The sequence below is a fragment of the Pomacea canaliculata genome, linkage group LG3 (genome assembly GCF_003073045.1).
Source record: "Pomacea canaliculata isolate SZHN2017 linkage group LG3, ASM307304v1, whole genome shotgun sequence".
Taxonomy (NCBI): Eukaryota; Metazoa; Mollusca; class Gastropoda; order Architaenioglossa; family Ampullariidae; genus Pomacea; species Pomacea canaliculata.
The window spans coordinates 3,106,406-3,167,353 of NC_037592.1; the positions used below are offsets into that span (position 1 = coordinate 3,106,406).

At 42.1% G+C, this 60,948-nt stretch overlaps 5 protein-coding genes across 7 annotated transcripts; 4 read left to right on the forward strand and 1 right to left on the reverse strand.

The window, feature by feature from the left end:
• Positions 1 to 21,463: 21,463 nt before the first annotated feature.
• On the forward strand, positions 21,464 to 24,026 carry LOC112560794 (protein FAM124A-like). Its single transcript, XM_025232853.1, has one exon. It carries the CDS (start codon positions 22,233 to 22,235, stop codon positions 23,463 to 23,465), a length of 1,233 nt encoding a protein of 410 aa, XP_025088638.1. The 5' UTR covers positions 21,464 to 22,232; the 3' UTR covers positions 23,466 to 24,026.
• Positions 24,027 to 34,919: 10,893 nt separating this feature from the next.
• On the forward strand, positions 34,920 to 42,809 carry LOC112560418 (multiple epidermal growth factor-like domains protein 10). Its single transcript, XM_025232276.1, has 6 exons — positions 34,920 to 36,594; positions 37,115 to 37,329; positions 38,456 to 38,831; positions 41,117 to 41,331; positions 41,738 to 42,080; positions 42,386 to 42,809. Exons 1-6 carry the CDS (start codon positions 36,298 to 36,300, stop codon positions 42,575 to 42,577), a joined length of 1,638 nt encoding a protein of 545 aa, XP_025088061.1. The 5' UTR covers positions 34,920 to 36,297; the 3' UTR covers positions 42,578 to 42,809.
• A 1,013-nt stretch (positions 42,810 to 43,822) lies between these two features.
• On the reverse strand, positions 43,823 to 46,720 carry LOC112560419 (multiple epidermal growth factor-like domains protein 6). The gene is made up of 6 exons (XM_025232277.1): positions 46,428 to 46,720; positions 45,852 to 46,045; positions 45,389 to 45,513; positions 44,828 to 44,995; positions 44,501 to 44,663; positions 43,823 to 44,332 (listed from the first exon to the last, which is right to left on the reverse strand). Exons 1-6 carry the CDS (start codon positions 46,506 to 46,508, stop codon positions 44,056 to 44,058), a joined length of 1,008 nt encoding a protein of 335 aa, XP_025088062.1. The 5' UTR covers positions 46,509 to 46,720; the 3' UTR covers positions 43,823 to 44,055.
• Positions 46,721 to 47,370: 650 nt separating this feature from the next.
• On the forward strand, positions 47,371 to 52,441 carry LOC112560547 (transmembrane protein 237-like; the record flags this gene model as incomplete). The annotated part of the gene is made up of 5 exons (XM_025232462.1): positions 47,371 to 47,691; positions 49,821 to 50,091; positions 50,312 to 50,627; positions 50,901 to 51,075; positions 51,539 to 52,441. Coding segments are annotated over 5 exons (1,263 nt in total), but the record flags the coding sequence as incomplete, so codon positions are not given.
• Positions 52,442 to 53,034: 593 nt separating this feature from the next.
• Positions 53,035 to 59,089, forward strand: LOC112560511. 3 transcript variants are annotated; one of them, XM_025232417.1, is made up of 7 exons: positions 53,035 to 53,075; positions 53,412 to 53,622; positions 54,684 to 54,880; positions 55,411 to 55,482; positions 55,928 to 56,033; positions 57,153 to 57,520; positions 58,287 to 59,089. In XM_025232417.1, the coding sequence occupies exons 2-7, from the start codon at positions 53,487 to 53,489 to the stop codon at positions 58,419 to 58,421; spliced, it is 1,014 nt and encodes a 337-aa protein (XP_025088202.1). In that variant the 5' UTR covers positions 53,035 to 53,075; positions 53,412 to 53,486; the 3' UTR covers positions 58,422 to 59,089. The 3 variants fall into 3 exon arrangements, with proteins under 3 accessions (XP_025088202.1, XP_025088201.1, XP_025088200.1); XM_025232416.1 differs by having other exon boundaries at positions 53,054 to 53,075; positions 53,365 to 53,622; XM_025232415.1 differs by lacking the exon at positions 53,035 to 53,075 and having other exon boundaries at positions 53,082 to 53,622.
• Positions 59,090 to 60,948: the final 1,859 nt, after the last annotated feature.

Genomic DNA, 60,948 nt, shown 5'->3' on the forward strand with positions numbered 1-60,948 from the left:
AGATATAGATAAATCAATATAAAATTATAGGCAAATTCGTATTGAACAGATTTTCAATGGTTGGGAAGAGACACGCTGGCGTTCATTAGCTGTCAAAGTGTCAATTGAATACAGTTAAATTATTATAACACCGTACATACAGCCAAGGTACAGACCAGTAAACCAGACATCTATTGTGACTGTCTGTGGTAAAGTTTGTATCTTAATATACATTATTTTTTCATAAATAAGTAAACTATACGCATAAACTACAGTCGTCTCGCTCATGTTGTCATTTTAAGAATTTGACTGGCATGTGATATGATTAAATTGTTACGATATTTTTAAAAAGTTGATTTTGTACAGAGCTTGTTAGCATCAATTGCTGCTTAAATTACAATAGATAAGTTGGATGTTGGCAAAATGATGTCGGACCTCTCTAGTATTTTTTAATGTGAGATATGTTTGCCATATTTCCACAGCTGGTCCATGCCACAAAACACAATTCCAAATTCCAACACCCACAGTCCGAACACTTCCACGTCACAACACATCTTATTTTCCTTCCGACCATTCAATTCCCCTCCCCCCCTTAAAAAAAAAATGTCCAGTTGAAAAATAACACCAAGTCTCCACTTGAATATAACACAAAGTTTCCGACTTCTAGGTAACACAAATAAGTCACTTGAAAGTAACACAAAGTTTTCACTGACACCGATGCTCTTCCTGAAGTTATTTCTAATTCACTCTGGGTTGGTGAGCCCGAGGCGGATACGATGAATAAGCGAAGATCAACAACAAAGTGAGAAAAAAAAAAACCCACAAAAACCTGGAGAAAAAAGTCTTTAGCTAAATGGCAAGTTCAAAACTTAACTAACATTCTTCAAAACATAAACACACGCTCACCGAACAATCAAACAAAGATACACACTTACCTCCAAGATACAAATCTGGTCAGGATGTGCCCAGTCAGTCAAGGCTACTTCCAATTCTGTTCAGGACTGTTAAATAACCAAATCTGTCAGGATGTGCACAGTCCATCAAGGCTAACTTCCAATTCTGTTCAGGACTTGTTAAATAAACAATTCTGTTTCAGGACTTGTTAAATAAACACAATCTGTTCAGGACTTGTTAATAACACAACTTCTGTTCAGGACTTGTTAATAACAACAAATCTGGTCAGGATGTGCACAGTCCAGTCAGGACGACAACACCAAGTCGGTTCAAGACTTGTTGCAAACAAAACAGTCCGACACACTGATGACACCGAGGAGACTGTTACTTCTCCCCGCCCCCGTCAAGGAAAAACAACACAACAACATCCAAACACTCAAAACACTCTATCCTTTGTTCTTCGAACAAAACAACCTATCAACACCAGTTTGATTAAAAAACAACAACAAAAAAAAAACAAAGCCCGGCCGGCCATCCCTGTGTGGCGCGCACTCAGACAGTAATTGCTGTCTTTCAACCTCCCCTTTACCAGTTACTTTTCCCTGTTCCTTCTAGCTCAAAAAAAAAAAAAAATTAAAAATATGATTGCGCAAGCAGGTTTGTGACATACCTCAATCTCATTTATTATTACTTTCTTTGTTTAAAACGTCTGGTCAAACAGATTTTCTCTGGCAAATCATGAAGTGGAGTCCATATCTGGCGTCCTGTCGGTAGAGGTTGTTGCTACTAATCACTGAAAGACTTTGCAACTTACATATCTTGTATTATTTATTTTAACATTAATGATTATTTAAAATTGGAACTTTTGTAGTTAAAAAATAATTTTTTGACCTGCATCAACACTCTCTGGCCAAACAGACAAACAACAACAGCAAAAAAAAAAAGGAAAAAGAAGAAAACAATGTCTAAACTTTTGACATAAAGGCACGAGAGTGATAGTGTTCATGGAGTGGTGAATACTAAATTAAGGGATGAATGAAAACGGTCCAGCTGATATTGAGTCTGCATCAAACCTCTAAATGTCATGTCAACGATCATCTTGTGTGATAATGTCTGTGGGATGCCACTTGTTTGTCCAGTAACAAGTTGGTTATTTAACTAATGAGCTTGTCCGTCAATGGAGAAGCAGCCAGAGACATGGTGTGGAAGGAATGTGCCATGTCGCATTATGTAAAAAATACTGTCATGTTTGAAATGAGTGTAATGGCGAAGCCTGCAAGGAAAAATAACTTTGGTACACGGGAAATGGCCAAAGCAGTTTACATGTACCATCATCGAAACACAAATCATTTCCGGTCAGTAGGTCGCGCACGATTCTCGATTGGGTTATGGGAGCCCCTCACAGGGTGTAAACGTACCACTCTTTGGACATTCTAAAATTTGGTTTCATTTTCATGTGTTTATTTTTAGAGGAAACATCCACTGCTTGCCAGGCAGTTGACTCAAGACTTGGAAACGTCACGAAAGCGGAAAAGGGAAGACGACGACCAACCCTCTGTCTAGAAGCTCTTCAAAGTGGAACACGAGAGTACCGTCAGCAAAGCAGACGTCAATTCCGCCGTCCTGATTACCTGTTGGAATGCAACCTGTCCTTCTTCATGCTGGAGAACGAGAAGTTTTCAAGTTCGTGTCCAGACTCACTGGCCAGGAAACGCAGTTAATGAGCAGGAAAACGGCGAACCAAATGTTGGAGGTAAGTTTTACTATTTTTTTTTCTTCCTTTTTTGTTTGTTTTACTAGTTTTATTTTAAGTAGGGTGATGTATCCACAATTAATATCTTTTGTTCTTGGTCACAGAACTCAAATTTCATGTGCCTCGACTACTTGCAGGGCGAGAAGTGCGTGGGCTTGGGACACCTGCCTCAGCTCAACACCATCAAAATCCGCATCGAGCAACAGAAGTCCAAGCTAGAAATCTGTGGTCCCCTCGCTACTGCTGTCCTGAATGGGTTGGAGACCAGACTTGCTGATGCCTATAAGGACCAAGACACCCTGCTTGCAACTGTGTCGAACCCAAGGTGAGGGAGAGTTTTCGTTATTTCAGTGTATTTTTTCTTCATTTATAAACTACTCTCTGTCACTGTTCTTTTGAGAATGAGAAGAATGTGAAGCGCTTAGAGCTCAGATTACACGAGAATAAGCGCTATACAAATATCCGTAAATAAATTAAAAAATAAACTTTTGACAGAAGGTGGGGGGAGGAGTGTGTTGATTAAAAAAACAAAACATAATATTCACTGTCACTGGTCTTTTGACACTTGCCTACAAATCAAAATAAGTACATAAAAACCAGTACATTTTATAAAATTAATTAAAAAACAACAATAAGAAGAAAAAATTTAACGAAATTAAACAAAGCATTAATTATTGTGCATATTATTGTTTCAGGTGCAAGTTGATGTGGACTGGGGACCAAACCCTGCGTGAGAAATGCAGATCCCTCTTGACTGCAGAGGCAGCATTGATCCACACGCCAGTCCAATCCCCAACCAAGTGCTCAGCTGAACAGCCAGACTTCATCATTTATGAAGAAGTTACCGGCACCCCTGAGACAACTACCTTCCTGATGTCTGGATTGTCGCAGAATGTCAATGAACTGGACAAATAGCCCACGATCAAACAACTCTATCTGCGCACCAACACCGTCTTGCCAAGCAGTGCTGCGGTTGAGAGATAGTTCAGTCTGACAGGACTTATCATGACAAAGCTGCGCACTAGGGGGACAGACAGCAACTTCGAGGCCAAAGTTCTGGTCAAATTCAATTCCATGAAGGACTAAAAGAATGTAGATTTGTTTTAACAGTATTCACAAATTATCAACACTAAGTCAAAAGTTTGTTTTATACCTTTGCATTTTGTTGTTAATATGGAGTGTTTGGTGGTCTCAGATCAGAATAAAGGTCAATGTATATAAAAACCAGTTCTTGTGTTAGCAAGTAATATAGTGTTTTGTGTGTATGTTTGATGTTTGTGTATGTTGCTACAGCCAGCTGGCTACAGCTAACTTTTTATAACATCAGGCTTTTAAAAGTAGCCAAAAGAAGCTGGCTACATTTTAAAAGTAGCTGGCTACGTTTTGAAAAAAAGTAGCTGTAGCGTAGCCGGCTACAAATTAAAAGTAGCTTGCCTATCCCTGGAAATGCTATACCCTAGTCCCTCTTGACACCGGAGCAAGGGGAGTGAAGAAACTGCTTTTATTATTTCTTTATTTGGCCTCTGGGATGCTGACAACAACAGTTCAAAGGCAGTTGTTTGGGGTTTTGGGTGCTCTTTCGGGGCAGTTGGTTATGATGAAATTAGCATCGGGAATAAAAATTAGGCTCTGGGGAGAGAACAATAAGACTCTAGACAGCCAAATATCAGGCAATTGTGCAATGAAAATCGGAAAACAAAAGTATACTTTTGTATTTAAATCTCTAGTCTGCATTATTCATACGACTGAAAATAAAAACAAAATTACGGCTGAGTAAAACAATTGGATCACACGATCGTACAAGTAATATAAACAAATCGCAGCTAAATTATCTCAGATAATTGCCCACAATGTACATTATTGAGGTGTGGTGGACACCCCCAGCACGAAGCTAGTAAAAGCATTTTACCTCTTGCAAATCGAAAAACTCCTCTCCTGCCGAAACACACACAGGTGCATAAGCACAGACATTAAAAAAAAACAACAACAAACAAAACCAAAATAAATAGAATGGTCAAGAACGAACTTGTCCATTACCAGCGATAAATATTGACTAACTTTAACAAAAAGTTCATTATTTGTTAGATGAACTGTATTCAGACTAAACGACCACTTTGGTAAAAGATTGAAGTCTCACTAGAAACACAGAGTAAAGAAGTTGTGGGGACGAACATGTCGTGTGGTGTAGAGAGAAAACAACACCCAAATGCCAAGTAGATGTACAAAAGGCCGAGGTGACAAGCCGCGGCTCACAGGCTTATCCTAGTCACAACATCTGCTTCCTTGGAGTAATTCTTTTTTAAAAAGGAGTTGCACATTTTGATAATTTCAAAACCTAAATGTATTCCTGGCAATAAAACCGTCGTTTGGCCTCGTCGAGCATTTATGAAAATTCAAAACTGTTCAACAAAATGTCGTTCCACTGTCATTTATTTATAATTTTACAAATCTTCATACTCTGCGTGTGACTGTAATTGTAAGAATGAGTAAGCTGTGTCTCACCTACAGTTTTCAGGAAGAACATTAACATTGTTGCAGTGACCATTTAAATAGTCATCCTTTTTTTTACATTATGTAACAAAATTATTTGATCACACACATAATTACCTCAGAAAACCGAATAATAATAATAATTGTTGGCAATAATTATCTCTTCTAGCGCAGAAGAGCAAACAAGTGAGCGAGTGATGAGCGATGATATGTAAAACCTTTCCGTGAAAGGTGTAGGACTCGAGTAATGTTGTATTGCTCACCTCTGAATGACAGCATGACAGTCCTAACCATCGTCGTTTTTATCATCATCACCTTTCTGGTCATCCTACATTATTTTTTAATATATCATGTCCAGACTGTCAGAATTCTCTCGCTTAATCGTGACGTGACAACAACAACATCAACTTTCCGTAACATGTAACAAGGATTTACTGTTATTTATTCAACAAGATTTTTTTTAAAGTTAGCTTAAAAAGTCAGTTTGTTACGTCTGAGACGATAAATACCTTTATTGCAAACAAAATCAACTTACAGGGTGTAATACTTTCAGTATATTTATTCCTTGCTAAGCTCGGGGCCCGAGCTCGGGTGAGTGCAAGACCAAGGTGGGTAGGCACCCAGCACATTTCAGCAACATGGCTGTCCTGACAGTTCCTAGATTTCCGGATGGGTGACGTCACCGACGCCAGGAGTCACGCGACGGGGAGTCTGCTAAGGGGGGTAGGGTGGACAGGCAAGGGGGAAATGATTCACGACCAGCGGGACAACTTTGTCGTGCCTAGAATGTGAGTCGCCACCCAGACTCCTGCCTGTTCTGGGCATTAATGCAAAGTTACCTGTTGTCTAGCAAGCGAACACGCACGCACGCACGCAGATCCTTACAAATGAATTTCCATCGCTACTTTTCTTGTTCAGATGTAAGTACCAGTCATGTAAATTTTTCATAGTTATGACAATATTTATTTACTGTGTGCTGCACTCGTCAACAAGAGTTATGCGTTAAAGCAAGAGTTGTTGTTGTTGGGGTGGGGGTGTGTTTGGGGGAAAGCGGGAGGAACACACAGAGGGAAGAAAACTTCACTGTCTCAGACAGGCGGGAATCGAACACTGGTTCTGCGCGGTAATTAGACTACTCTACACCGACTGGTAAGATATTCAGTGTCTGAGCGTTAGTCCTGATAAACGCGTGCTCAGGATGACTAACAATGAGACGCCTGCACCCTAACATTACCTCTAATACTCCACGGCAACCCCATCCTCCACAGTGGATCTCCATAGGACTGGTGCGAGGCAGGGCAAAGATTACCAACAGACTTGCTTTGGCTTCATTGCACTTGGAATTTTGAGCTCAGAGGTTTGTAACTTGTGTTAGAAAGTTGTTGCTTCTCTCCTTGACTGTCATCAGGACTGCGAGTGCTTGAACTTCATGCTGTCCACGAGTCGTCAGGACACATTTTTGTCTCCTTCTGGCAGTCGTTGTTGCCCAGAACAAGTTCCATGTTGTAGCCAAAGCTGGCTAGTTTGACGAAGATCGGAGCTTCTTAGTTTTTCTACTAAGTTTTTAAGTTAAAAAAATTCTGCCAAGTTTACGGACTGCTTTGTACACTCCCCGTCTCTCTCTCTCACTCCTCACCTAGTCATAACCTCACCCTCACCCTCACATAAATAAATATGACAAGATATCAGAAACACCAGCAGCCCTCAAAAGAAGCTACTGCACAGCTCAGTTTACCAAAAATAAAACGACTGAAAGAAAGAATAAAAGAACACATATACACAGGTAAACCAGCAGCAGTCACGACTTGTTTGTAAAGCGGGTATCATACCCGGCACAGCGTCACTTCAAGCATGCACGAGTTCGAAGGTCAGGGGAAGTGAAAGGGTGGGTGGGAGTGGCGCAGGTCTGTTTGCCTCCTTGAGACGGAGGATGATTTGTCAAACCTGTCACCGCTCCCCCGACTGTCAACAACGGTGCACAACAGCTTCAAGCCACAGTTGTTCTTTCTATCCACTCTTCCTTCACTTCAACTTTACAGTCACTCCAGACTTTCACACTTTCCAACGAACCCATTCCCCCCTCTCCAAAAAAAAAAAAAAAAAAAAAATACAGAAAAAAACAAAATCAAAAACATTCGCAGTCCGTCTACATGGTATTGAGCGACAAGAAAATCTTTTGTGATAAGGGGAGACATCCATCTGTCTTTCTCTCTATTTCTTTCTTTCCTTCCTTTTTTTAAATTTTTTTTTATCCTAATATATATCAGGTACCACAGTTTCTGTTTTTTAAATACACTGTATTTTGAATAACTGACCCGCTACCTCGTTCACTTCTAGCCCTGACATCGGAGAAGGTTTAATTACGATATTTTTTCTGTGACAAGAAATGCGATGGCAGACAAGACGGGATTAACCGCTAGTTGACACATAGGTGGCGACTATGGTCAGATCTCTCCTTCCTCTTTGATATACACCGACCTCGCTACTTACAGATTCTCTGGCGGGCGACCCGAGGGAGGGTCAGGTTCAGAGGTGCCTCCTGACACAAAAGAATGACTAGGAACTCTCCTCTGTCCTGCCTCGTGATGACGACAGCGCATGCGCAGAACAAAGCCACGAGACGCCAGGTCCTCTGCAGGGTGGGAGCCGCGAGGCAGCATGGGATGGTTGCTACATTCTTTATCTCGGGTAGATCGTCCGACCTGTCAGCATGTTCTTTGCAGTGACATCCCCATTGTTGCAGGTGAATTAGCACATGGAGACCAACACTGATTCGCAAGACGACGATCTGGTGTCCCTGTAGTGTGGACTGTGTTTTGGTAAAGCAGATCGCAGACACTGGACACCAAGATTCATCATTCATTCTTTCTGTGTTTCCAGATAGGTTGATACGCCATTTACCTGTCTGTTAAGCCTCTAACATGCGGCGACTAATTTAAATTCTAATGTCTGAAATCAGATCAGATCCTCGTTAGCTTATGAACAATCGATCTTCTGGAAAATGCCGAACTGATATCCTTATTCTCAAACTGTTTGTGACATGAGACGTGTCCCCTGTTTCAGTATTTTGTCTTGCTGCATGTGACCCTTGGTGTGTTGAGAAGTAGCAACATGAGGGTTGGACTGGAGGTAGCATCTTGAAAACAAATCTTAAATCGCCAGTTTCGGGTGCAGGCGAGAAACCGTCGAGATGAAGTGCTTCCAGAAATTTCTGAATATTTCGTGAAGTGTGACATGTCTCAACAGACTTGCCCAGAAGGCTTGATAAAGGGAGGAGGGAAGAGGGTCAAGCCATAAATCCTTAGAAAAGTTTAACATTAATGTATCTGTACCGAGTGAAGGACAAACCGCGGAGTGCCGTTTCCTGTGTTTTCTCCGCTCCGCCATCTAGAGAATGGTTTCAGCGTGACGTCTCAGGAAGGGTCGCGAGGTCACAGACGCCATTTCGGTTGACCAGCTGTCCAAAATGTGTGATTAACATTCCAGCTGAATGAGTTGATGTCTTTTAGGTACTCCAGCCCCTTTCTGACTCAAATAAGTAGAAATCAACTAAAGGGTTACTAGGAGAGAGATGTATAATAGTATCCTTACGATGCTGCCTCAGCCAACATGGCGTCTCTAACCGTCTCGGCTACACCATTCTCCTTGTTCTCGGTAATCCAACACTGTACAACCTTAAACATCCAGGTACTGAGCTCAACTTGCTGTTCCATTCATTTTCGTATGTATATTTAAGTATTAGGAATTTTTTTACCAACGGCATTGTTTGCTCCTTAAAAGACCTTTGATCGTGCAAATGTTTGCTGCATGTCTCTCACCCCTTCTCTCTCTCCCACACACACACATACACACAGGGGCAGGAGAGAGAGAAGCTGTGTGCACCATTGCTCATTGTGTAACCGACAGTAAGCTACGCCTCGGCACTGTTAGAAAAGGGGAGATAATTCAGAAAACACCCTGTAATTACGTTGAACCCCTCGACACCCGAAAAAACCCTGTGACCTAGTTTTGCGAATCTCGGGTAGCTGTCGCCAGTGGTGACAGAATGTCTGGCGTCACCAAAGGTCACCGAGGTGTAAAAACAGTTTCAGCGATCGTCACACCTATTATTTTAAAATTTTAATTAAAACAAGAAAGATAATTAAGGAAACAAATATTTTCCTACAGATATAAAGAAATGAGTTCTTGATTTAAAGATGTGAAGCTTACACGCATGGTCGGCTGCTGAATCCGTCTTGAAACCAACTGAAACACATTTTAAAAACAAATGGAGCTGACAGAACATTGCTGCAGACATTAAAATACTTTTAACAAAAGTGTCTTGCTGGCAGGGTGTGACAGTCATAGAGAGGTAGACAATAAGCAGCTGTTAAAATAAGATTAACAGAACTAAGCAAAAAAGAAACTAAACAAAACACAACAACAACAAAACCAACAAAATAACTAAGGTACAACCAAAGACAGAAAATAAAAGCAACACGAAACAAATCAAAGCAACATGAAGCAAAGATAAACAGCAAACATAAAATAAAACGAATGAAACTAAATTATAACAACCATACGGCAATGATAAAAAAAAAAAAAAAAGAAGAAAAGAACAAAAGAAAAGAAAAGGACTTTCTAGTCTGAGACAACTCTTATCGCTATTCGCCATCATGAGTTGTCTACTCCGGTGTTTTCAAACTCCCTTCGTCCTGCTTTTGATAGAAAACAAGTCTGGATGGGACAAACACATCAAAGAAGTAGGCCAAGTGTGTAGATGGGTAGATAGATACCCGGCTTTGTCCCCACTCTCGCCGAAGACTCAAGTTGATCAAAGTCTTTGACGAGGGATCACTAGCGCCGCTGTTTGTAGTGTGCGCATGCGTACTAGCCAATCAGCCAAACGGAAGAACACTTCACATTGTATTAAGCAAAAGGCTTTTCCTTTTATATTCTTTACTTTTTCTCTGTTCTTTACAAACAAAACAACAACAACAAAACAACAACAGCAAAATAAATAAATAAATTGAATTCTAGAGTTAAATAGACATTTTGTTTTTAATAGAAATTTTATCAAAAGCAATTTTGTTAAAACAAATTCAGTGACAGTTTGATCGTCTCGTGTCAGTTGTTTCGCTGGGCATGCGCAGATGAGAACTGGTGAATTTGTTACATCGCGCCAACTTTAGGAAATGTTGCATCTCGTGACTTGAATCAGCAGCTCAGATGAGATGTAAACAAGCTGATACCTGTCCTTGTGTAATTCTCGCTTGCTCTTTGCGATATAGTGCAATGCCACAAATCTTCCTTCAAGAAAAGTAAGCATTTCCCATTTCTCATTTGTAATCTCCAACTCTGTAATGCTTCAAACCCTGTTGTCCGCGAGGAAGAGATCAGCGATGGACACGCTCCACAAACTCAGTTAAAGTCAGCTATTACAGCGAGCCTGTCACGTACCCGGCTGTCACAAGCCAGCTTGGGGTCCAAGATTACACCTGTTTAGAGAAAAAGCCACGTTCCCCGTGCAACAAACTATTATCTCTGCTTTCTGTGTCACCAAAACTACATTTTTTTGGCGATTGGCTTCCACTTCGCCCTCTAGAAGCATCCAGGCGCAACCGTCCTTTCAGCCAGCTCGCCCCAAGCGCAATTTTCGGTCTGAAAATCATAGAAAAGTTCAGGCGGCAGTGGATCTCCTTGTTTGGTCCTGGGTGAGTCGCAGGAACCTGACAGGCGATAAAGACCTCTCCACGCCGTGTGGTCTTGTGTGGACAGGACGGCGTACAGCGCCCTCTGTTATTACGCTCAGCCAAGCGAGCGGGAAGGAAGGGGAGCACCGTCCTGTCTCCCCCAGCATCGTGTCAAGTGTCGCATTTAGATGGGATCATTAGGCTACACTGCCTTCGATCTCTGGGGAGGCAGGACCCTGCGAGGCTGGCAACACGGGGAGAAGTCACGTGAGACAGGAAGTCGTGCCTGGACTTCTAACGAGGTCCACAAATGCGATGTCGTGAATTAATAATATCGTTCCTCATTGACATTTTTTTCTGTTCCTAACGTTTATTTATTTTTTGTCATCGTCTCCATTTTTTCTAAAATTGATTTATTGATGCAGAGGTTAAAAATAAAGTTCAAGAACGCCATCTTAAGATAAACTTAATAAAGGTGAGCTAAATAGAACATCCCCGGATTTTTAATTAGTGTTGTCTTTGAACAACCTACATAAGGATTTGTCTCTTTCGTCTTAATTTTGAAACAATTAAATTTAATTTAAGAAGAAGCAATAAGAAATTTTATTATTCATATATGAAGGTCTAGTGGATGGCATTTTTATGAGTAGGTGAAGAGATGGATGGTTTCGTAAAACCTGGATGAATTCTCCTCTTCCATTTTACAAACATCGCCATGAGCACAGGTCACAGTCGACTACATTATCATCAGAATTTCACATGTGTCTGTCTATGTTGTCATACATACAGCCAATGGGAGAGCTGGGGTCAGATGGTAATGAGACTTATCCTGACGATTTTGAAACTCTTTCTGTGCAGGTTGATGTTCGTGGACATGTTTCTAAAGAATGGAGGAGGAATATTCCTCCATATTTTGGCGAAAAGTATTTCAGATTGAGCTTTATTCAGTCAATAGAAAAAAATAGTCTGCTACACCTTGAAAGAAAGGGAAGGAGAGAAAGTGATTCTTCAAAAACTTGTCAAAAGGATTTCCTACATGGTTTGTGTAAAGACTTGCAAGCCAGACAGTTTGGAAAGCAAGCAATCCGTAAAACACAGACGTGAATGTTAGCACCCTACATAGACCCTACCCCCCATCCACACACACATATCCACACACACACATCCCCCCCCACACACACACATCTACACACACATCCACACACATACATCCACACACACGTCGTCACCTCGCGAACACCACCAGAAAGCCCACGACTGCTCAGCACGAAGACCAGACTTACTCTAACTTCTCTTGTTCCCTGTCTGTGGCGGACCCCTTAGTCCCCCAAGCCTGGAATTCTTCATAAAAAAGGAGAAAAAAGTGCAGCACGTGTCAAAGGCGAGCGCACGCCTGAAGGGTTTGATGGTCCGTGACTGTCTGTAATCTGTTTGTACTGCACTCGCCAGTGTGAAGACCCTGTGGCGGACATTTACACTCGGTATCACTTTGCTTATTGAGATTAAGTGGGTGGAAAACGGCGGAGGTGTTGTAGCATTGTGCAGTGTCCACACAGTGTCAAAGGAGAATATCAACTCACAACTTCAATGGGTCTTTGGCGGGAACCACAAAGACAGGCTTTCCCCCGACGATCACGGAGGACGCCCGTTGCCTGTCAAACTGCTCACAGAAATGTAAATAATTTGGAAGCCATAAAAGGAGAGTTTTTCTGGGGCTTTCTGTGGCACCATTGTCTTCTTTACACCACACACCACGCCCACACGCACACGCGTGCACGCACACACACAATGTGGACAGAGATTGCCAGCTTGCACACACAGAGCATGGCAATGGTCTTTGTCTAAGTCAAAGTCGAGCGACAAGAGTTACCTGAAGTCCACAGAGATTCTTTTAGTTTGCAAACGAAGGACACTTTTGTAAACTATTTTGCTTTTTGGATGAAAGTATGTTACACCTGTAACAGCTCTCTACACGGTTTTTTCGTTTCTTCTTCTTTTTTTTTTTTTTTTTTTTTTTTTTTTTTTTTTTTTTTTTTGCCACGACTGTTATTTCTTTTTCTCACTGAATGGTCCAATTCTGTTAGTATTGTCTCGTTAATATTTCATTAGCCAGGTAAGAATGGCGAGATAGTTTTACTGTATGACTGACATTTTGTCAAAATATTAATGTTATAGTGTTTGGTCTGTCAGGCTTCTGGAAAATATTAGAATGTACGGTCTGTCACAATTCTGTAAATAAAATACAAATGTTATAATGTACGGTCTGTCATATTCTGTAAAAATATTAATATTATAATGTATGGTTTGTCAAAATTCTATACAAATGAAATGTACATCTAGACATTCTTTACATTTTTGGAGAACACGGAAGTATATCCTTATGCAAAGGAAACACATAACTGTTGTTGTTGTTTGTTTTTTTTTTGCGAGAATACGCAAGGTATTGAGATGGAGACTTGTTCAGAAGAAAAGAAAAGAACTTGAAATGATTTGAAATGAATTTTTTGGTGAGCGGCAAGGTTCCTGAGCTCTAAAACAAGATAAACGAGAGACAGAGAAAAAGAAAAAGGAACAAGACACAAAAAGTGAGAGAGAGAATGTGGAGGTGAAAGATCGGAAAAGATATAAAAATAGCAGAAGACATACGATAACACTTTATTTATCCCAGAAGGCAATGCGGGGGATACAGGATTTCGAGAAACGATAAAGACTAACAAGCAAACAACACAGACAACATGACAGACTGACAAGCAGGCAGACGAGAGACAGACATTAGACACTGATAAACTAGGAGACAGACAAGAGGTTTAGAAACATACAGACAGACGAAAGACAAAGAACGAGAAATTGATGAAAGACACGACAGAAGGAAATTTTTTTTTTTACACCTAGTACCAAGAGGAAACATTACTCCTAGCAACAAGAGGAAGCATTACACCTAGCAACAAGAGAAACATTACTCCTAGCAACAAGAGGAAGCATAACAAAAGACTAGAAAGAAGTTTGTGATTCCAATCTTAACACACACCCTCAGTCCTCATGCCTACCTCTTAGTTGAGGGGGAGGTGGATGGGAGGGAGAAGGGAGGGTCACGCCCTGTCCTCCTGCCCTCCCAAAGCCCGCATCTCCGCCAGTTGACTACGAGGGCGATTGTGTCGCACACGTCGCACACCACTCACACCACAATGGTGGCAGGCCGCCAAGTGCACCTCGCAAAGTCATCCTGACTTCACTTCTCAAGTCCTCCAAACTCCTTTGAACCACCCTCACCCCAATATCTAACCGATACTTTTGTATGACTAACCTTTGAACCTTCTAATGAGAAAGCTCGAGTTCAAAGGTCAAGCAGCAAAAAGGCCGAATCGCCAATTGTAGCTTTAATAGAAATTTCACCCATGTGGAAAATTCTTTGTGAGCTCGAGCAAACAATGCAAACACCTCGTGGCTATGTCAGTCGTACAAAGATCCGGGTTTTTTCCTCCCCAAGGAGGTGTCAGACAATGGAGAGTCAGAACAAGTGTTTGCTATGTGCCCCGCTCTATTGTAGTCTGGAAACTATTCTCATAGTCGACTTAGTGTCAGTCGAGTGAAGAATGCCCTCCCCTGCCCTGCCCTGCCCGTGTCTCTGGTAAGATGTCGTTAGTTTGACGAGTGTGTGAGCGTGAACTACAGTGTGTACAGCGTGCCTGTGTGTTGGTGAATGTGTGAATTCAGTTTTCTTCTTGTTTTGTTGACAGCCAGAGTACCTTTTCCCCTTTTAGAACAGTCTTTAATTTCATCTATAGAGATCCTATAGACATAGTGTGTTCACAGTTAAGCAGATGACTGGTAAATGTGTTTTCCAATAACTGAAATACATATCGACACTATCCCAGAGGATACACCCCCATCGCAAAGGGACGCAACTGTTGCGAAGTGTAGCGGAGTGAGTTCTGTGCCACTTCGTGCTCCACACCCGCTCACCACGACACCCGTTATTAACTTGAGCGGGTACTTAACATGTCATAAACCTACAGCGGCAGTCACTAGTTAGCTGGCTGCTCACTGGGGGAAGGGGTTTGATTGCAGCAGGGAGCAATGTCGGCCCCGAGTCCTTACACACCCTAACCTCAGCCCCGCAAAATAATGGGACCAGCCAGTAACTGTTTCTTTTCCGACTTACACTACGAACTTGTCTTACTGGACTGCTTGCAGACGATTTTTTTCTAATTAACTACTAAAACGAGGCTGGTGTATACAAAACTTCCGGTTTCGTCCAATTCATTGTTTAGGCTCGCCGAAACTAACAGCGGAGAACTTGGCAAGAGTAAGTGTTGGTCTCGGCAGACAGACAGCAGTCCACCTGTCCATGTCTGTGATTTGACACTCAGTATTGCCGTGACAGACCTCCTGCTTGAATAATTGCTCCCTTTGTAGCTTTGAAAGGAGTTTTTTGCAATGGAGTTGCTGTCTCTGTAATCCAGGAATCAGTCTAACCAACAGGTTGCAAAGGTTTGTGTCAGGTGATAACAAGGACTGAAGGTAAGACTTGCCGCCGGCAAAGTGAGTTGATGTTACGCCAGGTAAGCAAGCAGGGGCAATTAGCACCGCAGGGGACACCACTCTCCAAGCAATTCTGTCCAGGGATTACAAATTTTGTTCAGAATGTGACCACAGCGGCTAAATGCTGGCCTGAACATTGATAAGCCTCTCAGATATTAACAACGACTGGCGATGATTAGCATCCCGAGGAGCCTCGACTACATTGAGCGACACGTCAACATGTTGTATGTACTCTGATGTAGGTGGAATGTCTGTCGACGACCGCCATTGTGCTGTCAACAGTTTAACTGACGGCGATGTTCTAATGACAGTTAAGTAGTTATGACATCAAAGAAAAATATTCTCCTTCAAAGAATGTTGACCGTGTTCCTGTAGCCTTAGTGTGCAATTATTTAGCATTTGCTTCCCTTTGATAACAAACATCCACTTATTCGCAATTCCAGGCTTTTAAAATAAAATATTTTGCTCTTTTTGCTCGCTGCTATAGAAATTCTTTAGAAAACATTTTGCAATTTAAAAAATTGCCGCTCGGCGAAAGAAAGAAACAACAATAAGCAAAGAAAATATTCCTGAGAGGAAGCAGGGGAAAAAAAGACTTTTTTCTGGTTGGTTTGCTGGCTGTCAAGAGGAATTATCAGTACGTGTCACACTCACAGACATGCACACGCATGCATAACACACACACACACACAACACACAGAGCTTCATTTGCAGATTCTTCTTCAGTGCAAATGCATAAATCCACCCCGAACCTGTCTCTGTCGTCATGCTCTCCTTTGACGACCCACCCTATACACGGCCCAGCCCTTTCCCCACCCCGAGTGCGTGTTTCGATGAGTTCATGCATAGCTAAACAGCTCAATCGCATCTTCGATCAGCAATTAAGGCAAGGGAAGTGACTCGTGACTGGACCTTCCAATGATCACAGGATGTTGGCCCCGCCGAGAAAATTAGTTGATGGCGCCAGGCGAGGGAAAGGCATTTATTATTCAGTGTAAACAACCTCTCCCTCCTGGGGAAAGTTAATATGAACTACAGCAACTAGTGGGGCATACAGATTTCCGAAGAAGTGTGAAAAGGCGAGTCGGGTAAAGTAAGAAGACTTGGCCACAGAGCTACACACAAGCGACACAAGTGTCAGATCGTCTCAAGATCCCGCAGGGAACAGCACAGGGAGGTGAAGGAAGAGGCGGAGAGAAGAAGAAATGGACAGGTAATTTCCAAGAGTGATAGGATTCATCACATCACAAAGGAAGAACAGAAAGGGGAAGAGGGAATTTGTGTTTTACATCGAACCAGCAACTAAGACTATCTCACAGCAGTCAGCCCTGTAAACAGATGCCACATGCAGAGAAAGAACAGCGTGCCCGAGACGAGAGCTGAACCTAGGACCGCCAACCTTCACTGGACTGGTGACAGGCGCTCACCGTTGTGCTGCCGGACCACCCAGAGGACAGAGAGCTGATGGCAGTATGTTCATGGACGTGTAGAGGTGGACTGCTGTCTGTCTGCCGAGACCAACACTTGCAAAATGCTCCGCTGTTAGTCTCGGCGAGCCTAAACAAAGAATGTGATTAAACCGGAAGCTTTGTATACACCAGCCTCGTTTTAGTAGTTAACTGGGAAAAAAATTGTCTGCCAGCAGTCCAGTTAAAACGTTCGTGATATGTTAGTAATATTGTCACGTAAAGATATTGATTATATAATAATGAACGTGTGTGTGTGTGTGAAAAAGAGACGACTAAGAACGAACTAACCTAACCAACCAAAAAAAAATAAAAATAAAAAACTGCGACACAGAAAAAGTCTCCAATGTGCAGGTCTGTCACGATGTAGGTGTAGTGAAAGTGCAGGCGCTGACAAAGTGACATGCCGCGAGCAGCTCCCCCACACATGCCACCCGCCCCCATTCAGCCCAAGACAAGAGCCACCCGGCTCGTCAGCGGACTGGCAGCCATTTGCCGGTTTTATGACCAAAGTGGTTCAGACAGCGGTAATGGCTCACCGCATTCCTGTCCCGCTCCACTGAACGCCTGATACCCGTACCCGCGATCAATAGCTCCGCTCACTGCGCACGTCAGGGTAGTCAGTAAGCACGTGCACTGTCGTGACGTCACGCGGCCTATCGGGGGTGCGAGGAGGAAACACCTTAGCCTGGGGCAGGGAGGGCAGTGGAATGTAACCTTGATACCAGCACTTAATTAATTTTGTTCTAATAGTCTTCATTGCTGGCGTACCAGGATGATATTCAACCTTTCGTTTATTTTCTTGTTACTTGCTGAGTTTGATTCTGAGGGGTTATCGTGCTTATCGTCATCATCATCGCCACCAAGAAGAGTGCTTACATCGTTTGCCTTGTCGTGGTCTTGGTCTTTCATTTCGTATTTTTGTTTTTGTTTTTTGTTTGTTTGTTTGTTTGTTTGTTTGTTTGTTTGTTTTTCTTTTTTGCGGACGGTTGTTATCTGCTGACGTTCGTCGAATGCTCACACACAGGTCAAGGCCGACTGTTTGAACTCCGTTACATCCTCTAACACTATACAGCCTCCGATGTTCACTTTTCGTGCCCAGGTGAACTTCAAGGCAAAGAACGTGAAGAAGGGACTGAGTTGGCCACGGTACCTTGATCGTCCGCTGGCTGTAGGCTTTACACTCTTGACATAAAATGAATCGAAGGAGGCGACAACCCCGTTATATCAGCGCCAGGTGTAGCGTGAAGCTCACCTGAGGTCCCGGAAAACGACTGAGGTTTGTGGAGCAGGTGGGGGATCAAAGAGGCCGCTATCTTGTCGAGGATCAAAGAAAGCCGTGTGTTTACAACCCTCCGATGCACATACATCCTTTCTATGCCGCATATTAATATGGTGAACTCCATGTAGATAGGACAGACAGATATTACAAGGACAGATGTGGCAATGGCAGAGCTTTCTGTTTGGTAAGCTTTTCGGATTTGCAAGCGCTGCTGATGTAGATCACTCTTCGTCCTACATATTCTTTAAATGTTTTGATTGCACGTATGCACAGCACACACATTATTTGCTTCACAGCGCCTGAAAAAAGAGAAGGGTGGTTTGATAGTTTCCCTGAGTTCATCATATGATTAACAGAAAGTGTGGGAGGGACGAGGAAGCCATCGCTACAGTCTTACCTCCTTAGAAGGTGTGCATGTGTAGAAAAATATATTTATGGAATAAATGGAAAAAAATCAGACCAAGGTACTTGTTCTTCAAATCTGGATGAATATCCACTTCCGGTCTCGACATGGACATTTACAAATATCGCTATGCACACGAAAGGCCTCAACTCGTGACGTCACTGTTGTCCACGCAGAATTAGCATGAAGTCCACAACTCCCACCTGCTGTAGCCTTGGTAACCGTGCAAAATAATGTCAATGTTGTCGACCGCTTTCTGTGTATGGAGGTGCGTGTGAACAAGACGGGAGGACATTTAATGAAATGTTATTTCGCATTGAGCTTTACTTTTTTAATTATAAAAAAATAAATGTAACCGAACTAGACCCTTAATAACTGCCAACGACCAGACAAACTACAAGGATCTTTTTTCAAATCTTATTTTTCTAAACCAAAATTATTGAAAAAAAAATTTACTTTCCTTTCCAAAATTATAAACATTAGCGGATGTAGTACACGTACACGCCCATAATCTCTCGATACATTTATGAAATTTGCCCAAAAGAGCATCTGCAAATTATCTCCCTTTCTACTCTTCGTCTTTGTTTTGCGAGGATCATGGCGATGAGCATGTAAATTCTGTTGCACACGTGTAAAGTTTTTCTCCTCTCGCGATTTATTTGAGAGCGACTTGAAAGAGGATCTTGATCTACTGTCTTATTTTTCGAGGTGGTTGACAAAAGATATTGAAACATGGCCGCCGTACGTCACTGTGCACAATGTAGTGTCGTGGCGGCACGCGGCGCGGCTGGCGTGATAACGCGAGAACTCGGCGAGAGACCTTTGAGTCTCGTGACTATCAACCTCCTGCGAAATATTTCACGCGGAATCCCGCGATGACCTCGCCGAGGGGTGGTAATTTATTGTTCGGGTTACTTACCAGACTTATCCGATCTTTGTCTCCGCTTGCAACACTGGAAGTGAACGTCACACACGTTAGTCGCTATCGGAAACAGAGCAACAGCGTGACGTACGTAGTATGAACACACATGAATAACAGGAACATATACAGGTATACAAACACACAGACACATAGTAATTTGGTTCTGTTATGTTCTCTACCACCAAACACGTATACACAGATCATTCCACACACACACAGACACGAATGCACGGACGCACACAGAGGACAAGAAGTAGTCCCTAGGAATACCAAGATGGCGACACACGGCGCTCGTTCAGCAGGAGGCAGACGTTAGCTGATGGCGGGTAGTCCAGGGACCCCAGTCCGCTCCTGTTTCTCCTCCATTACCGCCAGCACACATCCCATCAGCGAGTGTCAGGCGACAGATAGATCAAACGCCCATCCACCTCTCCACGCAACCCACACCCGCCGCCGCCACCCGGCCAGGACTGCTTTACGGTCCCATCACATCCCCAGCGAGGCAGGTGCCAGTGGGGTGGACTGGTGGCACCCGTCAACACAGCAGCCAGCACGCCAAAAAAAAGGGATTCGCCGTACTTTCATGGTGTGGTTAGAAAGAGAGGGCTCTCTCTACCTGTAGTTCACCTGGACTGGATTAGCAGGCAGCACTTATTACCTGGATTAGGCAGGTGTACCGTGTTTCCCACATCAGACGTATTACGTTTCCAGCCCCGAGTCCCTAAGGGAGCTTTGGCCGAGTGTCGTGTTTCAGGACTTTATGACAGGCTTCTGCTGGTTTCATAAGAAAGTTTTCCTGAAATATTTCTCACGGTGATGTCGATGAAGCCCTGAATGCTTTCCTCACACGATCCGAACGTCAGAGGGAATTGCGTCCCCTTATATTTATTGTGAAAGGTTTTGTTTGTGAACTCAGTGTGATTAACTGAAAGTAAACACATCTGCAATCTGTGAGCCAGTCACTACAGAGCATTGGACATGTCTGTAGTTTGCAAATGTTAATATTATTAAATACACGTCCAGATTTTGTACACGTGTTGATGCTTTGACAGAAACAATTTTAAAGCACTGCTCCGAGTTTTCAGAAGTTTTACACACGGCCATGTCTGTCGTCCCTGGCTACCGACGGTTGAAGGTTGAAGTCAGTGTCAGTACAGGACCGGCAGCCCCCTCTCCAGGTGGTCAGTGATGTTTGGCGAGATCCATCATGCCCGTCACTTCCATGGTGACTTGTATGGAAGCCACACATTCAGACACGTCTGAGTGACCTCCCTGAAACGGGAGGGGCAGCGGGGGTCGCATCCTAGCTCTGCAGGAAACAACACAATTTAAATAAGCTTAATGTGGTTGAGGGTTCGAGTCCATTAACTCCGTGATTTACATCCACAGTCGTGAGCTCATGCGGACACATGTTTAGCACAAGGTCCAGAGTTCATCGCTATGATCGTCTGCCTGTCACCAGAGGGCGCACCACAAGATGGATGTCATTACAAGTATGTGTAGCAACTCCCGAGCAGCAATAAGTTTGTCCATGCTGCGTCCTCCATTGAATATGGCGCCATAGAACACAGACATAGTAGACATAGCACACAGACATAGTACACAGTGCACATGGCACGTAGAAGGAATAGAGGAGGGAAAGATGCCTTCAGAGAACATTAAAATGAAGAGTTTGACAGTTTCATATATATATAGATGAAATGTCTAGTGCGGTGTTATTTTGTTTAGCGACTCAGTGCAAGAAACCATTTCCCCAAATCTCAGAATACACGCCTGCAAGCATCGCCACACATGGGCCTAGCTCTAAGATCTGTACGTCACTCCAGCGGCGGTCACGTAACATCTGCTGCACTTCATGCTAACAGCGGACACGTGACATCTGCTATACGTCACACTAGCGGCGGACACGTAAGATCTGTACGTCACTCCAGTGTCGGACACGTAACACATGCTGTACGTCACGCTAGCTGCGGCGACACCGACAAACGCTCGCCACTTGCCGTTCGCTTGACCCGCTCGCTCGTGTGCCGCGGTCTCCACAAAGCAAGACACAGACGCGCGCGCGGAGCAGACAGCGTGCAGCGATCCACCCGTTTGTGAATGGTTGCGGGTGTGCGGGGCTGGTCTATCTATTTTTCTCTGTCTCGCTCTCTTTCTCTCTCTCGTCTCCTTTTTTCCCCACGCACCCGGCAAGTCAGTCGTCCTCCCGCACTTCCGTCAACGGTCTGTCGCAGAGCCGACGCGCCGAGTATTGTACGCACGGTGTCGGGGGCTCGACACACGACAGGCCGCCACGACCGCTACAACCAACGGCTTATAAAGCGGCGCTGTCGCTGACGTGGTCCTCTTTCGTCGCCGAAAGAGAGAACTTACGGTCGGAGTTTATTGCTGGTTTCCAGGTAGTGTTCAGTCTGTGAAATCCAAACCAATCTCACTGAACACCTTTCAGTTTGCGAGAGACCAAAGATGCAGGTACGGAGGATGGAGAGACGTGTTGACATACATGATGTACTTGCTTTTCACTGGGAATACGGTTTCTAACGAAAATGACTTCTTTCCTCACCTCAGTGAGCAGTGTAGGAATGACATGTTCTATTTTTGGTTCCCGTGCGAGTTCAGTGTGGCGTGCCTGCAAGACCCATGAGCTCTCGGGGATACACGACTCCAGGTGAGCTTCGTGTGACGTGTGACTCTGTCAGGGGTTCCAGTCCAGGTGTTCGGCTTGTACAGGTGTTCGGACCCTTGTTCCTGATAGCAAACAAACATTCTTAACTTGGTTAGCCAACGGATCAGAATCGCGCAGTGCACGTGCCTTTCACGTGCGACGCTATGGCAACGACAAACGAGAAAGGCAGATTCAGCAAAGTTTACTTGACGATCCATGTTCCGAAAGGACGAGCGGGTGCGATGCGAAAGCTGCTGAAGCCGGTTTTGAACTCAGTGGACCCTGACCTTCACCTCGTTCAGGTTCAAGACGCCGAGTCCCCTCTCTGCAGGATTGGTTCCAGGGTATCCGAGGACGTCCCCGGGTACTGTGTGAGTCCTGGTGAGCTAAGTGTACCCGCCGTCAGTGTCATGACCTTTCCAACGGATGACGACGATCTGGAGCGGACGAGAGGTCAGCTCCAGAAGTTCCCCTGGAAGCTACACCACAGTGTGGAGCTGTCGACGTCCAGCTCACCCAACTTCGTGTCGGCAAAACAACAGTTCTACGCCCTGTCCCGACAGTACCCCCTCGTCGCCGTGTGTCCCTCCTCCAGGAGGGGATGTTGCTCTCTCAGGTTCAACCTTTCTGTACGAAACTTCGGGCCCATGTTGGAGTTTTATCGCCTGCTGACGGATTCTGAAATGGAGAGTTCGAAACCCGACTTTGCGGTTTTTTCTGTCAACACAGCATATTTGCCGTTCACGCGGGCAACGGACTTCGTGACGTCTTCCTCTTCGTCGTGCAGACGTAAGGTGTCTTCTCGCCTGTCGTGCCACGTGCAGCTAGCACTCAAACACTCCCCTACACTCAACCCCTACCCTTTGACCTCTACTTACCTCACAGTGTTTGTTCGCAACATGGCGGCGTTGCGGAGGGTGTTGCTTCCGGGTCAAATTATCGAAACCTCTCCGAACTCTTACCTCATTAGCGACCCTGACGGCAACTTACTAGCTGTTCACGACCTGGAGCCGCCATGTCCACCACCAACAGACTCTCTGCATCCGGGTTCTCGAGTTTATGCACAGTGTCAGCTGACCCAGCAAAGACATGCGCAGACATGCCCTTCCGGGGAGGCCAGCAGCACGTGCAGGAGCTACTGTGAGAGTCAGGATTCCGGTCGTTTTTCGGACAGCGAGAAGGGCTCGCGGCAGCTTGACCTGCAGGTCAAGGCGCTGCTGAAGGACTTTGGTTGTCTGGACATCACGGACTACAGCGAGTCCTCGGAAACAGACACAGACGACCTGGGGCTGGACGACAGTGGCGCCAACTCCGACAGCGACACCTGCCGAGGGAGGGTGAGGATCGGTCATCTCAGCGCCATTCACGTGGATAAACACACGTGCGAGTATGTGTGAGTGGGGTGCGAGTGAACGGGTGTGGTGCCGGGTGTCACCAGTGATGTTTCTTGGCTTGAGATCATCTACCTCGTCTCAGGTATACCTTGCTTTTCCAGAATGGATATATTTATCGTTAGTCTGTTCTGGTCGTCTCCGAGTGTTGCATCAAAACAACCAAACAAATAAACAAACGCTTCTTTGATATTAATACTCAGAACAAAACTATTTACCTCACAGAAGGTGTTGGTGTGTACATTTGTGACAGTTTATTTCTGGGTCTTTTCACAAGGCGAATACTTCGATTGTTTTCTGATGTTAAACGTGAATTTGTGGTGGTGTTTGTTTTGGTTTTTGCTAATTTAATCTCCCAGGCAACTATTTTTAATCATAAATTATTGGCAGTATAAAGTGCACGACATTTTAAATGTTCACATATTTATTTATTTTTAAAAATATTAAATTTTGAATTTAACCCGTGTGTCTGAGAGCTTTAGTTCTGCAGTGCACCCTATATGTATGTCAATATGGATGTGTATTTTTATGGTATATGTAAATCTTGACGAAGCTGAATATCATCCTGAGTTTTTAAAGTTAGTTAACTTCAAGACAGGTGTTAGCAGTTTACCTGCGTCACGTGGTTGTTTTTTTTTTCAAAGGTCTTTCCCTCGTCTAACTCCCCGCCCCTTCCTGCACTCTGGCTGCCCCCACCACACCCTCCCCCCTATCGTCGTTACTTATCGACGTAGACATCAGACCACAGGCAGGACAAGAGTTTGCGTTCAGTCAGTAAGATGATTTAAGGGGCCTTAACTCTCAACACACTGAGGACGGGAGGTCCCACACGGCCAGATTGATTAACAAGACAATCATGGCCATCGATTTCCTAATAAACATTTAAACTGTAAATAGTTGAACAAATGCAAATACTTAGTCCCTTGCCAGGGCGCATAACACAGCGGAGAGCGTGTGTTATCTGCCCCTGGCTAAACCAAGTGTTTGTACAGGAGCCTACCTGGCTCGCTGCTCTGGTATTGTGGGGGCGGGGAAAATTCCCTCGTGACTGAATGAGGTAGGCAAAAACATACTGACTTCCAATCATAACAAGAGGATAATTGACTGCAATCCGCGCTAATCTGTTGGTCCAGTGGCGGTCACGTTACTTGCCCGGTGAACCACTGCCGTCTGCTAACTTTGTACCCGCTGTCTCGATAAGCAAATCCCTGTCATACAACTGCTGGTAGCTTTGTGGATACCCTGCACAAAACAAATGTAAGAAACAGCAAACTAGCGCCCTACGACAGGCTTAACACTTTTGTAAGAAGGTTAATCATGGCGGCGGGGGGAGACAATTTAGCAGAGTTATTGAACATGCGCGGCGCTTAGCCACGGTTCACATTCTTGCTTGTCTAAGGAAATGAAGCAAAGTCGTGGTATGTCGCGCAAAAATCCACGTGAATATCTGGAATGGGGTGAGCTTTGGAGAAGTATTTTTGTTTGTTGTTTAGTTCTTGAAAGATTTATTTTACTTTTGGTAAATTATAAAGCTGCGCAGCTTACGGAGGCTTGGCATACGGTAGTCATGGTGATCCACAGTTCAGTCGTTTTCTTCACGGGCTGGAGAAAAGTTGTATGTGGCTACGAATAGAGAGAAATAAAGAGAACTATGATATAGAAAAATACAGAGTATCTGACACTGTTGACAAAGGGAGTATTCTGTTTTCCGAAGTCCTTTCCGGCTGCAGTTATTTTCAACCAGTTTCTCCGTGAAAAATTATTATTTCAAAGTCGTTTACAATGAAATATTATCAGTCAATATCAAAATTAAATACATGTATTGAAATCGCATAACTTTTAATTTTGGGTTTTACGACAATTTCCCAGTTTCGTTTTTAGTTTTAGTCTTCCCACAACTGTTCTGAAATTTTTTTACTAAACTTCTACATTTGACAAAAGGAGAAAAAAAACAACCTGAGCTCTTTATGTCCACATGCAAATTTAAAACTGGCAATAATATGGAAATGTAAGGACAAGTGTAGGGAGTCTGACAGAAAGCATCTCCTCTCTCTTACAATGACAATAATTCATCCTCTTGCCCACCACACACACACACACGTGCAGACACACGGACGGAAGAAAAGACAAAGAACGCAAAAAAGAGGAATAACAGGAGAAATCATGTGCGACCGGGTGGATAGGGGACAGAAAGTAAAAGAGGAGAAACAAAGTTAAAAGAGTTAATAATAATTTTAATAATAATCGTTTTATGTACATTTGGCGAGGCACTTATGTATAGAGTTTATGTCAGCTTGAAAAATTACTTTTTTTTTTTAAAGTGCCCACAAGATTAAAAACTCCAGTAATGATACTCAAAGATCGTCTAGGCTGGTATAATGGCCAGGGTCTTTGTCAATGGCCCCTTGTGCACAGTTCAAGCCACGTTACTTCTATTGTTCCGGGGACATGACTCGGATACCCGGGTACCTTTGTCAGCAGCATGTGTGTTATAAGGCCAACCACCCGCCTCAGTCCCACTCCAAGTCCTCCACTGCCTGTCTTGACAAGAGTCAGTAAGTGACTGTAGCAAACTCCCATATTTTTGTTCATGTCATATTTCCAGAAAAGAAACCAATTAAGTTTGAGAATCAAAAGAAAACAAAGCCAATACAGTTTAGAAAGACTAGAAAAACTCACGACTTCTTATTCTCGATCCAAAATCTGTTATGTCCAAATAAAAAAATTGTAAAAGAAGAGAAAAACAACAACAACAGCAACTAAAAAGGTTTAGAGTTGCAACATTAACATTTGCACAATTTTCTCTTTGTTGAAAGCTGAGTTGAGCCAGGACAGTGGTGTAGAAATACAACTATGGAATGTGAATTGTGTCTCGAGTATAAATACATTTCAGCCGTGGAATGTAAATACATTTTTGCTGAAACAGATTTGGTGTTATAATTGTAACATTCTGCAACATTTCTGGAAGTAGTCAATCTAAAGCAGATAACAAAGTTTGTAAATGAAGCGAAAGACAACCAAAGTGGATGAATAAAGTATCGTCTTTGTATAAACTTCGCCAGTGAGTCCGAAGACAAGAAATTTTTTTTTTTTACTCGCCTTGCAAATATACAACTAAAAATTTTTAAAAGATGTGAGAACAGTTGGCAGAAACAGATGGCGTGCTACCCTCATGTGAAGAATATTGTAAAATATCGCCATTGCATTATTGCAGCTTGTAAGCGGGTCAAAGGTCACGTCCTGTTGCTCGAGTTTCTTTTTTACGAACGATCAACCAGTGTTGAAGCATAATAAACCTATGTTTAATCATCATAAACTATGTCTAGGTAGGATAATATAATCTTTTTAGTAAACTTACACTTTTGGTTATGATTTGGTTTATCTTTTTTCCGTACCTACACCAGGTATTTCTGTACATAAACCAGGTATTTCTGTACATAAACCAGGTATTTCTGTACATAAACCACGTGTTTCTATATCTACACCAGGTACTGTAGCTACAACAGATGTTTCTAGACCTACAGATTCAGTTTATGATGATGAGTTCAGAGGTCTCAAAGCACGTGGCCCTTGTTTAACAACATTTGAAGTCCTTGTTCGCTCCATTTTGTGTGATGAGAACATCGCCCTTCTCCTTCGTCTCCACGAACACCAACACAAATTCCACACAAAAAAGTGCAAGAGTCTGTCGGGGGAGGGTGTGTGAAGGTGGGTGAGGGGTGCAATGACGGCCCAGTTAACGAGCTCCACAGTAATAACGGACCACTGCACCCTGCACCCTGCACCCTTGTGGTTTTACAAGCTCGGGTATCAGTTCCCCTCCTGAAGCCTGGAGGCGCCTGCACACCTGTGAATCAGTTCATCGTCGCCTCGCTCCAGATGTAGCAGACTTTTCACTCCCACCCCATACACCCACCCTTAAAAGAGAGGTGAGCTTTGTAGTCGGTTATTGTCTGGTGTCTCACAACAAAAACATCAACAACAATAGAAACAACACGTGATGCAGCTAAACAACATAACACATTAACACAGAACACAGAAACTAATCGGGAGACAAGTTGTAAACATCAATTCTGTTTCATGTTGTGGATGTAAAACCATGTGATCAGAATATATTTTTGAATGATAGATAAAGGAGAAGGAACAGAAAATTGTCTCTATTATGTTGAGTGCATCGTTTAAACAGTCAATGCTTTTGACCAACACAAAGCTTTCTCAAGACTGGATTCGCCTTTCATTGAGAAAAAAAAAAAAAGATAGGAGATTGTAAAGTAGACAATTGTTTCCTCTAGCCGGGCATCGACTCAATGACCTTTAGGTTGAGACCAGCTGGTTACGAATGTGGGGCATGACTGACATTGCAACACACTTGAACACCAGAGAAAGAGAGAGAAAGAGAGAGAAAGAGAGACAAAAATTCCGTTTATTGCTTGTTTAGTGTGTCTGTGTCATGTTTGTCAAAAGCTTCTTGATCTCTGGTGGAGGTGAATGGCTGGGGACTGCCTGCCTGCACTCTTCATGTGCAGTGAACATGCAGGGCAGAGATCAGTGGAGCGAATTGCTGAATATATGAGACACATAAAAGTTCTCACCAACAATACAGGAACACTTGGCAGCCTTGACGGGGAATAACATGTTTATTATGGGAGACAATATGATTTAAAAGAGGATAAAATGTTAATTTAAAGACAGTTTCACTGCTTCTTTTCCTCTCTTACTGTCCCCTAGAGTTGAGTGTTTCTTCTCTCTTTCTCTCTGTGTGTGTGTGTACAAGTAACCTTTGTAAATGGTTTGCCCTGGATGTACAACAGGTAGGTTAGTACTACCTGTGAATGTCAATGTCGATGTCAGGGTCAAGACAGGTTAAAATGTAGGTTTATGACTTTTGTGTGAAATCAGGTGACCATAGGTCAACAACACAGTGCAAAGGTCCGAACAGACGCAGTCCAGGACTGGAATATGTACATTGAAAGAAACGCAAGGAAATTCAGTTAACAAGGAGAAAATACATTCAGGAAGGTCTTTGTAAGATTTGTAAAAGGTCCATGCGATCTCGTCCACAGAAAAAAAGGGCGAACACCGAGAGCCAGACGGCGCCACATAACCCTGTTATCAACTGTAACAGTGAAACTACGCCATGACACATTCTCAAGAAGACCAGACTGGTGTAGTTGAATGTAGTCTACATCCATCGTCACTTTGTTTCTACTGAGTCCTTCAGTCAATGCAAAGACACGTGACGGAGAAATAAAAGTCCAGGAGGGTGCGACTACAGCAATATCCCCCTTCTTCCTCCAGCCAGTCAGGTGAAGGAACATTTCTCCTCTTAATTGATGTGAACTAGAGATGTTATTCACCTTCAACACATGCTTAAGTGTAAAGTTTTAAAAAAAACAACAACCAGAACGTAGACTATTTTTTCTGCCTTAACTGATGATATCTTTTGTGGGTCTGTAAGCCCTTAATTTACTCCTGGAGTCGAATTTACCTGCGGTGCATTTGTGATACAGGTACAGGTAAGGTACAGGTAAGTTGTACAGGTGCAGTGTGCAGTAGGCGCCACTTCAGCAAAACAAAGTGAAATTCTAATTAAGGTGAGCTTTGAGTGAGGACCTGCCCCCTCAATTCCCCAAATGTCCTCCTCGCCTCCACTGTCTTCACTACCAACAGTCAGCTGCACAACCGTGGGGATTCTTACAGCGGGTGTTCGTGTGAAAATAACAGATAATATTATGCATTCATAAACAGTCGTCGGTCTCTTCGCCCGATGGTTTGTCTAAGTTAAGGAATAGACAGGTTGACAGATGGATAAATGGCTACAGCGAGTGAAGAATAGAAGGAAGAAAATGCAGAAAAAGTAAAAATGTAAGGAAGGTGAAGTATAAAAGCGCGCGCGTGTGTGTGTGTATTTTAAAGTTTGTGCGTGTGTGTGTGTTGCGTGATGAGGGGAGGGTGAAGCTCTGTGATGCACACCTGAAAACCTCCCTAACGACTGTTTTCGAAAAGCATTTTACAAGCCATGATTGCCTGGAGGAACTCAAGAAGACATCAAGTGAAGCGGTTCCCGCAAAACACGTCGGCGCGTGACAGTAATGCTGCAAACACGAGAAAGTGAGAAAGGGACGCAACAAAGGCGAGCGAGAAGAGTTGTCTGTCCTGATTACGTGAACGTGTAAAGTGTGACAGATATTAGTGGTGTCGCCAGTGTGATCCCTGTAGACTGTAGAGGAACAGAGAGTCGGAGAGAGCGAGAGATAACCAGAGAGAAAGAAGGAGGGGAGAGAGAGAAGAAGGAGGGAAGATAAGGTTAAAGTTGACACGGACATCAAAGGCTGAAAACAGAGTAGATGGCACACGAGCATGAGACGTGGGAAGACAGAAAATTAAGATGTCAGAAGTTGACCGACGTAAAATAGGTGAGTAGCACATAATAACGAGCTGACATTAAAGAGTGAGTGATGAAGAGAAGAATCAACAGTGAGCGTTAAAAGTAAGAAATAGGAAACAAGCCTCAGGAGAGAGTGGAAAAAAATGAGTGGGGAGGAAACTGATGTTATACAGCGGAGTTACAAAAAAAAATGAATAAAGAAGCATAATAACAAAGTTGTTAATTGTATATACTTTGTATGAACCTAATCTAAAAAATATCGGTAAAAAGAAATAAAATTAAATTGTAATTTATAATCATTCTAGGTATGTGCGTGCAAACCTCTATTGACTTGAAATGCAGAAGCGACAGGATGCATTGCAGTGCAGCGCATTACACCGTGAACTAAACATTACATTACAGCGTATTACACTAGCTGTGAGCTAAGCATTACATTGCAGCGCATTACACCTAAACATTGCTTATGAAGGTAAGCAAGGAGTGTACGCGCTTTACAAATTTTGCATTATTATTATTATTTTAACATACAGTGACGAAGACAAGTGACATCACGCGGCTTCAACAACACTTCGCTCGACACGTGCTCAAACGGACTCTGCACTTGCGGACAGACGATGAGACTGATGTCTAGATAACGACAGTCGTTGTGAAGGCCGTGTACCGTATTTAATCCAAACTAAGGCCGAGCCTTATGTCAATACTTTTTTTTTATCCGAAAGAGGTATTAGAGATTATTTTCAGGGAATGTCTTATATTTTTCAAGTACAAAAATCTACATTTACTACAGTCTTGTCATCTTCTGGACCCTCGTCATAGCTCACAAGGCTATTTATTTACATATGAATATCATTCTAATTCAATTTGTCGTGTGTTGCAAGGGATGCATAAATTTGTTCGTCCGTCTGAATATCTTTAATCATTCTAGGACTTATTTTCGGGTTAGGTATTATTTCCGGGGAAACACGGTATTTATGAGTTGCTCGTCTTTCGTCGCTCGACAATCTTGAAGCGAAGTTCCAAAATTATTGTGTCGCAGATGATACAGTAAACACACTAATGCGCAGTTGTTAAATAACGCAGAAGACTTTTAAATTAAAAACAAAAACATCTCAGTCAGATGCTTGAGACTGACACCATCCTCCTGCCTTCCCTCCACACTAATGACCCTTAAAGCGCTACAGGTGTCTTAAAGGTCCGAGCGAATTTAAGATTATTTTAATTATTGGTTTGATTCTAATGCAGCTGAGGTAAAAAAAAACACCACAAGAAAATCAAAATTTCAGAAAAAATATAATACCAAAATTAAAATATGTCAAAAACACATTGAAAGCAATCTATTTTAAGATAAAAGTCTATCGTTACAGTCATTTCCGTTGAAAGTCCTCTTAAAGTCTCCACGTCAGGTGTGGAGCCAGCATGACGAGAACTCAGCCAAACACACCAGTCGTTACCCAGTCTGTCCTCTTAAAGACACAGGATGATCCAGGCGCACCAATCAACGAAAAACACACAGATAAAAGAAAGAAAAAAAAACCAAAAAAAAAAACAATAACAACTAAAGAGTCCTTAAACTTAAGTACCATTAGCTTAAATTGACATTGACAATGACAATAACAAACTTTTTAAAACTCAGTTGACAATAATATATAGGAAGTGTGCTCAGTTACAAAAATAGGCAGAACTGCTAGTTACATGATGAAAATAAGGTAAACCGATCCTTGCTGGTATAAATCACAGAAACACGTATGACTAGTGATTCCCTCTGAACAGCCTGGGAGACAAACTAACAATTAGCATATTTTCACTAATCTTGTGGAAAACGAATGAATTCAGTTGCAATACATTTTTCATTTTGTTTTAATTACCTGATCTTTTCTGTGTTTGCTACTGCCGCTAATGATGATGATGAGGACGAGGACGATGTGTTGATGATGATAATAATGATGATGATAAAAAAACAACAACAATAATAATATTGATAAGGATTTATGACGTGCGTTCTTTCGGGGTAGGGTGGGTGGGTAAGAGCTCGTTGCCTTGACAAAGACAATAAAACACTTCTTGCTGTCATTCCTTTCAACGTAGTAATGTAGATGATAGCGATGACTGTAACACTTGTGTTGTGTCCTCCACTTTGCTGTTGTTGCAGTCGCTGTGACTGTCAAGTACAGGACCGAGAATAACTGCCGAGCGTACGTCACAGTTTCGACAGGTAGGACAAACAATGCGGTCACAGCTACTATCGACATAAAACCTCGAGCTCTCCTCAGGTAAGGTACAAAGCTGAGTACGTCTTGACGCCATCGGTTGCTGATTAAAGCACGAACACCCAGTAATAGCCAACCTAGGTGGCAGCTGACGGAGAATCTGTCAACCTGGGATTTGTGTAACGGGTTCGTTCCCCGTGCAGTTGCAGGTGGAGGTGTGATTACCTGAGCCACAATCTGTGCCGCTGTGATTGACACTAATGGACCCCAGTCTTGCAGTGAAACTTCTCATCTGGACCGTCGTTATCACTGACTTTCGACTGCCGCTACATCAACAGCCATTGCAGGTACGTCACTTACTCACGTGAAGGACTCGGTTTGTTTGTTGTTGTTTTTTTAACCGATTTTATCGTACAACGTAGATTCGATACATTTTCCCTCGCGATTCTTTTGCCTTGCAGACGGCCGCGGTGGCAGCTGTGTGGGACTCGTCCCACCTCCCTAGCGCCCCCTCTCACCGTTTTGTCGTAACAACGTCAGCCCCTGTGGACAATGACGTCACCATTGCCAGCAAAGACTGCAGCGACAGGGGCGACGGACAGCCGGTGACGTCACAGAAAACGCATGACGATCCTGTGGACGTGTTTGGTCGTCATCACCTTGGGGGCCATCTTCGCCTTTGGCGTCCTCCTCTTTCGGAGGATAGACAGACATCGTCGGATCTCCCTCCCGGGATTATTCTGGCCACGTGAGATAACAAAGACAAGACAAAGTGGAGTAACTGAAGAGATGACTAAATTGAATAACTGAAAGCGTGACAAAGTGAGAGGATAACTGAAAATGCCAACAAAGTGGAATGACTGATGATATTACATATAACACGTGATGGAGCGAGATGCGAGATGGTAAGAGGATTGTTTGAAGGCTTCGTAGAAGTATTCTCACTCTGTGTTTGTTGAGGAATCAGGTGTCAAAGACATTGCTTCTCTCGGATTTCTGTGAGGGCGGTGGCCATCTTCTCTGCCTCACCTTCCCCATCTCTCTAAAGAATGAGCCCCCCTCTTCCTCCTTCAACAGGTGGGTTGACCGGGAAGGGGGGGGGATTTCGTTGGGACTTACGGGTATCGAACTGGAGAACATCCGCGTTCAAAGCCAGTGCTCTGTTCGCTTCCCAATTGTGAATAGAATAATTGCACGCATCTTAACATGGTAAGTTGAGTCTACAGTCAATGTGGACAAGTTGAAATACACTGTATGCCATTGCTGAAATAAATATGAAAATAAAATTGCTGAAAACACTTGACAGAATGAAAAGATTTATTATAAAGATAAAGATAAAAACCTGAAGCAGGAAGGACAGTTGCGAGAGCTGGGACTACTTGATGCGAGCAGCGCCGACAGCTGCCGACACCACGGCGTAAGGTTTCTGTAAAGAAGCCGATGTAGGTCACGACCCTACGTGACGTATCATGATAGACTTGGTGATGCGCTGACAGCAGCTGTGCTGTACGTCACACGCCGAGAGAGCCTGTGGTGCTACCTGCGCGTGACACTGTTGTTCGGTTTTTGTTTGTTTGTTTTTTTTTATTATCACACATTTATGTCATCCTAACGAACACGGCAGTCATTTCAACAACAACAAAAACAAAACAAAACAAAAAACAACAACAACCAAAAAAAAAAACAAACCCAAAAAAACAAAAAACAAAACAAAAACACTGACCCACTTATTTTTAATTCTATGTGGAAAACAATTTCAGTTACAAATCCCATTACAGTTGCCCCCAACCTCGTGTGACAACAGTGTAACTACAGGTAAACTGTAGTCTGTGACCTCGGGGATCAAGTTTCCAAACACAGACCTACTGTGCAGCTGTCACCTTTGTAGCAGTGTAATATTTTCATGAGCATGATTCACTTACCAGGTGACACCACTGACACCACAGACGCTTTGTAGAGACTGGAGAGAGGATTACAGAGAACTGGAGTCTTTACAGACCACGGCGCCATTGGCCAGCGACAAGATCTTCAGGTGGCCTGCTAAGCCTGGGGCTGACAATCCCCTAATGTTGTCTCACCTGTTCGTGGACACACTGAGACCCTCATCCTCTTGTTATTATCATCATCGTCGTCGCAGGCGTCATTGTCAGTGTCGCCTTTATCGTCGTCGTCTTTTTCAACCTTCTTGTCGTCATAATAGTCATCGACCTCACTATGATAAGAGCTCAAAGTGTTAGGAGATAATAGTCTGGAGATAGGTAAACTAAAACGGCTTCTGTGGCTTGTTCTCAACCGTTGGCGACAGTCTCCTCGTAACCTCCCCCTCTTTAGTTTCTACCCCCACCTCATGCTGGACAGATAAGGAAATAAAACAGTTCTGACATCTGTCTCGTCTGATCCGATGACCATGCAAGCAATCAGTCTGGGCACATCGGTGAGACTTGGTCATCTTCTAGTGACAAATCGTTTCTTACTCAATGCATTTTCTTCTCAAACCAACCAACCCACGACCCTTGAACTTGTGGAATATACATCGACCGTAGAAAGTAATCTGTAAAAGAGAAGCGTAGTGATCCACGTTACTCTGTAGTAATATATATATTGAAAAAACACACACACACGCACACGCACGCACACACGAACGCACGCACGCACGCACGCACACACACAAGCAGTCTGTTGATGTAGGAGTCAGTGCCAAGGGAGGAAAACGTGCCAGAAAAGAAATCGTAATGCGGAAATGCTTAGCACGCTCGACAAAACAGGACGTCACACGGCTACGTCATCAGACTGTGACGAAATATTCTGACGTCATCTTTACACTCTACATTTAAGTTCCGCAGACGACACCATTTTGCTCGGATTGTAAATTCTTCCATTTTCCATCAGAAACATCGAGAAACACAGGTCTGTGAAGAAACTCCCGAGTTTGTTTTGTTTTGAAAATATATCTTTATTTGCCTCTAAGTTACTCTCTCTGCCTGAGGCTGTAACAACAGTGAAATGGTCGTCTCTGTCGGAGGCAAACTTCTGCTTTATGTTCTTGTGTTTCTGCGATGGAGTTGCATGTTCAGTCTCTCCTTCTGAAACTCTGCATTGTTGGGAGCATGTGCAGACTTTCCACAGAAGTTCATCTTGAGGTGAGAAACTATTCGACAAGCACTAACGTGGAACAAAATGGACTTTCGCAAGGCGGTCTCGCTGGACCCAGACCCTGGGAAGTGAGACCGAAGCCAGTCGTCAACGTTGTGGTCATCACTCAAAGTCCGCTGCCAGGACAGTTACGAAGGCGAAAAGATTTCAAGGCAGGAATTTCATCCTCAAAACAAACCACACCAAGCCCTTCAGAGGACTTCTTGGCACAAAAGAAGGATGTCTCCGAGAAAACTGCAAAACCATTGATTGAAACTCCTGGTAGGTTGTTTTTATTCTACAACTCGTCCAGTAACACCAGCCAGGTCCCCTTTGATGACAACAGTCAGTCCGTCCACGGCCGTCGTGAAGAAAACGAACGTCCAAAACACTTTTACACCCAGGGTACCAAATGTAGGGACAAGAAATCTAACTGTTAAACCCCCGCACAATGCAGTGACAACCAAAGGTTCAAACTTTTCTGATGAAGTTGCCAGAAAAATATCTGACTTGGGTTCCACAGTCAAGTCCTCCACTGTTCTGAAGAATTTCGGTTCTACCACCTTTACGCCTTTCTTACGGATGTTTTCAACAAAATCAAGAATGGCTGATGATGGGAGCGATCAATCGTCCAACTTTCTTGACCAGCATTCTAAAGATAACATTACAAATGTCGTGAGCACGACAGCAAAGTTGGTTGATGTCATAAGCGATAAATCACCAGAAAGAGCTGAAGATGACAATAGGAGGATTTTCTTGAAGAACGAAGTCGCGGCGGTAGCTGAAGAAAACTATTCTAAACGAGTTAAAAATCGCAAGGCCAGAGAGCTGCTGGTCAGCCATCTGTCTACGTCGCAAAAGCGTCTGAACTCGGGGAAGAAAAACTCGGACAAGGTAAACCGTCAGCGAAATCAAGGAGGTCAGGTGAAGGGCAGAGAACAACAGTAGGCTTTCCTCGGATGTGACTCCTCCAGGAAAAGCAGCACCAACCCAAGACTTGGTCACGATCGAGAACGAGGTCCCCCTACTCCCTCTTGACACCACACTCCTGCCACACGATGACCTTTCAGGGCAACAGGAAGAAAACCACTTTGCGAGTTCCTTGCAGCAGATGATTCTGATGGACTATCAGGCCCCAAAATCTAGGAAGACCTCGCTCCACTCTCCGGTCTGTCCACCTGGGAAGTTTGGGAGCGGGTGCTTGAAAACGTGCGGCCGCTGCGAGGGAGGGGTCGACAACTGCGATCAGCAGTCCGGCCTGTGTCATGCCGGGTGCGAGTTCGGGTGGATGGGACCGCACTGCCTAACGCCTTGTATGCTGGGCACCTGGGGAGACCGGTGCTACGGATGCGGCCGGTGTGCTGGTGGTGACAGTCAGTGCAACCGCACTACTGGACACTGCCTGAAGGTATGTGGTGTAGAGCTTCTGGCTTTGACGTGAGTGCGTTATAAGAGTTGTCTGACCACCTAGGAAGCGGTGTTATGTTTTATGTTTTCGCCTATGCAGCATCAAAACGAATTTAGGCGTAGAATCATTATCATTAGTATCCATGGTTGGGGTACTTGACGATTTGCCACCCACTATTGCCATATCTTTCGTATCTCCGCCAATGTCTGGATACTCGCAGGTGAATCTTGGATTTTGTTTTGTCTACCTCCTCTTCTACTTCACTTTACTGTAGACTCCGTAGAGTATGATCTGATGATCTCGAGTTGCTTCCATACCATTTCATCTTGCGTCGTCTCGCTGAGACCAGGAGGCTCTGGGAATGGCTCAGTTATTTGTCTAATCTTTTTTCGTACACTATTAATTCATCCACTCATTTATTTAATATAGTAGATTATTTGACTGACTAGTTGGTTAGCCAGTAGCTTGCTTACTGCCTACATACGTTCCGCACAGATTTGGTGAGGTCACTTCTTTGCAGGGCTGCGAGACCGGCTGGTACGGACTTCGCTGTAAGGACGAGTGCGGCCATTGTCTGGACGGCCCTGGGGCCTGTCATCCACTCACTGGCACATGCCTGGGTGGCTGCAAACCCGGGTGGCAAGGCTCCTCCTGCCATGCCCTGTGTCTGCACAAGACCTGGGGACCGAACTGTTCCAAAGTGTGCGGCCAGTGCCTGGAGGACATTTGCAATAGGTCGGTGGAACTTTTGCCAATTATTTCCTATTTCCCTTTTCTTACTTAAGGAGAAACGAAAAAACCAAATGGTTAAAACATTGACGTACAGACTCAGAGGCGCGCCGGTTCAATGCCTTTCGATGCAGCAAGGGACAGGAGATAGGAACCGCCATCACACAAAAATTCTCAAGAAAACTGCAACATCCAAAAACTCATTCATTACCGAACAAAAAAATTAGGGACTTTTGTTTCAGTGGATGTTAGCAAACGTCCTTTCAATAATTAGGTAGCATCTTGTTTCAATCACTGAGTTCGAAGAGTTGACACAAACTTGTATTACTGGACTGTTGGCAGACGATTTTTTTCCCAGCTAGCTACTAAAACGAGGCAGGTGTGTACAAAGCTTCCGGTTTAGTCTCACATTCATTGCTAAGGTTTGCCGAGGCTAACAGCGGAGAACTTCCCAAGAGGCTAAGAGTTGGTCTCGGCAGACAGACAGCAATCCGAGATATGCATCCGTAACTGTGCTCAGAGTTCTTTTTTAATGACTTTAGTTTATTACAAGTTGCTGGGTCACCTTTCTGCACCAGCGTGATCCTGTTGACGACACAACAATTGTCACGTGCGTTGAGGACGAGGTCAATATGTCAGCAAAATACTCGTTTATTGGCACGTCCTTGTACTCGTCCATTGACTGAGTTATTCAATCAAGAAATAAAAACATTGTTAATCTACTTGTGCCTCTCTGCCTCCTAAAAAGAAGTGATTAAAAATACCAGAGTGCTTTTTGACAGATTAACGATAGAGCCATTTGTTGTTAATAAGTCAACAACCAGGGCAATGACCTTTAACCCTGTCGTTATCTTCAGACTACAATTCAACCCTGGACTTGCTCGTGATCTGCTCGAATCACAGTGAATGTTATTTTGTCACCTTGCAGTCTGATCCTCTTAACTATATGTAATAATGATATTATGTAACTGTAATATAGAATTTCCTTTTGATATTATTTGCATGCATTTGTTTCGCACGTACGACGAAGTTGAAAGAATCTGGGTTGACGATATCATCTAAACTAAAAATGTTAAAGGCTTCGAAACCCTGCCAAGGGGTCAACATTTAAGATGACGTCTCTCTTGTTTAGCACTGATGGCCACTGTGCGAAAGGCTGCAACGCCGGGTGGAGGGACATGTTCTGCACGACCCCCTGTAACGGCAACTCCTACGGCCCCAACTGCTCACTCACGTGCGGTAAGTGCCTCCGAGTCAAGGCTAAGATCAAGGTCAGGGACGTCTTCAACAGCAACCACAACAACGGCGATGCCTGTAACCGAGAGACAGGTGCGTGCCTGTACGGGTGTCAGCCAGGCTACACGGGTATCAACTGTGAGTCACCGTGCGAGCCCGGGTGGTTTGGACTCAACTGCTCTCAGCGGTGTCCTCAGTGTCCGGAGGGACGGAGCTGCACGTGCGACCCTGTCACAGGCCAGTGCACGGGAATGTCATGCAAGGCGCCTCAGGTAAGCGGAGAACTTCCCATCATCACAGGACTGACGATTCATTCTGTTCATTATTTCTCACTTCTTGTTTCCTTCCTTCCATACTCTCACTCTTTCTGTCTCTGTCAGCGTCTCTTGTGTCCGTCACGAATCTGCTGCTACCAAGGTGTCTGCTTCTCGTTTAGTTGTCGGCTGCCCTGTTGAGAAGATTTTAGAGAAATCGAGTGTTCTCGATACCTTCAGCGATAAATGTCAGTCTAATCTTTAATTTGAATAGTCCCCAACGCCCCTTCCCTCCGTCAATCCTTAAAGAATTAATCTGATTGTACCCCCCGTTTTGACAGAAAGCCCAGGATTGGTTGTTACCTGTAATCCTGTAATGATTTCTTCTTATCCTGGAGTAATCCATCGTTGAAGGGCTCACCAGGAAGGGTGTATCACAATAAGCAAAAGCAATTAGGTATAAAACTTACCCGCATCCTACTACCAAACGTTTTCCAACACAGGGCTGTGGCTACACGTACGTGGTAGCAGGGGCTGTGATGGCGGGGCTCCTGTTGCCAGGCATCATAGGGGTCGGTGCCGCCATATTCCTCGTGCGGAAAAAACAAAGGGGCGGTCACGTGAGTGCCAGCTCTTCAACATCTCCCGGCATGCCCCTCGATGACACCTTCCAAGATGGCGCTCCATAAAAGCAAAAGCTTCGTTTGTGACAATGTGTTCTGGTCGACTCCAATATTTGTTCCATTGTTTCGAGGAATTTTCTCTGAAGAAAAAACAGTGCTCGACTGTTCTGTCCCTCCACAAAAACATCGAATTGACTTAAGTAATCAGAAAAGTTTGTTTTTTTATAAAAAAAGAAACATTCAAAAAAATCAAGTAAATGAATTCTGAGGGAAGCATTTATTGACTGAGAGAATGGATTATAGGTAATTAGATCTTTATTCTTCCTCGCCTGGAAAACTACATTTTCAAACGTATGTGCGCTGCCTTTAAATGTGTGAAAGAACCCTGACAGTCTGTCTTCTAGGGTATTGAAGAATTTCATAATTAGTGCTTTTTATGGCACTAGTTATTCTCCTTTTGTAGAAGTACCTCCCTTTGCTGAGTAGAATATGGATATAGGGACATGTACACTGGGAAACTTTTGAGGCGAGAAAATGGCTTTTATTGGTTTTGTCCCTGACGTCGTAAGCTTAACGAGGATGTTATTTTACTTATCTTTTTCCTAACATTTCAATGGTCACTATTTTGTTCACGTGGCCTGAATGTTCAGACATGTCTGCCATCGTGTATGCGACTCCAAGAGTTGTCACCCTTGGAGCCACAGTTGTTCTCCAGTCTGTAAGTCATGTTTGCTCATGGCCATAAATATGTCTCGTCCGTCGAGGAGTTTTTTTTTTTTAATCTTTCTCGAGGAGACAAAGTAATGTTCTTGTTATCAGTTCTTTCAAGTGGTTAATATTTTATATTTGTAGATCCTTCTAATACTCAATTACTTGACTAACTTCTTTCTGTTCTATTTTTTTTTCCTGAATCCTGAAAATTGACGTCTTCGCATTTCGTCAGAGCACCTCACCTAAAGCTTGTTTTTTGAAATATTATCCAGATTTTTCCATGATGCAGGAACTGGTGGTGCATGCTTGATCAGTTTCAGTCTTTCTACGGATAGCTGACAATCTGTTATGCAAATAATCCTGACGTTGGCACGACGCTGCAGCCACTTCCGGTTTTGTTTGAGCATGCGCTGTTCCGGATTTGCCTAACGTGGGTCTAATTCTTGTTGCTAATACGTACAATTTGTTTTCGGCATAAAATGTTCTTCGTAAAATTTATGCTGAAAACAAATATATGTAGTTTGAAAAGTTTTTTTAACTCATTTCTAAAAATAAAATGTTAAAACAATTGAACACTTACCTACTAATATATATTATATATAGTTGTAATATCGTTTTATTGCAAAATATAATCCAGAATTATGTTTCACATAAATGAAATTCTGTTAGCTCGTCCTTAGTGCGCTGAATGTGTCCGACACACCCGGTAACAAGACATTTTCCATGCATCATCTGAAATAACTCCCAGTGCGACGAGCTTTTATCACGTGATGTGAAGTCAAACATTCTGAAAGGCAATGAATTGTTTGATAACATGGTGGGTGTGCTGTAATTTGTGAGCATCACTTGAGATGTTTGTAAATGTGAGCAACTGCTTGATAGCAAAGTGTATGTCTGCATCATCTGAAATAATTCAAAGATTGACGTGGACCGGGACTAGAAAGACCGTTGTCTTGTTTTCTCCTCTAGACGTGTGCGGGTGGGCGGTTCGGACCTCGCTGCGAGGATGAGTGCGGCCATTGTCGGCAGGGTATCGAGGCTTGCCATCCCGTCACTGGAGGGTGTCTGGGCGGGTGCCAACCCGGGTGGCAGGGAGCGACGTGTCACGAGCCGTGTCCGCATCAACACTGGGGTGAAAACTGCTCACAGACGTGCGGCCATTGTCTGGAGGATTTCTGTAACGGGTGAGACAGACGACTCCACCCTGCTAGAACCCGGGGACGGACCCACTGATTCGTTCTTATTCTTGCTGATTCCCACTTCAGAATTGCACTATAAGCCATCATTTGCTGAGGGTTAGAGGAAACTCGGGTCACCTGCATACTTTATGTTCTTTTCGTTAGTGTTTGCTGCAACAATAAGCATGTCAGTCAGTGTTTACTATAACAATAAGCACATCATAGCCAATGTTCTCTTGCTCATAATTAAAGTAGTAAATTAAGGATGGAAGATGAGGCTTGACGGTGGCTTGATGAAACCACCAAGAAAAATCTGAATTTAACAAATAAATATACTATCCCAAATTATTCAAAGACAAAATGATTAACGGACTTCACAGACATATATTTAGACATGTTTATAAACTCTCAGATCAGATGGACGCTGCATAAAAGGTTGCGCTGCCGGTTGGAGGGGCGTCCGCTGCGAAGTCATCTGCAGCGACACCTACGACCGCAACTGTGCAGTGCCCTGCGGTAAGTGCAAAAAGGTCAGCAACGGGTCCCTCTGCGACCCTGAGACCGGCGAGTGCGCCCACGGGTGCGAGGCCGGGTACGTGGGCAAGCGGTGCCAAGAGACCTGCGAGCTGGGTACCTATGGACAGGACTGCGCCCAGGTCTGCCCCCGGTGTCAGGATGGTCACGTGTGCGCGTGCAGCTCGACGGACGGCCGCTGCCCCAACAATGGCTGCCTCAGCGCTCAAGCCTCCGCCATGGTGAGTGGGTCTTTGCCCACCCACCTCTCCCCAAAATTGACCCCACACAGGGATGATTAGAGAATTTTCTGAGGACATAAGATGCTCTTCGATTTAAAAAAAATGTTCGATAAGCGCGCAGCTTTTGTTCAAACAGGCGCATGTGTGAATAAAGAGAAAAGCGCGACACATAGAGGATAACGGGGCAATGAGATGATAGAATGACAGAATGTCACATGACTGGAAACTGAATCATGCTGACGTCCCCTCAGCGGCCCTCGTCCCTTGTGACTATGGTGACGATATTCTCTTCTTTTTTTTTTCAGACGATGGGAACAGGCTCTGTAATCGCCAGTTCCACGATTGCAGCCATTCTGGCCCTGACTGTTATCGCCATGGCAACGTGGGTCTATGTTTTGCGGCGTAACTTAAAATCACAACAGCACATAGAACCCATCACTGCCTCAACACGAACTTCAACCGCTGAATCCGAACCACCTCAAGACGGTGCCCCTTAAAATGTCATACCCTGAATACTGTTGTTTTCAAATGTATAAAGGTGTAAAGGGGACAGTTTGAGAGAACCCTACTTTTTATTACGTAAAAACTTTGGGCGTCGAGTTTTTACCGATATTGTCGACAAACAATCATAGTTGTACAGTTATGGAAGCCTTCTTCTACACTTTCAGTGCTGAAGGTAAGGGGAAGACAAACTGACCCCTGTTTCAATAATAAAACGAGAAAAGAGGACTATGAAATGTTGGTTAGTTTCATATTAATCAAATAATTGTGTTTAAACGAACTAGATTATGAACAGTTTGGATATCGAATGATGCTTTCTCGTCCATCTGCTGTCTGCCTCATGCCTTGCCTTTAACTAGAGACAAAAATGTAGATGCACACACTGCATCTATGTACTCTCCAGAACCATGTGCTCAGTTCTCTCCCCCTTCTCCCAAAGGTCATGACATATGCTCTACAGTGTCCCGACACTTGCACACAACCAGAACAGAATTTAGAGAAAAATCCATGTTCAACGTTTGCTTTATTGCGAAAGCTGCCGAGGAGACAATGTCTTCGTATAAAATGGATTGGTTAGATACATTTTCTGCGCAATCGCATTTTATTGGTTTGAGAATAAAAATCTGCGCAGCCTCCTTGAACGTGAGCTATTACCCAGCGGAAATTTGCGTACCTACCATTCATCGGCATACTTAAATGTTCTCATGTACTTTTTCTGCATACTTAAATGTTCTCATGTATTTTTTCTTTTTTAAGAATTCAGATTTGCTTTCGGTTTCGAGGAAAGAAAGCCAACATTCTCCAAACATTTTTTGTCAACAATTTCATTTTATTTTATGTCCCACTACTCTGTATGTTACTAATACTTTTATATTATTTATCAGCGTCGCTGACTCTCCAAACAACTGTACAACCTCCACACGCGATCTCCTGTCACCTGTAGTGTTGCTTGCGAACCGCTGCCTTTATCTGACAACTGATGCACTTTCTCCTCCTTATATTCTTTTTCTAGACAACAAAGCAGAGATTAAATAACAAATTAGTTATTAGTTATCCCTCTCTCACATAGTGACACGTTGCTTTGCGAAAGCATCTAAATGTTGTATACTATAGCGCATTAATTTACCTGGGAGGAGACTCCCTGCAAACGAGTGTTGTTGTTGTTGTTGTGTTGTTGTGTTGTTGCTGCTGCTGCTGCTGCTGCTGCTGCTGCTGCTGCTGCTGCTTAGGTGTGAAAATAATTTTTTTTTTTGGCAACGCATCTACACCGTAGTCTTATTTTGGATTCCATTTCGAAAGAATTAAGCTCAATCAATCGGTTCTTTCACGCAAAACCACGCAATCGTCGCAAAAAATATCCGACCTGAATCTGATCAGCTAAAGAGCAACACAAAAACAAGTGTGTACTACTACTACTACTACTACTACTACAACAACAACAACAACAACAACAACAACAACAACAACAACAACACTAACTAATAATAATACAGATGACGAAGTGATAAAGGAAGAGGAGATGAGGGAAGGGCTTTAGACGTTTAGAAGTCACTTTTTTGTGATGAAGACGCCAACCACAGCTGCAACTGCCAGGACGAGAGCGAGAGGCTGATGATGAGGGTGGCGTCTCTAGCATTCTCGGTGTCGCTGTCCTCTCGTGAGACTTGCCATCTGACCATATGATCTCTGACGCAGCAAACGCCGCTGGTCTGTCGTCGATGGCCTCTACCCCCATGTTGTCAAATCCAGGTCTGGAAATTGTAAACGATCATCATCATCATTGTCGTCGTCGTCGTCATCATCGTCGTCGTTGTCGTCGTCGTCATCTTGTTAATCGTAACATAGAATTTGATGCAAACAGCACGCTAGGTGTCAGACGACAACCATTCCCCACCCACCATCCTTACACGTTCTTTTACCTTCTGCACTCGGTCTCGCACACACCGGTGACCGGGTGGCACGTGCAGCCTTTCTTGCAGCCTTTGCACTTGATGAGACAGTTCTTGCCGTGGTAGCCTCGAGGACACGGCTCAGTGCAGTCAAAGTTCCTCCATCCCTTCTTGCACTGTCCCTTACATCCACCTGCCACAGCCACACACTCGTAAAGACCTTCACTTGTCGGGCCGGTCAGTCCGGTCATTTCACACGATTATCTTAGTTCTCACTAGGGTACCTGACTCCATTAATGTTTGTCGCAAGGTGGGAGGGGCTGTAAGATGTGTAGGGGGGTGGAGGAAGAACATTACCGGTTGCCTTGTTGCAGTTATCCATCCTGTCGCAGTTGCCGCACTTCTTGTCGCAGTTCGGGCCCCACCGGCCGTTGGGACACTGGATGTTGCAGAACAGTCCTGACCACCCATCCTCGCAACCTTCTTTGCACGCTCCTACTATAGTGTCGCACGTGGTGTTGCCACCTGTCAGCCGATAGTTTATTGTTTATTGTGTGGATGCTTGTTTTGTGGGACGACTTAAAATATCGAAGAAACATATGTAGGTATTTGACTTTAAAAACCCTTTATCCAACAAAAAAATGACCAGTTTAAGATCACACGAGTGGTTTTTAAGAAAGTGTGTTTTTTTAATCGAGCAAAGGATGACAAATATGAGTTCCTCTGTCAAATTTGTCATATGGCTATCGCGTTCAAATGTTCAAAACATAGTCACTCAATTGACAATAAGTGATTGAAAAAGTCCCTCTACATTGATCATGGAATGATGTGGACTCAAACTAAATGGAATGTGTGGCTACGAACGTCCATTTGTCATTTCAAGAATAGTTTATCTCCACACTTTGCCAACATAAATACCTTCACAGTGTCCACACGCTTGCTCGCAGTTTTCCCCAAATGTTCCGGCTGTACAGGGAATGTTGCAGGACGGCCCCGTGAACCCCTGCTCACACCCGACAGTGCAGACTCCATTGGCGCACTGGCTGCAGCAGAAAGTCAGATGGAGGAAACATAAAATGGTCTCTGGACTGAGATTTTTTGGTCTGAGCTCAGTAAGAAAATGTTATATACTACTTCCCAAAATATCAGAGATTTCGTGTTATGCCGAGCCATATATAAAGGCTAGTTCTCGCAAAAATAGCCGGTCCTAAGAAGAAACACGAAAACGTCTGTTCCCATGACAGGATCTGAATCCAAGGAGACAAGATAATCCTTGGACTGATGAAAGGCGCCCGATGATTGTCCAACCGGACGGCATGAATAGGTAAATGGAGGGTAGGTGAGTTGCAGACAGACAGACAATCTTTGTTCCAGTACTTACTCATTTCCACCAATACAAGCACCGCATTTGTTCAGACACAACGGCTCCGTGTAGCCCTGGACACAGCCATGTGCGCATGCGCCGGTGCTGGGGTCACAGGCCTCGGTTGTACCATCTGTCTCTCCCAAGCAGAAGCCGCATGGGCGACACAGGTTGTCGTCCATAAATGTCCCATTACCACACTGTACCTGTACCTGCAGAATTAAAAAGGTGCTACAGCATCTCCTTAGACCCATCCTTCAACAATAGTGGAGTGGTGTCCAGGCGTAAGGGATTCAGTTCTACGCTTTTTTTTTTATAGTATTTTTGTACTGTATCTTTGCATTTACATTTCTCTCTACTTTGAATGACACACATACGACCTTTCGATTTTGTGTAAAGCGCATTGATTCTGCTCTATAGGGGAGAAATGTGCTATATGTTGTTCATAATAATAATATTTATTATGGTCGGTTGACCGAGTAAAAGAATGTAGATTGTCGTTCACAAATACGTCGGTACACAGAAAAGAACATAAATCAAAACAACAGAAAATAAAAACAAGCAAAAACGGAAAGAAATGTTTATCTTACTTACTGCACTCGTAAGGCAGACAGAGAAGCTCACTATGACCAGTGCAGGTCGCGTGAGGTGAAGATAGGACTGCATGGCAACCATCACCAGGCTCCTGCAGCCGCTCTCTCAGACCGTTGGTGCTCGTTGACAGTTCCTAGGCCTGAGCGCTGCTCTTCTCGGACAAAAGCACAACAAAAGGGAGCAGCGTGGGTCAAAGTGGTGTTGCCAATGAGGGATGAAGTGCCGGAGATGAGCTGTTATTAACAGCAGCGTTTTCTTTCGTCTCCAACACACGCTACATCATCTTTACTACGTCGCCACGTGACGACGTCAGCTTAGATAAGATTGGAATCACCAAGTTCAGAGAAAGAGCTACTGTGATCCCTCAAAATTATTATGCCTAGAATGATTTTCAGGATGCTCATAAGCCCTACCCCAAATATAACGGATTTCGTTAATCCTTTAAAACGCACGACGGGCAGATTGAATTATAAAGTAATTACATTCATTTATAGGTAACATTATTGCATGAATACTTATAATAAAATCGCCCCTAAGCTCCTCGAGAAGTAACAAGGAATAAAATACTTAAATAAATCATACTATAAATTATAACACAACGATTCAATGGGAAATAGAATCGCAAGAAATTTAGGGTTTAGAGAACTATAACAATGTTCCAGAAGAAGATGGCATCATTGTATTACAGTAAGTGTAGATTTTTGCACTTAAATATATGTAGATTTTTTTTCATGAGAAATAAGACGTACGCTGCAAATTATCCCTAACATCTTTTCTCGGAGCAAAAATTAATATGATCTGGTCTTATTTTCATTAGATCACGAACTTATGAGTGGTCTAAGGGAAACAACCCATCCAGCTCTCGCGACGTGAAAACAACATCCGGTCTCCTTCGCAACAAAATGGCGGAAACCAAAGAAGGTTCGAGACCGTTGCCAGCTAAAAAACCGGGCTACCTCCTATATCTCCCAGATCAGAGAGCCAAAACGACCAGGAACAAGCTCGTCCGATTCGGAAAAAGAAAAAGAAACCTACTGAATCCGAGTCAAGCAGTCAGGTGGCGCACATTGTCGACGAGAATCCGTTACCTAGAAGACGCCGAAGAACGGCAACTCCCTCAGGTGCCCGGGACGAGAGTAGTGTGGAAGCAAAAGAAGACACCGAACAAGGGTCCCCCCAGAAAAAGACCCGAAAGGCAAAATTTAAAACTACTGGTGACGCAACTAATGAAGGACTAGACAAGAGTGCGCCAACTGATCAAGAGGTATTTGCCAGATGTCTGCTGTTTGGACAACAGTTTTGATTTTGATTTTTACAAATTTTAAAACGCTTGCAGCATCATCAGAGTGAATAGATTAATTATCTGAATACATTAGACAGCCACGAGGTATTTTGGACGCTTCTTGATGGAACATAATATTAAATTTCTATGAAACAGATGCATATTTAACAGTAAGATATTCTGAATGCACTTCTTCAGATCAGATTGATACTACACTCTTTATTCAGGGAGAAAAGCATAGTTTTCTTTTCTTGCCTTATTCAGCCTTCTCTCCTTGCTATCCCTGTAAAATAGAAAGCAAAAATTAAAAAAATTTTTTTCGTCTGCTTAGCAAACTTAACATATATATATTTCAAATGACCCTTTTCAAGAGAGAAATAACAGGGCAATGTGCTCTGCTGTAGAGCAGAGTGGACGCTGATGAAGTGAGTAAATATGATGGCATTACAGATTTATTGTCATTACAATTAATGTACATTACACATCTTGTTATGTGCAAATGAAGAAGTATAGTAAACTTTGCCTCAAAGATATCTTTAAGATGGCAATTAAACAGACAAATCATTGCAGTCATATTTTGCAGTTATTTAACCAGTCCAGACACTTAAATATACTTTGAGTGGTAATAGTGATCAGAGCTAAAAACTCTATAAATAAGTATTAGTGGTAGTCTAAAGATACAGATTGCAGATAATATAAGTTTTATAACTTTTAAATGCAATAATTATAATCTGGTGATTAATGTGATTGATATAATAGCAGAAAGCTGCTTGGTCAATTCTTGCCTGCATCAGTGGATGAAAAAGACATATGATCGCCTGATTTAAACAGCCACTGGTCATATCACCCCAGTCAAATTGTCCCAGCTATGTCTATTTCATCCCAACACTGAAAAGTCAAATTGTCACAGGCCCAAAAGATGAATTAATCAGTGATGACACAAGTAGTTAATAAAAAAGTTAAAATACAAGTTCATAATAAAACGATGACAAAATCTTTAATTACAAACTTTCTTTAAAGAGAAAATCACATTTTTGCACCATTCTATACGTTCTCATATATATTGCCACAGCCATTTTTGTTTAGTAAAATGTTTGTCTAAACTTAATTGCATGGCTCTATTTCAAATAGGCAGCTGAGCTTGCATATCTTTATTGTTTGAACAATGCCTAGTATTTGATGTTAATATATACTTTTGTCATTGCTGATCAATATGTCTCTTGGGCCTGGGATGATTCGGCTTTTTGGTGTTGGAATGCGATAGTTTTCCCTGAGATGATATGGATATATGTAGGACGATTTGACTGAGGCTGTGGGGTGATATGGTCTTGGGGCAAAATGACCAGTCCCTATTTAATTGGGAAAGTAAAATGGCAGTCGAATAAAGGGTTGGACTCACTTTCCATACTTCCACATGCTATTCACCATTTACAGCTTACTAGTGCTAGGACTATGAGACTCTCTTATCTTTTACCTTTTTCATAAATTTGACTATGCACAACAAAGTATATATAGAAGAATTGCATCAGTGGCTGCTTTGTCTTTGACACATTTTTAATGATTTCAAGATATGTTGTGATGATGCATGACTATTAGTTAATCAGATTTATAATGATTAAGGTTACATGTCAGCTTTGTTTGTGAACTTGTCCCGTAATTTGAACCACATGGATTATTACCAGACAATGCAGTTTTTGATGAAACATTGTGTTTACCATATGTTTTCCCTGTAATGATAACTAATCTAGGACTCTTTGTAATCTATTTTACAAATTTGTATAAGAGCTCTACAATTCTTTAAAATGTAAGTGATGCCACTTGACACAGTTACAGCTAGGTGACGGTTGATATAAGAAAAAAATTATATAGTTATATCCCTCGGTCTGCCTGATAGATTGCATTGAGCTCCATTGTGTGCAAAGGAACTGTGCATTACTAGTGACATTATTCTTTTTCTCTTTGTATTAATCATGATAATAATAATTATTATAAAAAATTTGGAAATTGTCACCCTGACATTTGTGATCAAGGCATAAATTGGAAATTGTCACCCCTGGCATTTGTAATCAAGGCTTTCTTGTGATTGTTCTATGATATTTCTGTGCTTTTAGGATCTTGGCAGCAAAGCAAGTTTGATCAAAGATGAGACTCCAAGAAAAAAGGGAAAAAAGAAGAAAGTAGTGAAAAAGGCCCACGGAAAGAAGGAACCAGCTGAGTTTGGTGATGATTTTTTGGCAAAAGATCTCCAGGATATTGGAGATGATGTTATTCAACTTGAAACCCAAAAAGGCGATGGTGATGGAACTAACAAGACAGCGGCTATCACGACATCCTCTGTTCTACAGAGTCAGCCCACAGAAAAAATCTTTATTGAGACAACCAGTATGTAATCGCTTTCTAGATTTCTAGTAGTAGCAATATGACAATTTAAGAGTTTTTGAATGAATCACACTATCTTTTGAATCAACTTGTTTTTATTGTGCAGTGCATAACCTGTTGCAGGAGTTTGTTATCTAGTCTTTTTCTGTATACTTTTATTGTGTGGCACATCACCTATTGCATATTTAATGTGAAGTCTTTTTCTGTGGGTTTTTTTGTGAAGGAGGCTTCAAAGGGTTAACAAAAACCCAGCTGACTAAACGCATAGCCGAAAGCAAGCAGAAGAAAGCTGTCAAACCACAAACTCCAGCTTACACTACTATGGAGTTCGGGCTCAGCACCCATCGCGCCTTCCAGACTATGTGCCTTTACCTGCATGGCCTTACTGCTGGCATTGCTCTTTGGCAGATTATTTTTGTCTTCATATTACGTCAGTTCCCTGATATGGACTTTGTGGAACATTATCGTCCTATGGCATTACCTGTGCATTGTGTGTTTTATCTGCTTTTGGCTTTGTGCGTGATCTCCTCGTGTGATAGGTAAGGATGAGACATTGCCTCGTGTTTTTGTCTTTACTTTCATCTCTGCTTTTAGCGGAAAAATCAAAAATGTTTTTTTAGAAAACGCATATATTAACATAACCAAATACTTTTGCATTTTCTTAAATAAAATTACTTTTCTGCTACTGCTTAGATCATCCAAACAAACATGCAACATGCACTCTTTTGTGCTATATAACTTTATTTGTCCACATAGAAGGGTACATTTATGATGTTTAGAGTAAGGATGAAACATATTTTTTTCTGTTTTAGGTATGACATTGGCAATCTGTCTAGAGATTTCGTGGTGGAGGCACTCACAGTGCAGAATGGTGCGATAGCTATTGTGATATATTTGATCGCACTTATTCTTAGCTTATCAGTCGTAGACGTAGAGGATCGCATCCATCTTAGATATGTGGAGCCCTCACTCTGGAACTATACAAAGGTGAGTACTTTTTTTAAAATATTGCAGCTAGTAATACATGTTCATCAGTTTACCCGCCTATGATTGGTGATTTATAGATGAACTGATGCATAAGTAGAAACTTTAGTATTACTACTGACCAACAGAGGTTGTTCTGAAGCAATGGTAAAGCTATGCTGCTAAATTATAAAAGTTATAGAAATTTGATTTAACAGGGTACTCTTAAAAAAGTGTCAAGAGCTAACTAGAAACTTTTATTTATAAATGCAAATAAATTCTCATAGTGGGTGTTCAAGGTACCATGAAATGTCAGGTTATTACAGTTTAGTGTGGAACACTTTTTTCCTAAGTATGTAAAAGGTGCAATGTGTGGATGATATCTTGTGAAAACTGGTTTTAGTGTTATCAAAAAAATAGTATTTGGCATGATTGTAACTTCTGGTAGTTACAGCCATAGTCGGTAAAAGAGCGAAATTTTTCTTAGGTTTCAGATTGGGAATTACAGAAGTTTGTGGGACTGAATACAGCACGAGGAATAGCTGCCATCATAGGCTGGCTGGTTATAGTCCTAACCGTCCAAACTGACCGACTGAGCAAAAATCTCCGAGCAGGCGATGGTGAAGTTCTTGTAGAAATGGAAATAAGATCTGCATCGCAAGCTTAGACTTGTGTGTGGATGGTATTTACTGTATTGTCAGAGACGATGGCTCATATAAATTGATCTGTGCATGTGTGTGAGTGTATGAGCATGTGCACTTGTGCATGTGTGTGTGTTAATGTGTGTGGGCATACACATGTATGTATAACATACATTAAAAATATATATAGTTTTATTCTTTGATACTTTATAATTAAAGCCATGTTTCTGTAAACAAGCTGCCAAATGTCATGAGAGTCTTGTTTCATTGGGCTACAGCCTACACATTTTACTGTATGTGCAAAACATAGAATGAACGAATTTTGAAGACTCCCAAACCATTAGTATCTATTCAATCAGATGCAAGAGTTACTAAAGCCCCATAAGATGCTATTATTTTATACGATATTCATAATTTCTGCTTTGTAAACAAAAAACCTCAGATTGTTGTATTAAAAGAATTGTGCCTGTGAACAGCAGGAAATATTATGTTGTCTTTCATATATTTAGTCTTCTACTTAAAATGCGTTGTTACAGTGCTCCTTCATAATTTTCCAGTAGCACAAATCTTTGAAGCATCTTGTGAAGATAAAGATTTGAATTGTATTGAAATTATAACACAAAAGTTGCATATTTGACCATTGTTATAGTTGATTACACAATATGTTACATTAAAATATGCTTGAAATACAGAATTTTTTTATATGCTTATTTTTCTCCACAATTTGACTCAAAGAATAATTCTAGTAAATTATTTATGTTCAAAAGTTGTTCTGAGTCTTCTTTTATACTCGCAAAGGGGAGAGAAATGTAATAGGTTGGTGGGAAACTTTTTTTACCTACAGGTGATTTTGCATTATGAATGAAGAGGAGAGGAAACCAGAGTACCTGGAAAAAATCCCGATAGCTGTAAACTGATGTTGCATAAAGTGTACAAAGATGAGATCTGAATCCAGCACCTTTCGCTGCAGTAAATGTTGTTATATAGCACTTTTCCCCTGCATCAGTTTAGCTCAAAATACTTTACATACAAGCACATGAAAACATTGCAGTAACATGACTCTATCGATGGAGAAAATCACCAACTGTCCGCTTTGTAAATAGGTTTTGCATTGTGAAAAAGTAACATATTGGAGCTGATATTCGAACTCTTTGACACCGATTGTCGTGGTGACGGGAAATTTACATTTTTTAAAGTACTTTTTCATGCCATTACATACAAAGTGTCAAAATAACTTAGCGGACATTATGTAAATTTTATGAACTACAAGCAACACATAATGGGACGGTACTCTTCAAGGCACGATATACCATAGTTATTTCGAGTTTCGTCCCTTATATTAGGGGACTTCACTCTCAAGTGTCATTCCAAATCTTTCATTAGGTAAGAGTGTAATAGCTTTTATAGAAGCAATGAGAAAATTAACAACATTGGAAGAAGGAAAAAAACAAAAAACAAACGGAGACTGGACAGTTTTTAGACTGTTAATTACGTTTATGTACAAAATAGGTACTAAACGAACATTAATTACGAAGTTGCAAGCAAACAGCTTAACCGTTCAGTTGATCATTGATGGTACAGAGTAAATAGAATTGATGATGGTATGAGTTCACTAATTATACACATTATATATGTATTTTAATCAGTTATAATGTTTGTTGTACTATTAAAGTGACCAGAAAATTAAACTGGTACAAGGCAGAGGTTAACTGTTGGCAGGCATCCTCGCACAGTGCATGTCAAGGTTAGCATCTCTCAGAGCGCAGCAGTCAACATTGCATCGTCAGTCAGATCATGAACATACGAGATGACAGATTACACGAAGAAAACAGTGAAAGTGACAATATCAGTAGCACCGTGAGAGACTTTTTGCATTCAGAGGAAGAGACACTGGAAGAATTGGTTGGAGGATTCATATATCTGTCTATGGGTATGTTGTCGCCATGCAGTTATTAATATTAGGTGCAATTTCTTTACAATTTCAATTTACAATTGCAATTTCATCACAGAAAGACCAGCCATGTTGTCAGTGCAATGTATACACCTGCATGTTTACCATGTACATACACAACTATATATAAATAATATATTATAATTTATATATATAGAGAGAGAGAAATGACAAATTTTTATTTATAAGGGTAACAGATTAGAGATAGAAAATATTAATATGATTTCTTTATTCAGTAGGGTTTGGCCTTTTTTTTTTTTTTTTAGTAAGCAAACAGTTTGATTTGCCCCTTCCATACAGCATTCAATGTGTTTTTTTAGGCAGATTGCTATTATAAAATATCCTTTAACTAGTAACAAACATAGCTTGCAATCAAATTAACAGTCATTGGAAATCTGTCTGGCTTATTGTACAAAAGATCATTAGGTGTACATATTTCAATCCAAAGAAAATAACTTTTTAACAGTATTGAGCAGCCTCTTCTGAGTCATTTGCATGAATGGTGTGTAGCGGAGTATCCAAAACCTTTAAAAATATATAAACTGATCAAAAGACAGTTTTCATATTATATTTAATACTTAGTAATACTTAATGTCCCTTACTTAAAATATCCTTACACTAAAGGCAGCCAAAGCTATAGAGTACAAAGAGATGAAAAGAATGAGATACGTCAGCTTCAAACTTTCATATTTCTTCTTTAAAATGTATGACAAAGCTTGGTATCTTATCACATCATCTAGATACCATTTATAAATTAAATTATGTGAAATAACATATTGAAATTCTTAAAATGAGGACCGTTTTTCGGTATGTGAAGTGACCTGGAGACAGTGTATATAGGGTACACTGCTTTTACGATTAGTCCTTTGAGATATGTTGAAAAAGCTGAGAACATGAAGCAGTAATTATACATATGACTGTTTATTTTTTAATGAGTTGTAGAATACTACTCCATGTATAGTTGTAATGCTAAACATAAGTTGTGCTTTGTTTATCATTAAAGTGTTGTATAAGAATTAATGCAGTTGTATCTATTCCAGATGATCTACACAGTTCTGACTATTCCCTGATAAACTCCCAGATGTTACAAAACAATGCCCATGTTAGCACTGTTAGTGAAAAGGGATGTAAGTCTTTGGGCACCCATTTGCTATCATCAGAAGTTGTCTCCATCACTTTGAGTAACAACAAAACTAAAGGTGGAGACGGTGGTGTGGATGATGAAGTAGAAGAGGAGGTAGCACTTTGACCTTTCTCATTTTCAGTGTCTAGTTACTAGCCATAAATAGTTTTTAAAGGTTTAACCCTAGTGCAAAATATTTTCAAGGGCAGTGTTTAATTTATTGCAAGAAAATCAGAATAAACATATCTTTTGTGTTTGTGAAGTACAAGCATATTTTATCATTGTATTTCTCACTTGAGTTTTAGAAAGAGAGGTAAAGAACTCTCATTTCTTTTGACATCGAAGAAAGAAAGGTGTGCTTTGCTGTTAAGTGAAACCCCTTGAGCATGAGCTTGAAGCTCTTGCATTCATTTTCACTTTATTCTGTTGTCCTCATCACTGAGCTTAGTGATACGTTTCACTCAGACTATACTTATAAAGTATAAAAGCTGCTGGTATTTAGCCTCAAACAAAGTTGTAAATAAAGTCCTACATGTTTTGCATTTGCATTCTTATATTTCCTTCATTCTTTGGCTGTTACCTTAGCTTTTATAATTTGGCAGTTTAGGCCTCACTTATGGGACATTTAATTCTTTTCTGCGCAGACAATTGGAGACTTGAACTGTTCTCCAGCTGTTGAGGTTTTACTCCAAGGAAGACCACCATCGCTGACAAAAGTTAGAGTTTGGACAGTTTAAACATGTGTTTACTGAATTTTTTCCACAGGATTTTTATAATAATAGTTCACAAATAATTTATACCAGCAGTTGCAGTTGTTCAGTTATTGAGATAAAATACAGAAAAGACTGTTTTTTTTTTAACAGAAGACAGTTTGATTTCTGTTGAGATTACAATAATTACAGGTAAAGAAAGTAACCCTCATTGCTTATAAGTTTCAGTTGTTGGTTTAGAGGAAATAATATTAAAGAGCACCTGTCATAACAACAAAGTCAAGTTATATTTTCACATTTTTTTCAAGAATTGATGTTGAATCACATGATGTAAAATAGTGAGGGAAAAACATTATGGGGAAAATGGGCTACAACTGCATGTGTGTGTGTGTGCATATGATTTGTCTCAGAGTTTTTGGCATGCATGTTATGAATGTTTTTTTTGGTCTAGTTTGACAACTTTATGCAAAACAATAACCCACTGAGTGAGACAGATGCTGAAGATGAATTTTTGGAGACACCTGGTTATGTGGCCAGTTTTGGATTAGAAAATACAGGTGATTTTTATTTCCTGTGTAAAACTTTTGTGAAATTTACTTATAACCAAGTTACGTTTATGTCAACAGCATCAAAACTGAGAGCATAACAGAACCATGACAATAAAATCTCTTCAAAAACTGATACCTTAAGTATTTAATTTTTAAAAAATAAAAAGGCATGAAATACCTTAAGTATTTTATTTGAGAGTGACCCAGTCATCCCCTCCACCATCATCGTTGTCACCGTCATCAATCTTATACCCCTGTTTGGCCATGGTACAGCTGACAATTTAATATTAACTCTTACCATATCTCTTGGTTCTTTGACATTTTCTGTGTTTTGTTGAATGACAGGCCTGCCCAATCAGGAATATTACCTCCCAGTTTTGGTTTGGTTTTTTTTGTTGTTTTTTTTTGTTTTGGTATGTCTCTCATTTTTGTCTCCTCTAAGATTGTCAGTAGCTAATCCTGCAGACTTAAAAATAACTGATGTCACATTTGCTGAGACACTGGTAAGTGAACCAGGTGCACAGTTGACGTTAGAGAATACTGTAGACTATTTCATGGTATAAAACTGTAACTATTCCAAGAACCACTTGCCTAAAAACTGCAGCAGAGGAAGGAAAGTGTGAGTGTGATTTAAAGGTTTGTTATTTCTTTTAGTTATGTTGATTCTTCTTCCTTCTCCCATTTCCTTTTAGCGGTCCGGTGGCACAACGGTTAACGCCTGTCACCAATACAGTGAAGGCTGGCTGCCCAGAGTTCATTTCTCGTCTCGGGCACGCTATTCTTTCTCTGCACGTGGCATCTGTTTACAGGGCTGGCTGCCTTGCCATAATATAGCCTTAGTTGCTGGCACGGCATAAAACACCAATTCACCCCCCCCTCCCATTTCCTTTTCTTTGTTTGGTTTATTTGCTCATGTGGTTTTTCCTCTAAGATAATATTGCTTTTTTCTGTTTGCTTGATGGCTTAAATTTATGTGCTTAACTTCTCTGGTATGAATTTTGTCTTCCTAGGATTGTTAAATTGTAGGTAGCACTGTTGATATTAGCAAAAAGGAATATAACACATGGAGCAAACTGGTCTAAAACCTATGCTTCAGTGATATATTGATCTGTTTTGTGCATGTTCCAGGACTGGCTGTAAAGAGAAAAGAAAAACCATTTTTAAACATCTTGTCTGATCAGAATAGCAGCACAGCTAGAGATCTGTTCTACAAACCATGTGCCATGCCTTCAGCATCATTTAACAGTGATTCAGAAGGCTCAGTGGAATATGCCACAGACTATGTCATAGCTCCGTCATGTAAATTGTCACACACTACCTTGTTCTCCAGTAATCCTGACTGTGCAACTGCAAGTATATACCAACACCCAGGGGAGGCAGATGATGGTATCACAGCCCCTGTTGTGGTGCCCACAGTCAGTGTGCTGGGAACATCCACCCTTGTAACACCCACACCAGTATCAGCAGACAGTGGCACTTTACTGGAAGCTGAAAGGGTGAGAAAATAAAGAAACATTTAGCAGACACGTACTTTTTTTCACAATAATAGCTTTACTGGGACATTTCAGCAGATTTAGCTAAGATTAAAGCAAGCAGATTTAAAATAATCTTTATAGAGATTTTACAGAAAACTGAGTTTTTGTGATGATTAAATACATTTATGTTTACAGTACAATTGAAACTATGAGATGCAAGTGTCTCTCTTATGTGTAGATAGTTTGAATCTTAAAATACATGATCTATGGTATACAGAGTGGTAATTGAGCATGTCCTGCTGCTTAAATGCTTTATTGTGTCCAGCAGTCCCTCTCCTCTCACCTTTACCCTCCATGATAAATCAGGTGCCCTGTCTTTATTTGATAAACTGCTGTCAGGTGGATCAGGCTTCAAGCTAATATCTGCTTCCAGTCTTGTGCACTAACCACCATGCCACAAAACCTCCACAGTTTACTAATGCCAAAAAGATTAAAGGGAATTAATTTTCCTTGAAGCGGCTGTCACCCAAAGATTCTTTTCATACATAAATGTGCATTCATCATGACATAAGTGCATAGGTCTTCCTGCATTTTAGCCTAATCAGGGATCAAGATTACCTCAGTGCTGAGGAGCAGAGATAAAACAAAATAACCCTTGCTAAACGCTTCTAGTGATGTTTTACTATCTAGTAATTTAGAACCTCATCTTAGGACTTTATGTTTTAAAGATGGAAGTGGAATTACAGTTAAATTTTACAGGTTTACATTAATCTGTGCTTTCTGACAGGAGACAGAGGATCATGGAGATGTAGTTGTGCCATTTAAGCTGGATCCTTGCTTTGATTACGACAGTGTACCATACACACCAAAGTTCAGCAAAGCTGAAATGGATTACCTGACATCTTTTCTCCCAAGAAATTGATTTGTGCTTGTAGACTTCTTGTCCTTTGTGTTCTTGGATACTATTTTTCTATAAGCTTCTAGTTTTGTTCAGTTTTCCCTTACAGGTAGCCTAAGTGATATTGTTGATAGCTATTTATGATCTCTCATTTTGTGTGCATGTGTGTGTAAAAGAGAGAGATGGTACAAAATTTTATGATCCCATAGACGTACTTGGCAATCAAAGCAGATACATATCGTGTTATGTGCATTCCATCATTGTCCTGTTATTTCTAAAACCCTTTTTAATGTTGTGCTTAGTCTAGCAGAGAAAGGATGAAGGACAGTGTATGTCAGAAACACTGACATAATGTTGGCCTTAATCTGTCCATCTCAGTGCACAGCCCTGTTATCTAACTGATGCACAAACAGAGATGTTCACCCTTTCCTCTGTCATGCTTCAAAGCATTCTCATGAAAGTTTTATAACAAACTGCCTGTGGAAAGTAAATTGGGCGAGCGACAGAGCAGTGGGGTACAGATAAGGAACAAAATACAAGTTTATTATGACAAGTTCTAACAGTTCTACAGACATATCATTTACTCAATACCAGTGACCAATGAATGCAAATATTGATGCAGATATTATTTATGCAAGTTTGAAGTTTTTAAACTAACTGAGAGGAACGTCAAATAAAAGATTTCCATGAGATGGACTTGTCTGCTTTCCTTGATAAATACTGTTAAAAATGTTAAACTTGGGAAATTTTCCAGTGTTTATTTATCTGATGTTTTGAAAATGTTATGATTTGCAGGGTAAAAAGGTTATGTGCGTGTGTGCGTGTGTCTGCACATTTATACATATAGAAGAAGGGTTAATATCAGCATCCTTCATTATTCCTCTCTCGCCACTGCTGATAAATTTGTCAAAGCTGACTGGTGTTACCAGAGCAGCGCACAGAATATAATACAAAGAGAAGCACAGGGTCTTCACAAGGTAAATTTGTCTTGAGTAAGACGGTTAAGACAAAACCATAAAATATTATTCTGTCATAGTTCAGTGTCGTGGTTGTGGTGTGCTGTAAATCCTACTTCCCGCAACCTCGTCTCCCATAACAGAAGAAATTGGTGAGTTCCAGAATGTTCCCCAATTCAGAAGAGCTCATCAAATTCATCGGTTGTTCCCAGCTTTTACTTGATGAGAAAGAAGAGATTTTTATCCCCTGAGGAATTATCACGGGCATGGATTTCATGCACAAATCGTGACAGTTCTAAGGTGCCACCATCAGTTTTTAGCTGGCATCACCTCACGGGGATTCTTCCCTCCTCACAAAGCTTCTGTAAATAGCATTTCTGGTTTTTCCAGATTTTCAGCTGGTGATTTAAAAGCTGCTCACATTATACTTCACTTCTCCTCTCTTACACCCCACCTTCCCTAGCTCGAATGCTTACCATTCTGTTCTGTGCGACTACTTTCTTTTTTTTTTTGAGGGGTGGGGGGGGAAGAAAAGGGTTATCTGCTCTTTCAGTTACGTTCAACACTGCTACCTGTGATGGAAACCATCCTCAGGCCGAGGGTTGCCCCTGTTAACAGCACGATGAAGGATGGAAAGCAACAGCCACAGACAACAAAAAAATATGGCAACGTTCAGATTTTTTTTTTTTTCAAACATTTTTTCAAAAGATTTGTAAATGGAACCTGAAAACCCATGACGCATCCAACGAACCGCTGGTAATAGAGCACAGAGGCGATGGGTTACAAAAAAAAAAAAAGGTAAGACCGTTGAGGCGTTAAAAACAACGTTCGGGTAGAATGTAAACTTGCGTCGTAAACACATCAAGAGCCACAAACAACAACAGATTGTCAAATTTGTATCATTAGTACAATTAGGCCTTTTTTTAAAGAACCTCTGGGAAAACTTGGCTACTCGTCCACGCATGGGCTTAAAGTGTTCAAGCTGTCCTCTTTGTTTCTGATGTGTTCCTCAGGACAGGTGGGACGAATAATCTCACAGAAGTCTGTGAGTTTTCTCATCATTCCCATCGTTCGAATCGCCCGACAGAGAGAAAGGGTTGTCACGCGGGCTGTTACATAGACTCCGGTGTCGCCACCTTTAATCTCTTTTCAAAGCTGTGCGACATGGACTGAAAGCTGATCAGAAACAGAAACAAATTTACCCCGAACACCCTCCACCCGTGCGTTTGCTCTACACCCGGCTGCAGTCGTCGTTTGTGCCGACCGAATAAACAGTGGCGAGGCCTCGGCTCCCGCGGTGGACAAAACAAGGCAATAAGATGGCAAAACTGTTTCCCAGACAAGACCAGTGCTGTGGTGCGACTGTTTGCTCAGGTCGTCTGCATCAAATCACGATCGTCTGCCGCAAAAATGGTGTCGTTGGTCTCTCGGACCACCGCCAGGACTTACCGAAGTACGTGATCGGGGTCAGAAGTCGATGACAAAGTTGTTCGTGGTTGTATGGACCATCTGAGTCTGTCTTATTGGAAGTCAATGTGTGTATCTAAGAAAACTGACTACGTTTTGACCGGAAGTCGTTGAGCTCAGGATTTGCG

Coding starts and splice junctions, on each gene's coding strand:
- LOC112560794 (XM_025232853.1), top strand. CDS start 22,233: ATGGCAACGACAAACGAGAAAGGCAGATTCAGCAAAGTTTACTTGACG.
- LOC112560419 (XM_025232277.1), bottom strand. CDS start 46,508: ATGGTTGCCATGCAGTCCTATCTTCACCTCACGCGACCTGCACTGGTC. Junction 46,046..46,427: donor CTGTCTGCCTTACGAGTGCA/GTAAGTAAGATA, acceptor TTAATTCTGCAG/GTACAGGTACAGTGTGGTAA. Junction 44,996..45,388: donor AGCGTGTGGACACTGTGAAG/GTATTTATGTTG, acceptor ATCGGCTGACAG/GTGGCAACACCACGTGCGAC.
- LOC112560511 (XM_025232417.1), top strand. CDS start 53,487: ATGAACATACGAGATGACAGATTACACGAAGAAAACAGTGAAAGTGAC. Junction 53,623..54,683: donor ATTCATATATCTGTCTATGG/GTATGTTGTCGC, acceptor TATCTATTCCAG/ATGATCTACACAGTTCTGAC. Junction 56,034..57,152: donor TTTTGGATTAGAAAATACAG/GTGATTTTTATT, acceptor TGCATGTTCCAG/GACTGGCTGTAAAGAGAAAA.
- LOC112560418 (XM_025232276.1), top strand. CDS start 36,298: ATGATTCTGATGGACTATCAGGCCCCAAAATCTAGGAAGACCTCGCTC. Junction 36,595..37,114: donor CTACTGGACACTGCCTGAAG/GTATGTGGTGTA, acceptor ACTTCTTTGCAG/GGCTGCGAGACCGGCTGGTA. Junction 37,330..38,455: donor CTGGAGGACATTTGCAATAG/GTCGGTGGAACT, acceptor TCTCTTGTTTAG/CACTGATGGCCACTGTGCGA.